General features: G+C 34.8%; 6 protein-coding genes across 9 annotated transcripts; 3 read left to right on the top strand and 3 right to left on the bottom strand.

The window, feature by feature from the left end:
- Positions 1–3,547: 3,547 nt before the first annotated feature.
- On the bottom strand, positions 3,548–9,468 carry LOC107799607 (E3 ubiquitin-protein ligase RGLG2-like). 2 transcript variants are annotated; one of them, XM_016622749.2, is made up of 12 exons: positions 9,300–9,468; positions 8,413–8,745; positions 6,376–6,460; positions 6,134–6,274; positions 5,910–6,023; positions 5,724–5,821; positions 5,464–5,543; positions 5,228–5,333; positions 5,012–5,139; positions 4,615–4,891; positions 4,440–4,496; positions 3,548–4,037 (listed from the first exon to the last, which is right to left on the bottom strand). In XM_016622749.2, exons 2-12 carry the CDS (start codon positions 8,704–8,706, stop codon positions 3,957–3,959), a joined length of 1,461 nt encoding a protein of 486 aa, XP_016478235.2. In that variant the 5' UTR covers positions 8,707–8,745; positions 9,300–9,468; the 3' UTR covers positions 3,548–3,956.
- A 16,026-nt stretch (positions 9,469–25,494) lies between these two features.
- LOC107826030 (uncharacterized) lies at positions 25,495–28,721 on the bottom strand. The gene is made up of 5 exons (XM_016652967.2): positions 28,394–28,721; positions 27,041–27,138; positions 26,610–26,930; positions 25,960–26,008; positions 25,495–25,747 (listed from the first exon to the last, which is right to left on the bottom strand). The coding sequence occupies exons 1-5, from the start codon at positions 28,663–28,665 to the stop codon at positions 25,663–25,665; spliced, it is 825 nt and encodes a 274-aa protein (XP_016508453.1). The 5' UTR covers positions 28,666–28,721; the 3' UTR covers positions 25,495–25,662.
- Positions 28,722–32,321: 3,600 nt separating this feature from the next.
- On the top strand, positions 32,322–35,738 carry LOC107797531 (GDSL esterase/lipase At5g14450-like). Its single transcript, XM_075242289.1, has 5 exons — positions 32,322–32,914; positions 34,162–34,371; positions 34,464–34,636; positions 34,727–35,000; positions 35,467–35,738. Exons 1-5 carry the CDS (start codon positions 32,539–32,541, stop codon positions 35,721–35,723), a joined length of 1,290 nt encoding a protein of 429 aa, XP_075098390.1. The 5' UTR covers positions 32,322–32,538; the 3' UTR covers positions 35,724–35,738.
- Positions 35,739–36,029: 291 nt separating this feature from the next.
- Positions 36,030–42,701, bottom strand: LOC107797557 (SAGA-associated factor 29 homolog A). Of its 2 annotated transcripts, none has more exons than XM_016620465.2 (9): positions 42,345–42,701; positions 40,151–40,244; positions 39,816–39,892; positions 38,873–38,979; positions 38,656–38,741; positions 38,257–38,310; positions 36,761–36,911; positions 36,608–36,621; positions 36,030–36,349 (listed from the first exon to the last, which is right to left on the bottom strand). In XM_016620465.2, the coding sequence occupies exons 1-9, from the start codon at positions 42,460–42,462 to the stop codon at positions 36,247–36,249; spliced, it is 804 nt and encodes a 267-aa protein (XP_016475951.2). In that variant the 5' UTR covers positions 42,463–42,701; the 3' UTR covers positions 36,030–36,246. The 2 variants fall into 2 exon arrangements, with proteins under 2 accessions (XP_016475951.2, XP_016475945.2); XM_016620459.2 differs by having other exon boundaries at positions 38,873–38,982; positions 42,345–42,700.
- A 1,838-nt stretch (positions 42,702–44,539) lies between these two features.
- LOC107797547 (F-box/kelch-repeat protein At3g06240-like) lies at positions 44,540–45,376 on the top strand. The gene has a single exon (XM_016620451.2). It carries the CDS (start codon positions 44,540–44,542, stop codon positions 45,374–45,376), a length of 837 nt encoding a protein of 278 aa, XP_016475937.1.
- A 7,269-nt stretch (positions 45,377–52,645) lies between these two features.
- On the top strand, positions 52,646–58,491 carry LOC107797573 (uncharacterized). 2 transcript variants are annotated; one of them, XM_016620480.2, is made up of 16 exons: positions 52,646–52,917; positions 53,061–53,122; positions 53,721–53,864; positions 54,076–54,187; positions 54,445–54,591; positions 54,788–54,892; positions 55,531–55,614; positions 56,372–56,487; positions 56,578–56,679; positions 56,759–56,872; positions 56,971–57,027; positions 57,118–57,184; positions 57,386–57,439; positions 57,528–57,602; positions 57,733–57,768; positions 58,147–58,491. In XM_016620480.2, the coding sequence occupies exons 3-16, from the start codon at positions 53,836–53,838 to the stop codon at positions 58,258–58,260; spliced, it is 1,212 nt and encodes a 403-aa protein (XP_016475966.1). In that variant the 5' UTR covers positions 52,646–52,917; positions 53,061–53,122; positions 53,721–53,835; the 3' UTR covers positions 58,261–58,491. The 2 variants fall into 2 exon arrangements, with proteins under 2 accessions (XP_016475966.1, XP_016475960.1); XM_016620474.2 differs by lacking the exon at positions 53,061–53,122.
- The last annotated feature ends 4,116 nt before the right edge of the window (positions 58,492–62,607 follow it).

The following is a 62,607-nucleotide window of genomic DNA, read 5'->3' as shown; positions in this document are numbered from 1 at the left end:
ATTAACTATATTCCTGTATTTCATTCACATTTCTCAGAACCAGAATATGCCACTACAATACGATGATCACGCACAACTGTCTGAATCACATTTGTAACAACAACACGAACTCGTAAAATTACATTAGTAGAGTCTGAGGAAAGTAGTATGTACGCAGACTTTATCCTAGTGGCGGAGTCAGAATTTTCATTAAGGGGTGTCAAAATATAAATAATTAGATACATCAAAAAGTCAAGCGGAGTCAACTTATAGTAAATATACATAAAAGAAGAAAAAAAATCTAGCACTATAGTGTAATTTTCAGGCGAAGGGATGTGACTTGACACCCCTTGGTTCAATATGGCTCCGCCACTGCCTTAACCTATCCCGAGCGGGTAAAGAAGTTATTTCCGAAAGACATTCAGCTCAAGAAGACGAAAAGAGACAATATCAATACCACTAATAGAGACCATATGAATAATAACAACATCATAAAGACAATAAAATAGATGAAACGCAAAAGCGAACAACATCATAAAGACAAGAAAATAGATGAAACACAAAAGCGAACATCATAAAGACCAGAAAATAGATGAAACGCAAAAGCCACCAACATCATAAAGACCAGAAAATAGATGAAACACAAAAGCGAACATCATAAAGACCAGAAAATAGATGAAACGCAAAAGCCACCAACATCATAAAGACCAGAAAATAGATGAAACACAAAAGCGATAGCCAGTAAAAAGACCCGACACTAAGAAAACGAAAGAGTAGTGAGACACAACATTAACTACTACTAGAGTCTAGGACAAAAAAAAAGTTACAAGCAAAGGATTAGAAAACAACTTGTTTCCTCCAATTAACAATTACACTTGATATCAGGAATAACAACTTCTACAATAAAATAACTTTCGTCGAGCTAATTAATGGATGCTAAAACAAATAATAACTAATTAAAATTTAAATACCTAGCTGAACCTAATGATGAAAATCCACTATGTAGGTAATCGGGGCGAGTAATAGCCTTCAGATTTGAAGATTTGTTGTTGTAATTGGCACAAATTTTCACTGGAGTCGGAGTAACCTGCATAAACATATAATTTCCAGCAAAAAGATCCCCAAAATGCGACTGACTTTCCTTCAATCTCTTCAACGTTTTAGCCAATGCAGCAACAATAAACCTAGCTTTTCTTCTTAAGAATTTCTTCAAGCTCGGAACTTTTATCTTCAATCGCTTCTTCAGGTGCACTTTTCTCAACTTTATATTCCAGAAAGAAGCTGGTTTTTTCCTAATTTTTCCAATTACTTTTTCTCTTAGGTGTATTAAATCGATATCTTCTTCATCTTCAAAATAGCTGCTTTGTTGTTTGAGTTTTTGGTAGGGAATTACAATGGCGGATGTCATGTTTTGTAAAATAATGCAGAGAGACGTACAAGACAAAGATGATATGAACAGAATACTACTGAGTTGGTTAGAAGAAAGTGTTTAATTTATATACAATAAAATATACATTTTTATATCATTTAAAATATAGAGGTTACTGCCATATATAATATTCTCCTCCAATTATTGAAGGTATTTGATTAAACACAGAATTAAAGAAAGTAAAATTATTGAAATTTATGATCTGAAATATGTTATCGATATTTTTGTGGCTAAATATAAAAAGATATTAATTCTTTTTGGAACAAGCTAAAAAGAAAAGAGTAGTAAATAAATTGAGACTGATGGGTTGTCCGGTGTGCTAAGCTTCTGCTATGTGTGAGGAAGGGCCGAACCACAAGAATCTATTGTATGCAATCTTACCCTGCATTTCTGCAAGAGGCTGTTTCCACGACTCGAACTCGTTACCTCCTGGTCACATGATAATAACTTTACCAATTACGCCAAAGTTCCCCTTCACATGACAGAAACTGATGGAATAAGTAAAAGTTTTAACTAGGAAAAAAAAAGGAGAGTACCTAAGATAACAAGTTTGAATATACAAGCTACCCTTTATTATGAGATTGATTTTCTTTCATCCTTAACTAAATATTTTAAATTCGAACTTTGAGAATAGAGAAATTGTTGATAGCAATCCTTCTCCATTTAATGGGCTATACGTAACGCGAGACTCCAAGAATGAAAAGACATATTTAATGGGACATATATAGTGCGAATTTGAATTAGTCGAGCACCGATAACCAAATTATTATACCTAAACAAAATTAAGATACACTAATAATAGATAGTGTATAGTAAGTTAAATTGCAAAAAATAGGTGATACAGCCGGCGGGGGTTGTCTTTGTCATTGCTAATTGAATCAATACATCATGTATGTTTGTTATTAATGCCCAACTACATTGTGGGGTTGTAGTTGTGCAGTTTGTTGAGTGAATTAAATGCAACGAAATCGTCACCAAACGGAGCTTGCGGACAAGTGAATGGAACTTGAAACAACTACCCACGCCCACCAAGGTGACACGAAAACATTAACGTGAAAGAAGAGAATGAGCATTCTCGTGTATCACTTTCAATGCCACTGCAAAACACTTGCCTTCTTTTATTACAAGGCCATTTAAGGTTAAAATAGTATGGTCTAGCCAGTTTTCGGATTGGTCATTCACCGGTGGATGGGGGATGCTAATAGAAAAGTATATCATCTAAATTAAAACGGAAGGAGTAATATATAATCGAGCACCGATGCTCTAATCTCCAGTATATTATGCTGGACCGGTATATTATACTGGAACTCCAGTATATTATACTGGAGCATTTTTCCAGATTTTGAACAGTGTTTTCGTTCAGATTTATTTTTAAATGAAAGGCGAAATTTCGATTACTTTTGAAATTGTGGCTATTTTTGAATTTCACCTGTTCCAGCATAATATACTGGAGTTCCAGCATATACACAAGTGCTCTAATCTCCAGTATATTATGCTGGAACTTTCGTGTTGCAGCAAATAGTGACTATTTTTTAATGATTTTACAAACGCAGGCTATTTTTCAATTGTCAATCTGAAAACTGAGTAGCCCCGCTATCAGCACGGTTATTTTATTAACACAAATTATTCGTCTTTACGTCACATTATGATCCGGTTTGATTGCATCAGCCCACAAGACGGCTGGTTATTGATCTTGTTTTTAAATATCATTCATAAATATGTAAGAGTAGGTCAAGTTACACAAATTATTGAAATGACAAGTGAAACTCTTTAAATCTTAATTAGGAGTATAGTAACCTCCTTTATTGTATTTGTCCTACAAGACGGCTGGTTATTACAGGTATTTAAAAACAAGCACCTTTTACAAGGAGTAATAGAAAAAATAAAAGAAAAAACAATCTCGTATAATAATTCCCTTTATTGTATTTGCCAAATCTTATCTTATAACCAAGAGACATGGAGTAACCAAAAAGAACAAAAAAAATTCTCCTGTTGTGTTTTCCATCTATTGTATTTGTGAAACTCCAATCACATTTTTGAACCAAAAGATGTTCCAACTTGAACAACATTTATCTAATTGTCCAAGACAATGTCAAAGCTATTATATTTGGCTTATTGCACATGCTTTGAGTGAATGTATAGTCACTAAAACATTTTAAAACTGCATTAGGTTTTAAAGCAGCAGGTTACATTTGGATCAGGGCCAAATTGCCCATAAGCCAACCATATATGCAACCAACAACAGAACAAGGTTTCCACACCATCCCAAAAGACTCTAAAAGGGGACAACATATGACAATGAACAAATGATTTACAAGTATTTTTATACTGGGGATCTTAAGCTTCTAATATTGGAAGTATAATTGGCAAAAATAAGTACAATCAAGAATCAAACAATGTACAGAAGAAGGAAATTGTGTTAGCGCAATGCCAAAGCCTTATCCAACAAATAAAAAAATCAGCATCACCACCGATATTTCACATCCAAACTTGATCAAAAAGAATTGCAGGCTGGAGCAGCAAAAGGAATCAGAGCAAAACAAGTAACTCAGTAGAGCTTTATTCGGGTTTGAATTGAACTTCGACATATAGGGCAATTTTCAAGCGCCCTCCCGCACTCACAACATGTCTGCATCAAATAACACCAAATTGTTAAGTCATAAAAGGCTTAGAGCCCGTTTGGACATAAAAAAAATTCCCTTTTTTCAAATTTTTTTTCTTTTTTTCGAAATCAGCGTTTGTTCGTAAAATTTCCAATTTTCACTTGAAGATGCATTTTAGAAATTTTCGAAAATTTGAAAAACTCCAAAAAAGTTGTTTTTCAAAATTTTCACTCAAATCACTCACAAAACTTCAAAACAATCCAAAAATATTCATGTCCAAACACAACTCTAAATTTCAAATACTATTTTCACTTGAAAAAAAATTTCACCATGTTTTGGAATTCTACAATTCTTATGTCCAAACGCCCACTTAATCTCCCCAAAACATCTCGTTGCTTTTACAGGAAGGAGAAAGGAAAGTTGCTCACCTGATGCCCACAGCCAAAGGCCATGTCTTTTGGGTTGGTAAGGCAAATGGGGCAAACCTGCACAATGAAGAAACACATTCCTTTCAGTCAAGTCATACTATTTCATTTGTTGTAATAATATTTGTAAAACCAGCAAAAAAAATAATAATAATGCAGCAGTATAAAGCAAATGGACCTGATTGTCGTATGTAGAGGAGGTGGTAGCAGATGGAGCAGTGTAGGGAGATCTGGGAGCAGATGGAGCAGTGTCAACTGCGCGAGTGTGATCATAATACGAACTTGGAGTCTGCTGAAGATGCGGAGGTGCATCAGCAGGGCTTCCATAACCATAATAAGCGCTTGTGGGCTGCTGAAAACTCGCTGCACGTGAGGGCTTTGAACCACCGACAGATGTTGCCCCATACATAGGAGGGGGAAGAGCTACCCTACCAGGAGACGTTCCACTTTGTCCACTGCAATTAAGCAATTAGAAGATGTCATCAACCTATAACTTGACAGGAGAAGTGAGGAGAAATGTATAGCAGAATGAAATCAAACAAACAGATGAATAAATAAGCAGAGTGAGATCTGACCCCAGTAGGTTAAGCATCATGGTTGCTTTATATTGTGTAGGGATTTCCATCAATGCTGAAAGAGCAAACTCCGTCTCCTTTCGAGTTTGAGATACATTTTTGGCCATGATCTCCGTGAAATTGACAAACTAATAGGAAAAAATCGCAATTAAGCAACATCAAAGGAAAATGTTCTAGAAAAGAATATATGCCACAATCTAGACCACCACCACCAACCTGGAAATTATCAAAATCCCGAGCAGGAATATTATCATCAAATTCCTTCATCATATCCCAGGGTCCATCGCCAACCCCAACCAGTATAATTGACAAGGGAAACTTGCTGCATGAAATAAGACAATGCACTCCGCAAATTGAGTATAAGAATGAAAAGGCAGCAGCAAGTAACATAACCAAAAAAAATTACTAACACACAAAAAAAAAAAAGGCGAAAGGAAATTAGTAACAAGTACCTTGCTCGTACGATTGCATCAACTGTTTTCTGCTCCTGTGGACTTAATTGTCCATGTCCAGTATCAACACTTCTAGTAACCTAGGGAGATAGAGAACATAATGCAAGGATTTAATATACACTTAAAATACAAAAATATGACAACCAACAAGGACATTTAACTCACTCACTCACTATACAACTAAAGCTAAGCTATTTGTCAGTGTGCTATTTTTTCTTGTTCTTGTCTTTGTATTTGCATAATATTGATAAAGACAATACCTGCCCATCTGCAATGATTACTAGAACATGGTACTGACCACCACTCTGCTCAACTATTGTCATGGCCATTTCAATGACCGGGGCAAACGACGTTGGTCCTGTAACAATATGAGATGGTGCCTAAATAAACCCAATAAATTACCGTGTATAAAGCTGGCGAACAATCATCTGTGATAGAATTTATACCTGCAAGCTTTAGCTCGGGGACAATTTCTCTGTAACGAGATAGAACTTCCTCAAAACCATAACAAAATCTTTCATCGGGAAAGAAACTGAATACATCTTGATCATGAGTTGATGCTGTAAGAAGTTATACACATGGAACAAAAAAATTAACCTTGTGAGAAATTCCCCAAATAGGAAAAAGTTTTATGGGTAAACAAAAGAAGAAGAACAGGATTTTAGAATACCATCTCCGAATCCAAAACACGGAATTAAGTTATCCTCATCAAATGCGGCCAAGGTCTTTCCAATTATAGAAATTGCTTGCTCATACGGATTCAAATTCTGCCCGATGTGATGTAGGCTCCGACTACCAAAAGACCTCTTACCTAAAAGAGAGCAAATGCCCCTCAGTATATTCAATTGTAAAATAAAATATCACATACAGCTAACCAGAGAGAGGAAGAAGAGGGAAGAGTCAGAGCTTAACCTGTCCATTCATTGCTCTTGGTGAAATCAATACCCACAATTAGATTTGAAGACTCCAAGCCCTCTCGTGCAAGGGCTTCAGTCACCTGATTACAGAACAATGTCGTATTTTATCATGCGTAGGAGGTGAAGAGCATAGGCGAAACTACTTAAAATGGGAGTCATTAAAATTAGGATTCAATATTTACATCTGTAAGGCTAAAAGTTACATCTTAAAAGGAAGTATGGAAGATAAAGAGAAAGTACTGTACGTCTGTACCCCAAATGAAACCTTATGTTACACCTAAAACTAAAAGAGTGCATAGGAGGGGGGATTCGATGCATTTTGTCACTATTTGACATATCTAGCCAATTGTTGTCCGAGTGCCATCAAAGAAGGCATGAATACATAATAATTTCCCACTTGGTAAATATTTGCAAGTTCAGCTAAGGCTCATGGCTCATCTATCAGCTTGTGACACTGAAACCTTTCAACTAATAAATTTAGTCAAAGTTATCCTAACTTACGAAGAAAAAACCTTTTTATCTCTTTCTACATGAGAAAGAGCGAGTACAGTGACAGAAATCTCTCAACTCAATTAATCCAATATTGATATTCAGCAAAAATGTAAAACCATTTCTAGCATAAATCTCTTTCAAGTTGTTTTTTCTTCACTTTACCATGTACCGATATCTCTCTTAACCTTATAGTACCAGCTGAATCCATCTCCTTTGGATTAAATTGACACTACCGAAAAAGAAAAGGCACTATCCTCTAAATTTGGTTCATTCTAATTATTAATCAGTCCCATTTTCCTACAACATTCATAACGTGTCAATTTTCCAACTATCTGGAATATGGATAAGTCATGTTCCACTAAATCCATTGATCATTCCAACTTTCCTACAACACTCATAACATGACAATTGTTTCCAGCTTTCTAGACTGTGGATAAGACATGTTCCACTAAAGAAAGAGACTATAGAAAGTACTGGTTATCTTTTTGGACTTCCTTTTTCATGCCTGTCTTTCTGGACTTTGGCGTGCCAGAGATCCTCATTTGGGAACATCCAGAGACATTGAGATCCCTCAGGTTGATCTAGAAAAGCGACAGAATTAAAGATCGGTGCTCCAAACTAGATAAGGGAAAAAGCCTTACGGAGGCAACTTCCCAAGATAGGCCCGAACAAAATTATAGTTCTTATCTACGCAAATCTCTAAAAGGGTAAATAAGAATCAACAAGCATAGTTCTAGATACTTGCAAGATATAAGAGAAGAGGCAACAAAGTTGTGGTAGACTGGAGGATGCAGTTACAAATAGCAACTTCAAACCAGTTATACTGTCATAATCTGTCTTGCTACCCCGTGAGTTTTGACAAATGACAACCAATACAGTGCATTTTACTGAAAATCTTTAAAAGTCCTGAGGCTTACTCCTATTTGATGTGATTCTTATCGCTACAGTCAGAACTAAACACCAATAGATTCACGCCAAAACATGAAAGGAAAGCTTATCAGAGGAGCATCTTCTTTTTTCACCACTGCAGTTATCTAGTCCATCATTCTCTCACTTTTTTTAAGTGCTAGCATACACGTACAAGGAATAGGATAAGAAAGACTCCATGTACCTAGAGGGGGACGCAAGAGTTGAACTTTATGGGATCGAGTTCAGGATTCTACCACAACTCATTTGATTTAATGGGTTCGGCATCAATTATTTGTACTAAATTAGTGAATAAACCCAAGGGTATGGCTTGGTGGTTGAGACCATGAGGTCTAAGGTTCAAATTCTAGCAAAGGCAAAAACACTAGATGATTTCTTCTCATTCTCATCCATCCAAGTCTTGGTGGGCAGAGTTTCCTAGTACCTATGCTGGTCCGGACACCTTGGTTATCAAAAAAATTAACACATATATAGGCAACAACAACAACAACAAACTCAGTGTTCCTAAAGTGCTAATTTCACAAACCACAAGGTTAATACTAGTAAAGCCCAAAGGGTAGGCAGCATACAAATACATGTAACAAAAGGTAGAGTAATTCTAATTCATACATACCTCATCCAGGGAAGAATAATTGTCGGCAATCCTAGAGTATCTCCGATCAAGTCTCGGTTTTGGAACATGAGAAGGATAATTCTGTTGTTGGGGTGGTGGTGGAGGATAATTCTGTTGGGGTGGTGGAGGTGCATAGGAAGGAACAGCCTGCTGGTGGTGGTGGGATGGTGGGTAGTTGTAACTATCTTGCTGTGGATAAGATGATTGAGTTTGAGGATAATTGTATTGATTCCAAGAAGATCGAGTTGATGAAGTTTGCCTCCAACTATCCTCTCTTGAACTCTTTCCACCCATCAATCAAAAAAGTCAACTATCTAAACAAAATCTCAAATACTGCAATCAAAAAGTCTTTATCAAAATCAATCACAACACAAAAGGATCTCTTATCTTCTATCTATCAAAATCACATAAACAAGAAAAAGAAAAAAAAGGGATTTTCTTCTTTATGTATAAACTGAAGTTTCTAGAAACAAGGGAGCTGAATCTTGAATATCAGAATTAATAATGGAAGATGACAGGGTTAAGAAGAGAAGGCGGCTAAAGATGGCTAAGACTGGGTAATCAAATTGAGACTTGTAATCATACAAAACCGACTCAATATGGACTTTGGCTTCTACATCATCTTTTCTAACAAAACTACATACGCCATTACGACAGCAGATGACAGTAGGAAACAAGAGAGAAGACACGTAACACTAAAATAATACCAACACAAGAAGTAAATCAACCAATAATTTCGTAGGAAAGTAAAACCTAGAAAATTATACTAGTCAAATACTTAAATCTATTTAAGCAAACGGGTTTCACATTTTTCAATCGAAAACCGCAAATATTGAACAGTCAGAATTCAGAATAGACAGAGACGTTGAGAGAGGCAAACTACATACCTGATTCAGTGGAAATAGAGTCAGTGAAACATTTAAAAACTTTGTGATTATTGGATTTTAATGGGGATCGAATCGAATCTGTTTGAAAAAAAATGGAGTATAATAGGAAAATATTTATTTTATCAGAAAGGAAATATACTTTTTTGCCAATTAAAATATAGTGTGCAGTAACTTTTTGAAGTTATTTGCACTTTTGGATAGGCACATGGAAATTTCTTCGTTAGGTCACGGGTGAAAAGTTGGGTATTTCGTTTATTAATAATGGAAAATGATTAAAGTTTGGTCACTTCATTTATTTTACGGCCTAAAAATGTCACTCAACTTTTAGAAATGGTCTATTCACGACGTTAGTCAATAATGGCATGGATGTGCCAAATGTGTAACGGCAGTAGCATAAAATAAATATTTTTTTAACGGATGACATGGATAGACCATTTTTAAAAATTAAATGGTATTTTTAGGCTTTTTCCGTTTATTTTATTTTATTAAGATTCCATCATTATCAGCTGGATAAAAAGATAGGCTCCTATGGCCCTAGGCCTCTTATTTTACTGGTCATGCTTTCTCTTGTTTGCTTCCGTGCCATCACGTTACACATTCGGCGTGAATAAATATTATCTGTGACTGGAAAGAAATATTTTTAAATAGAATTAAAAACAGTTTTTTAGAAGTAGAAAAAGATAACTTTTTCTAAAAGTATTTTTTTTTTGTGGAAATTTTTTAGCGAAATTGCAGCCGTTACTCGAATCCTTCGGGTATGCACTGGGTAACTTGTTTACTATGCAATAACGTGTAAATTACATAAGATGCAAACTATACAAGACAAGCCCGGTGTGATAAGCTCTGACTGAAGAGGTTGCTGGTGAGGGTCTCCTATGTGGGAAACCATTTGCTCAACCAACTCAGCCAACCCTTGCGGGCTTTCCAAAAGCATTTTTTTCAAAAGCACTTTTTTCAAAAATACTTTTGAAAAAATACAAGAAATGTTTTTTTAAAAATTTGATCAAACAGTAATAGTTGCTCAAAGGTACTTTTCAAATTAATAAATCAAACAAAAACTACTTCTTGTCAAAAGTACTTTTTTGAAAAATAAGTTAATTTTAGAAGCCTGGCTAAACAAGCTAGTAATTTGTGAAAAAAAATGGTAATAGGTGAAAATTTAGAAAGGGAAGAAAATATTTGAAAGCAAATAATTAGTTGGTCAAAATGAATTGAAATGTGAAAAATACACTTCGTTGGTCAAAATGATCTAAAACGTGAAATACTGTTCAAGTAGGATTCTGCACAAAAGGTAGTTCACCCTCCTCTGTCCATTTTTGTTGACATGCGGCGAATTGGTCCAACTACACTCATAAAAAATAATATGAACTTGTATAACTAATTTGTGTCGATATGATTCCAGAATGTCAAAGTCAAAGGTGAAAGATAAAGCGAAGTCGAGGTCGAACCGGATTGGCAGAAGACGAGGATGAGGATAAGCGTCAACTCTCAGCACGAAGTGACGATCAGCCTCTGTTGTACTATCTAGGGTTTTGTGATTCATGTGTCCTTATAAATAGGAAGAGATGTAGATCATAAAAAAGGATTGGACCTTTTGTAAAGAATTTCATCAACATTCTCTGTATTAGTTTCTCACTTTATTAAATATAAACAAAGCTTGATTTACACTTTTTTTTTATCCCTCTCATCCGATCCAAGAAGGATGGGAATATAAGATTGCTCATTATCATCCATCATTGTTAGAAAGTATCCGAAAACCTATCTTTGTCGGGTTGTCTTTATCTCATTTACTATTTAAAAGTCATTTATTATTATTTATTGCTCTTCGTTACAGTTTCTATTTGATTACAGTTTCATTATTGTCCTATGACTGCTTGAATAATATACGGTAAATGGGCCTCAAAGTGCTAGATCTATCATTAAATATTAATGTGTTGACTATGATTAATATTATTTTTCAACAAATCTAATTGTATAAAATCTAAGATCTATTTTTTGGTCATACACTGTGTAAGACCAAACCCTTAATTTGGTGGTTGTTGGTAGTTAACTATTTATATATTAAACTTAGAGAAATACAAAAGTTATTTCCTGTAGCGAATCATTCACACTTTTGTATTTTTCATGATAATTGGAAATGCTCCATTTTCTAAGTTTCTAGTAAGCTTATTTTCCCTATCCCTTTCCCTTTCCATCTTGTTTGGATGGTTACTACGCATCGTTTCATAATGTATTGTATTATATTGTATTGTATTGTACTGTATCGTTTGATAAATACAGTGTTTGGATAGATTGTGTCGTTTGCCATTGTTTCATGATATCACACACCAACAATATGAAGAATAAACTTGCAATATTATAAAGAAAAATTATGTTGCAATATATATTGTATTATATTGTATTGTATTGTACTGTATCGTTTGATAAATACAGTGTTTGGATAGATTGTGTCGTTTGCCATTGTTTCATGATATCACACACCAACAATATGAAGAATAAACTTGCAATATTATAAAGAAAAATTATGATACAAGGTAAAATTACTATATAAAAGACAGGGTAAATGATAAAATAAAATAATTTAATGATAATAAAGGGTGAGATTGAGAGAAAAAAATAAGGTAACGACGTGACCGCACCAAATCGGTCGTTACCTAAAGTGACACATTTCGTCGTTATGTAACGATGGATTTAACGATACGATACAATAAAATTTAAGTAACAATCAAAACAAATATTGTATTTAAAGTAACAATACGATACAATACAATGGGTAACAATCATCCAAACAAGCTGGATTGTCGTCCTATATTGTTCTATTTGCAAGTCAAATTAAAGAAGGATGCATAATTATACTATTGTATTTGACTTTTTGATCTCAAAAATGTGTGAAAGTGCAGAAAATTCGAGAAATAAAAAATATTTGAAAAAATTAATTGGTCAAACTGATCTTAAATGCAAAATTATTTGAAGTAAATGGTTAAAATGTACTATAATTTATCTTAAATGTGAAAGTATTTGAATTATGTCCTCATATGGTCCTGCCTATGTGACGTGATGCTCTAACAAGTCATTGCGCCTTATCCATAAATGGTCATCTCTTCGGTTTTTGGCTCATCTAAAACTAATATTTTGAGCGTGAAATACATTCGTGTAAAAATAAACTAAAATTATAATAAAATTTAGGTTCCTAAATATTATATTTGAACATTTGAGTTTTAAAGTATAATGAATTTACTTCTAGGAATCTTAAATATCAAATTCATTAAATTTAAATTTTGAATCCGTGTCTAAAGACACTGCTCCTAACAAGTTGTTTGGATGGTTGTTACGTATCGTTTCATAATGTATCGTATTGTATTGTATTGCATTGTACTGTATTGTATTGTATTGTTTGATGAATACAATATTTGGATAGATTATATCGTTTGACGTCGTTTCATGATATCATGCATGCACCAGCAATATGAAGAATAAACTTGTAATATTATAAATAAAAATTATGATACGGGGTAAAATTATTATATGAAAATATAGGATAAAATTATTTAATTATAATGAAGGGTGAGATTGAGAGAAAAAAACAAGGTAACGACGCGACCACACCAAACTGGTCGTTACATAAAGTGACACATTTCGTCGTTACGTAATGACAGATATAACGATATGATACAATAAAATTTAAATAGCAATCATAACAAACATCTTATTTAAAGTAATAATATGATACGATACAATATGTAACAATCATCCAAACAAGCTGTAAGTTTAATGAATTGTCTTTCTATCTATTCAAATTAATTTCTACTTGGTCCCATCCTTTTCCTCCTTTCGGGGACCATATCATGATTTCAGCATGAATTTCTAAGATAATAATAGTACTCATACTAATAATAACTTCAAATATTTCAAAAGATTTTTCCTTTTATCATGATTTGTAATTAATATTGTTTTTTTATTTTAAAAAAAGAATAAGAAATTAAGGGAGGAAGAAAATTGTGTTTTTTAAGTTTCCGTGTTGATTTGCTAAGTCTATAGGTAACAAACCAAAAGTCAAAAAAAGGCGCATATTACCTTGCCGTGCACATGATGCTAATATTGTGATCTTTCACAGAAATTGCAAAATGCAGTTTAAGAGAAGATACGTAACTCTATAATAATAATACCAAATTCAATAATAAAATGAGAGAAACGTCAATCAACCAATAACTTTGTATGCAAGTAAAAACCAGAAAATTCTAAGTCAAAATCCAACCTTGTTACACAACGGGTTTCACACTGTTATGCGCGGGGTTCGGGAAAGGATCGGATCAATTGAACAGCCAAAAGCCCAAAACTGAGATATACCTGTGCAGCCGAAACTAGATTCTGTGCAGCATTTTATCGAATGAGTTGTGGGGTTTAAAACTAGTGAATAAAATCTCGAATCTGTTTGAAAAAATGGAGTAAAGAGAAAAGGATTTATCAGAAAGGAACTAAACTTTCTCTAATTAACAAATGTAAAAAGTAGCTTTTTTGTGACTTAGGTAGGCACATGGAAGTTTCTTTTGTTGGGTCTTTTTTTTTAGTGGAAAATGATTGAAGTTTGGTGGTCATTACCTTTTTTAAGATTCCATCATTATCAATTATCATGAAATTGGATAGCACTATAAGAGAAATAGCATAGGCTTTTTGCATTTTTTTATTCTTAAATTTTTATTACTATTTAATATTTCTTCTACTTTGGTTTTCTTATTATTTTGCTATTGTTACTGTTTTCTTTTCCATGGTTCCTTTACTACGGTATTTCGTTTTCTAAATTGTTGTGATTATACTTTCCTTGTGCCAATGGTCTATTGAAAACAACTTCTTTACCTCCACAAGGTAATAGTAAGATCTGTGTACACATTATTCTCTCCGGATCATACTTGTGGGATCATACTTCGGATCATACCGGACTTTGGTTTTTTCCTTTCTTATTTATTTCCGTGAAATCTTATTACAAATCCCAAATATTATTTTCTAAAGAAAAAAAAACAAATATAGGCGAAATTTAGAATGAAAGAAAGGATGCTTGATTGTACTCTTGTGTCTTTTTATAGCAAAAGATGAGTGAAAGAGATGAATTTCAGAAATAAAAACAGTTGATTATGATGATTCTCGTGTCTCATGTCCCTTCTGCATAGGCTAAAAAGAACGTCTTCATGCAATGAATAAGAGAACGCACGTTATTATAGAGTTAATTTGACTAAACTTCCTAACTAAATTGGGATTAGATCAACTTAATATTTTGAAATTAAAATTTGAGTATTCAAAAACTATGCAAAAAATACTATAAATTACAATTCTTCTTGAGTCAATATAATGGAAAAAAATGCATTTTAAAATATTAGTCAAAGCTCACATAAAAAAAAAGTATAAGATCATTGCAAACTTAGACCAGATATGGGGTAAAGATACTGGGTGTTTCATGAGTTTCCATGTTCTTGCCGCTCTCGTCAATTGGATAATACCCCAAAGTCAAAATAATTATGCCCATCACCTTTTTGTTCACATGTAAGGAAGAATGTGATCCTTATGAGAAAGTGCAAGAAATTTTCAAATAATGAAAGAGTTTTACTTGCAAGTTAGAATTGCACCCTTGTCTCTATGCTGCTTTGTGAATACATGGCGCGAATACATGTGAATACATGTGCATACAGCTTAATTGTCCTGAATTTAGGTGCTTTTTACTGTTATACTCATGAATACAACAACGTAAATACATGTGAATACATGCGCGTACAGTTAGACTGCCCTGATTTTAGGCGCTTTTTGTTGTTGTATTCATGAATACATGACGCAAATACATGTGAATACATGCGCGTACAGCTGGACTACCCTGATTTTAAGCGTTTTTTACTGTTGTATTCACGCGAATACATGTGAATACATGCGCGTACAACTGGACTGCCCTAATTTTAGGCGCTTTTTGCTGTTGTATTCATGAATACATGGCGCGAATACATGTGAATATACATGCGCGTACAATTGGATTACCCTGATTTTTAAGCGTTTTTTAATACAACGAATACACTACCGTAACAACTGAATAGTAGCTATAGGAAGTAATTATGTATATGGTAGCTATAAGAAGTTAATAGCCACTAAACAATAGTGATTTCTAAAAATTCCTCTTTGCATTTATACCCAATTTTTGGATCCTTTGCAAAAAAAGATTGCAAGTCTACCTATTTTTTGGACAACTTCGGACATATAGGTCTGAAGTGGCAAAAATTATGTCTTTTGAACTTCAGAATTTTTTTTGCACAAAGTGTGGCCTTATCAAAACAAAACTTCATATATTTTCACCTGAAGTTTTGCTTTGACTTGTAAAGGCAATTGGACAAACTTTAATTCATAGTGCAAACTAATTTGTCTAATGTTCTTCAGTTTGTAATGCAAACTTCAGACAAAATCAATTTGAACTTCAGATAATTTTTTTTGAAGTTACGCCAGACAGTTGCAAACTTTAGACGACAACTGAATCCCGGGATGCTTCTGAAAAATTGCGTATAGGTGTTCGTAACACGCAGCGGAAGACAATAACAATCCTAGGTAGATCTTTTCATGTTTAAAATTTATTTACATATCAATAGGTCGGATCTAAGATGTACCTGGTGAAGAAAGTCTTGTTTCAAATTCTTCGATAGTGCAAAGACTCTATGTGCATCCACACCGAGACTGATCCTTGCTATCAACTCTTTGATCAACGAAACCCGCGAACAAATTGAACGGAAAACTTGTGCTGAAATTTTTCTCAAAAATCTCAACTCAAAGATAGAAGAACAAGAAACACTTTTCTTGTAATTGTATTTTCTCTCTTGGCTTTGTATTGCACTCTCACTTTCACAAAGTGTTTTTCTTCTCAAGAATAATAATATGCCGGCAAATTTTCTCCATCACCCTTTATATAGCATCACCTATAAACCCTTTTCCTATTTGGGTGAGGTAATGATTTACTTAAGGTAAATTTATTCCAAAAATAAACTTTGTATAATTTTCCACAAAAATTCGAATCCCATTCAAATGGGTTTTGCCGAACAGTCACGTGATTGTTCCAACTCAAAATTGGAATCAGTTGTTTTCATATTTACAAAATATTAATCCCATCCAAATGGGATTAATTGCACATGAAATAATCCAATTCCAAATTGGAATTATTTACCAAGCCATTTATTAATATTATATTTTATATACATCTTATACAAAATAAATATTAATTATATATATATATATATATATATATATATATATATTATTTCAACCAAGAGATATAATTCAATTTCTATTCCAAATGGAAAATTTCAGTTTGTTCACAATATTAATTATATCCTCTGTGCTAGCAAAGATTATAATAATATTTCATTTGGACTAATAATTTATTTGACTAATTAAATTCTATAATTTAATCATCAAATAACAAAATAATAAATCCTTTAGCAAAGATCAGAACACTCCTTAGTGTGCGACCTCATAGGTTCAATACTAAACCGGTAGTAAATTGATCACATCAATATACTAATCAAGGGTGGCGTCTAGCAACACTCCTTAACGACCGGATAGAATGAAGTATACAATTTACTCTCAAGAACCAGTAGAAGAATAATGTAGTAATTCCTTTTGTCCTTATAGCTCTGGATCACCCTAGGATATGGTTCAACTGTCAAATCCTAATAGGCGACCAACTATGTGTCCATGTCAAATATATTCGACCATTGAATGACCTAAGAAACTCTTTTCTTCTTTCATTCAATTGCCCTGGCCAAGGTCTTAGTTTGGTCGTTTATAATTCATGACAACATGGAGCTTAAACTCATTACCAAGAGTTGACACATTCCATCTTGAACAATCACTAATTCTACAAGCATTTAATAATACCAATATCCTTTCAACTATCGCCCTAGGACCATAGGTGTCTAGTATCAAAGCACAATAAATAACTTGTCAATTACTATGACAATCTCAGGTCAAAGGAAACGGTTACATCACATTCTTCAAGAGAATATCCTATTGACAGTTTATGGTAATTCTAACCATTAGGAATTATCCAATGAGTCAGTTCAATGATCATATCTCTATATGCATCATCTATCTATGTAATTTAGTTAATGAGATCAACTAATCTTTATCCCATAAAGACGATCACATAAATATTGATCTAATCGGATTACTAATGTCCAAATTAATAATCCTACGATCAAGAACAAATTTAGATTAAATTATAAGAAACTTTACTCTCATTATCATGATCTTCATCACAATGTCAAGTCTCAAAATTTAATCAATGACCTTATCAAATTAATCAAGCAATTAATAACAATGATAAAAGAATATCAAATGCCATATATATTTTATAAAAATATGTTCAAAACATCAAATATGATATTGGATCTAGGGCATATCTACTATATCCCTAATAGCTTCTTCGTGTTTCACGCTTCCGGAGAATGTTCATTCCCAATTTCCACTTGTGCTTGTCAAACTCCTTTGCGCCAAGAGCTTTAGTGAATGGGTCTGCAGCATTTTCTTTTCCATCAACCTTTTGAATCTCGACGTCTCCACGTTCAATGATCTCTCTTATCAAGTGATACCTTCGCAGAACGTGTTTGGACTTTTGGTGTGATCTTGGTTCTTTTGCTTGAGCAATGGCTCCAGTATTGTCACACAACAGTGGAACCGCACCTTCTATTGAAGGAACCACACCAAGTTCAGTTAAGAACTTTTTCATCCATACAGCTTCCTTAGCAGTTTCACTAGCTGCTATATATTCTGCTTCAGTCACTGAATCAGCTACTGTAGCTTGTTTGGAACTTTTCCAACTCACTGCACCACCATTTAAGGTGAATACATAACCAGAAATAGATTTGCTATCATCTCTATCTGAAGAGAAACTTGCATCAGTATAACCTTCAAGTTTCAACTCAGAATCTCCATAGATGAGGAATTGGTCTTTAGTCCTTCTTAAGTACTTAAGAATGGTCTTCACCACCTTCCAATGTTCCTCACCAGGATTTGCCTGATAGCGGCTAGTCACTCCAAGTGCATAAGCCACATCAGGACGTGTACATGTCATGGTATACATGATAGCTCCCACTGCACTAGCGTATGGGATCCTACTCATGCGTTCTCTCTCTTTAGGTGTTTTAGGACAATCCTCCCTACTGAGAGTAATTCCAGTGTCTATCGGTAGATAGCCTCTTTTGGAATTATCCATATTATACCTCTTTAAGATGGTATCAATGTACAAAGACTGGGAAAGTCCAAGCAGCTTCCTAGATCTATCTCTATAGATCTTTATTCCTAATATATAAGCTGTTTCTCCCAAGTCTTTCATGGAGAACTGTTCAGATAGCCAAATCTTGGTACTTTGCAATGCTGGTATATCATTCCCTATGAGCAATATATCATCAACATACAACACTAAGAATATAATTGTGCTCCCACTAACCTTTTTGTACACACAAGGTTCTTCTTCGCATCTAACAAAATTGAACTTTTCAATTGTCTTGTTAAATCGAATATTCCAACTTCGAGAAGCTTGCTTTAATCCATAAATGGATCTTTGTAGCTTACAAATTTTATTATGATCAGACGGAGATGTGAAACCTTCAGGTTGTGTCATGTACACATCCTCTTCTAGCTCACCATTAAGGAAAGCTGTTTTCACATCCATTTGCCATATTTCATAATCATAGTATGCTGCTATAACAAGCAAAATCCGAATTGATTTGAGCATTGCCACGGGAGAGAAAGTCTCGTCATAGTCGACTCCTTCTTTCTGACGATATCCCTTGGCAACAAGACGGGCTTTATAGGTCTTCACCTTTCCGTCTGCTCCAATCTTTTTCTTAAAAACCCATTTACAACCTATAGGTTTTATATCCTTTGAAGGTTCAACTAAAGTTAATACTTTATTTTCCTTCATAGATTCCATTTCGGATTCCATGGCCTTTTGCCACTTTTCATAATCAGAACTTTGTATAGCCTCTTCATAGGTCTTAGGGTCATCATCATTATGATCAACCTCATTTGATACATCATCTTGTACCAATAAATTTAATCTAGTTGGTACATGACGTTCTCGTGTAGACCTTCTAAGAGGTACTTGTACAACCTCTTCACCTTGTGCTGGATTTGGTTGTTGTTCAATTTGGTTTAGAACTGGTTCATTAACCTGTTCTTGAACTTCAGTTAGTTCTTGAACTTCAACCGTTGAAGATGGCAACTTCCTTGGCAACTTCAAAACATCCAATAAAGGTTCTTCAACTTGGGTCTCATGATCTTTATATTGTGTTGATTCATTAGTTTCTTGAACTTCATCAAGTTCTATTTCTCCATTATAATTTCCTTCTAAAAGAAATTCCCTTTCCAAAAAGGTTGCTCCTCTGGCCACAAACACTTTATGGTCAGAAGGGTGATAGAAATAATATCCCATTGTTTCCTTGGGATACCCAATGAACCTACACTTATCTGATCTTGAGTCAAGTTTATCAGACTGTAGTCTCTTAACATAAGCTGGACAACCCCAAACTTTAATACGTTTAAGGTTAGGCTTACATCTTTTCCATATCTCATATGGTGCTGTAGAGACTGACTTAGTGGGAACTTTATTAAGTAAGTATGTTGCTGCTTCCAAAGCATATCCCCATAAATTTATTGGAAGATCAGTGAACCCCATCATAGATCTCACCATATCTAATAAGGTTCGATTTCTCCTTTCATACACACCATTGTGTTGTGGTGTGCCTGGATGTGTCCACTGTGAGAGAATCTCATTCTCTCTGAGATATCTGGTAAAATCTTCACTAAGATATTCTCCACCTCTATCAGACCTTAGTACTTTGATACTTTTACCAGTCTGCTTCTCAACTTCACTACGGAACCTTTTGAACATTTCAAAAGATTCAGACTTGTGTTTCATAGATACACAAATCCATATCTTGACATATCATCAGTGAAGGTGATGAAGTAAGAATATCCACCTCTAGCTTGAATTTTCATGGGTCCACAAACATCTGTATGAATTAGTCCCAATAATTCAGAAGCTCTTTCTCCACTTCCAGTAAATGGAGATTTGGTCATTTTTCCTTTGAGACAAGATTCACAAGTTGGATATGATTCAAAATCATATTTGTCAAGGTACCCTTCCTTGTACAACTTGTTAATTCTTTTCTCCCCAATATGACCAAGCCTACAATGCCAAAGGTATGCATGATTTACTTGATCATCTCTTTTCCTCTTAAGACTTGAAACATGCATAATCGAATTAGCATTCACATTAGGTAAGACATAAACGTCATGTTGGAGATAGCCATTCACATATAAATTATCACTATAATAAATAGAGCAAATACCATTGCCTATATTAATGCGAAAACCACGTTTGTCTAACATAGAAGCTGAAATTATGTTCGAAACAAATTTAGGAACGTAATAACAATCATCCAACATAAGTACTTTGCTCGTAGGCATTATTAAAGAAATCGATCCTACAGCTACGGCCGCAACTTTTGCACCATTTCCAACTTGTAGATTAACTTCTCCTTTCTTTAGCCTCCTACTTATCTTAAACCCTTGTAACATATTACAGATGTTATAACCATTGCCAGTATCTAATATCCACAGTGAAGAATTAGTAGTAGCTAAAGAGACCTTGAAAACATTTTTCATTAATATCTCACCTTGTTTCTTGTCCTTTAGAGTTGCAAGATACTCCTTGCAATTTCTCTTCCAATGCTCTTTCTTCTTACAGTGAAAACATTCAGCATCATATACTGACTGCAAGATCAAATCTTCAGAAAGCTCTTTACCAAGCTTGTACCCCAACTTCTCATGTTCTTCTGTAAGAACAATCATATAATTGACAAGGGGTACAACTGGAGAGTTTTCAATGTCCAATTGTGTATCAACCATCTTCTTAAGATATTCAATGATTGCAATTGGATCCATATTCTGATGTTTCCTCTGGAGTTCAGAACTCATAGAAGTGAGAATGATGTGTTTAATAGCAAGGGATTCTTCCAAGTATTTCTGATAAACCTTGGTGCCTTGAACATCATTCTCTGGTGGGATTATCTTTGCAGGCTTATCGATCACATCAATGAGCTTTTCATGCATGAGAACAATTCTCAAATTTCTATACCAGTCATCAAAGTTTGGTCCTACCAACTTGTTGGTCTCAAGTATTTCGCACAGTGATATAACAGACATATTGAGAAATCTAAAATATAGAAAGGAAAAGGCAATAATATAAGAACATATTTGCATATATCATAAAGACATGGACTTTTATCTAAATGATATTTCCACTAATTATTTTAAACTATTTACCCTCATTATAGTTTACGAAATCTTTATTTCTATTAGTGGAGTAAAGGAATCCTTTAACAATATGTATGAGCCCCTTGGAAGTCAAGTCGTTTCTCACATATATTTTAAAGGTAGGTACTCTTACCAATTGTCTCCCCATACAATTTCCTTAAATAGCTCTATGTCAAATAGCCCCCTGATAGTCAGGTCGATCCTATTGGCATAGTTGAGTTCAACCATCATGATAGCAAAGAACTTATTAAATTTTATACTCCCCCGGATAGTCCAGGCGTCTAGTATAAAATTGAATAATTCTTTCAATCTATACATCTAATGCAATAAATAATTTTAACATATTCTCAAACTATAAGTCTCCTGGTAGTCAGGCCGCTCCTTATAAACAAGAAATAAGTAAAATTATTTACCTTGATGGATAGCTCCAGAATAAAATATCTTATATTTTATTATTTAAGAACTCAAATTTTAGTAAGAGGGAATTGTTACTAAAACAATTTTTAATAACATGAAGATCAAATCTTTTATAGCGTGTGAATTTAGTTCAAGTTGTCTACACGCTTAGTCCTTAATTAATTTACATCACATGTAATAAATAATTCAGAATTATGTAATGAACAAGCACATGACATAAAAACAAAATTCAACATCCTCTAACATGTTTATCTTATATATCACATAAAAAGAATTCATGCCAGAATATTATTATTAATTAACATCTCATGAATTAATAACAATTAAAATAACAATAGAATCATGTAACCGATTATAGATTCTCATCGTATCTAATACATAATTTCAAATTCAAGTTATGAACTATCTCAATAGTTATATGAATACATATTTTATCTACAATAAAATAATATCAACATTCAAACGATTTGACTATCGCACAAGACACATGTATTATGATTTGAACTTTTCAAATATGATATTAAAGTATTTCGTAAATAAATTTTAGACACAATAAACCACTGCTCTGATACCACTGAAGGATTGCGTATAGGTGTTCGTAACACGCAGCGAAAGACAATAACAATCCTAGGCAGATCTTTTCATATTTAAAATTTATTTACATATCAATAAATCGGATCTAAGACGTACCTGGTGAAGAAAGTCTTGTTTCAAATTCTTCGATAGTGCGAAGACTCTATGTGTATCCACACCGAGACTGATCCTTGCTATCAACTCTTTGATCAACGAAACCCGCGAACAAATTGAACGGAAAACTTGTGCTGAAATTTTTCTCAAAAATCTCAACTCAAAGATAGAAGAACAAGAAACACTTTTCTTGTAATTGTATTTTCTCTCTTGGCTTTGTATTGCACTCTCACTTTCACAAAGTGTTTTTCTTCTCAAGAATAATAATATGCCGGCAAATTTTCTCCATCACCCTTTATATAGCATCACCTATAAACCATTTTCCTATTTGGGTGAGGTAATGATTTACTTAGGGTAAATTTATTCCAAAAATAAACTTTGTATAATTTTCCACAAAAATTCGAATCCCATTCAAATGGGTTTTGCCGAACAGTCACGTGATTGTTCCAACTCAAAATTGGAATCAGTTGTTTTCATATTTACAAAATATTAATCCCATTCCAAATGGGATTAATTGCACGTGAAATAATCCAATTCCAAATTGGAATTACTTACCAAGCCATTTATTAATATTATATTTTATATACATCTTATACAAAATATATATATATATATATATATATATATATATATATATATATATATATATATATATATATATATATATTTCAACCAAGAGATATAATTCAATTTCTATTCCAAATAGAAAATTTCAATTTGTTCACAATATTAATTATATCCTCTGTGCTAGCAAAGATTATAATAATATTTCATTTGGACTAATAATTTATTTGACTAATTAAATTCTATAATTTAATCATCAAATAACAAAATAATAAATCCTTTAGCAAAGATCAGAACACTCGTTAGTGTGCGACCCCATAGGTTCAATACTAAACCGGTAGTAAATTGATCACATCAATATACTAATCAAGGGTGGCGTCTAGCAACACTCCTTAACGACCGGATAGAATGAAGTATACAATTTACTCTCAAGAACCAGTAGAAGAATAATGTAGTAATTCCTTCTGTCCTTATAACTCTGGATCACCCTAGGATATGGTTCAACTGTCAAATCCTAATAGGCGACCAACTATGTGTCCATGTCAAATATATTCGACCATTGAATGATCTAAGAAACTCTTTTCTTCTTTCATTCAATTGCCCCGGCCAAGGTCTTAGTTTGGTCGTTTATAATTCATGACAACATGGAGCTTAAACTCATTACCAAGAGTTGACAGATTCCATCTCGAACAATCACTAATTCTACAAGCATTTAATCATACCCAATATCCTTTCAACTATCGCCCTAGGACCATAGGTGTCTAGTATCAAAGCACAATAAATAACTTGTCAATTACTATGACGATCTCAGGTCAAAGGAAACGGTTACATCACATTCTTCAAGAGAATATCCTATTGACAGTTTATGGTAATTCTAACCATTAGGAATTATCCAATGAGTCAGTTCAATGATCATATCTCCATATGCATCATCTATCTATGCAATTTAGTTAATGAGATCAACTAATCTTTATCCCATAAAGACGATCACATAAATATTGATCTAATCGGATTACTAATGTCCAAATTAATAATCCTACGATCAAGAACAAATTTAGATTAAATTATAAGAAACTTTACTCTCATTATCATGATCTCCATCACAATGTCAAGTCTCAAAATTTAATCAAGGACCTTATCAAATTAATCAAGCAATTAATAACAATGATAAAAGAATATCAAATGCCATATATATTTTATAAAAATATGTTCAAAACATCAAATATGATATTGGATCTAGGGCATATCTACTATATCCCTAATAGCTTCTTCGTGTTTCACGCTTCCGGAGAATGTTCAATCACGTTTCCGACAAGGAATGCAGGTCCAAGGATTTCAATCAAATGATTTTGAATCAAAAAATCTAAATTTGCAATTCGTGCTTCCTTTGGTTTTCTAGTGGATGAATTTACTATTTGTGCTCAAACAGATACTAAACTAAATTCTGATAATCTAGTGATTCTCATAAAAAAGGCAACAGACAACCATAAACCCTTTCTGCACTAATTCAAAGACAAAAAAAAATAGCTTTACATTGATATGTGCAAAAGGGGGGAAAAAGAGAAAGAAGGAAGACAGAATCGAGAGAAGCAGATCTTCCCTAAAAAGAAATTAAAAAAAAATGGAAGAAAAAATCAACGCATAACATGAAACTGGAAGACAATTGCTGAAAGTTGGTATATAGGGAAGAAGAAGAGAAGAAGTAGAAGAATAAGCTTAAAAATTTTGTCTGAAGTTCTCCAATATTGGGTACAGATTAAATATTTTGACAAAATAGGGTATGGGTTAAATAGCGGGGTGCAAACTATAAATTTTTACACACATCTCCTTCACATTCAAGTTACTTATCTCTATTCGGACAGCACTTGTACAAGCACCAAGTTGCCTCTTTGAGATAGCCATTAACTTTTCTTTCTTTTTTCTGTTCTCAATCTTCACTTATTCAGTTAAGAGATGCAACAAAATATATAATTATTCAGCGAGTCTCCTGACCCTAATCCAATTTGAAAATTGAAAGAAACAGAATACCTGGATCCACGGAAAGCTGCTCTGGCATTTGTCATGGTTTTTAAGACTTGAAACTTCTAAGCTATCGGCCATTCACATGGAAATTAACATTGTGCTGGCATAGCATAATATCAGAAATCATAGGGTCAGATGGATCCAACCCAAGATGAGCAGTAAATATAAAAAGACAGCAATAACTTGCACTAATAGCAGAAATGTTTTCCTTCAATAACATGCAATAAGCAAAATAAAGATGCAAAAATGAAGCAAGCAAGTTTGCAAGCGGTATTGCAACTACACCCTAGCAAATAAACAAAATTTGTATTGCTTTTTCGGAGGACAAATATCATGTAGCAGTAGCACTGGTCTTCTTCTTCTTCTTCCTCGAGGCAAAGCTACTGGGTCCGATCTCAAGGGACATGCGTTTTGCCCTGCCAGGAAACAAAAATTGATGCTCACATGTTAAATTTAAATGCTTATCTACAAAACAAAAAGAAACAAGTACAGTCATCATTCATGATTCTAACTCCCTCAAACATGCCAGTTCAAGAGAGGAAGGGTGCAAAAATAGAGGGGAAGGGAATGGTTGCGAATTTAAAATGTGTAGCAGGAGGCATGAAAAGTTCGACAAAAATAACTATACCGCTTTGAAAGCTCTCCAGCAGCATGGCTATCCTCTTCAATTCCTCCATCTGGTGACAGAAAATGTAGTAAGATCTTTAATGCATTCATCAAATACAAATTCAATAGACTGGTACTGAAAAACTAAAAACATATAGGCCGACTTAAGCTGTTAAGCTAAACCTCAATACACAGTATATGCTTATTGATCCGCAGAGCTTTATACCATATGCAGTATGGTCTTAAATATTTTGTTGTATAACAATTGGCTTTAGAAAAGAAATATATTTATGAGAAGGAAAAAACAGAATAACTTCGACCGAATAGCTATTTTCTCATATTGGGATGGAAAATATTAGGCGAACATATCCGTAAGAAGGTAAAAACAGTTAATGTTGAGCTCCATCAAGTTTAAGTCTATCATATTGGAGCATGAGCTGCAATTCACAGGCCACAAGCAGTATGTATAGAATATAATTTTGCTCAGATAAAGAAGAGAAAATAGCACATTCAAGATTGTGCAAGAGCAATGTTAGCCCTTTGCCTCACCGTCGCCAAATTAGTATGCAGTGTGTAGGTATTTACGTATCTGCTTACAGAATTATATGTGGGCTTTTGGTAATTTCAACCTTATTCCCTTTTCAGAATTAATAAGGAATTTAGAATACATACCTTCCACATTAGCATCATCATCTTCTGGTCCTGATTCTGAACCAGATCCCCATCGATCACCTCCATCATCATTGTCCCAACGTTCACCAGCTGGAGGCATCCAAAATTCGGCGTCTTCTTCCGAGTCACTGTTTTTTCCAGAAGAATCCCTTATTTCTGATATAATCTTGCTAGCATCTTCTGTTTCTTTCTTTTTGTTTTTCTTCTTGTCCCGACGATTAGCTTTGCTATCTGTCTTCTTAGCTTCTCCGTCTTCTCCTTGCTTTTCTGTTTGCTTTTCTAGCCCTCCGTTTGCAATTTCATTTTCAGTTTCCCTTTTCTCTGTTCAAATTAGTGCATGTATCATTAGTGGTACTCGATAGAATGCACAAGAACATCATATACATACACAGACCTTCCTATAAACAAGTCACTGGATGCTCATTACAAACCTAACATTTTGAGGAACCGTTTCCCACTCATATGCTTCCATACGTGCTCCTCAGACTTATTAACTGTATCTCCTGTTAATTTACATATCAATTTTGACCTGCAAGAATTGAACATTAAATTACAGTACGGATGAAAACTTGCAGAAACCCTATAGGAAAGTACACACACACACACACACACATATATATATATATATTCCTCCATAATTTCCAACATATTTTGGTCCTAGCATGCAACAAATGACTAATTTCTATTGTATATCCAAGGTTTTTATTTTTATAAGGAGCCAAAGTATTCCAACAGATTGCTACAACTTTTCACAATTTAAATTATCACATAATACTAAGTTTTTTTTTTTTTTACGGTAGTATCCGGCCCAACTTGTGCGCCCTTCAACTCTTCCACCGCACCATCTCCCACCAGAGAACTTCAATCTAATACTCATTATGGATCAACTCATGTTTCCACTCTATTTTCATTTCGAAAATATCTCACGTCAGGATCTGTTGCTCAAACCGAATCACGCCAACGTTATAGAAGTTCCTGGATCGTGTAATATAATAGTAGTACCAAAGACAACACCTTCTATCAAAAATGGAAAATTGGCTATGGAGATTCCATGAGCTCAGAAATTAATACAGACACAAAGGGCTTCAACATGAAAGTCGTTTCGATCCAATCCATTCTTAGTACAGGCACCGGATAACTCCGAACATCAAGGCTTAGGAAGATGAGAAGAAATCACCTAATATTTTTTTTGCCTCCGCTGATATTTGAACTAGAGACCTCATGGTTCTCCTTTTCACACGTCATACTAAGGTCTTAAGCTGTATATATGCTTTATAATGCATTTCAATATACAATATTCCGTTATGTTAATATGAATAGTGAACCAACCTGATATATACCTACTAGGAGAATTGTGGATTTCTTTTTAATAACTGTGGTTTACAGACCAACTTGCACCTCACGTCAACTAATTCCATGCGATACCTGCTACCTCCCATCAGCAATAGATACCGGATAACTCTGTGGATTTTTTAGGCAAGGTTCCTTTATATTTATAAACCCTTCTCACTCGCTTGAGTGTGCAAGATATCGTTAAAATGCTATAGATTGAAAGCTCCAATTAATTCATTTTTTTTCAAACTACTAATCTACTCCTCTTTCCTATAGAGCTTCACTAGTTTTATAAGTTCCTAATTAAGGTTTAACTATTACCAGTGTGTCGTACGCCAAATTCAGCAGATATAATCCCCATTACTTAAAAAATAATAATTCATTTTACAGCTTTATATTATAAAACCCTAGTAAAAGAATAATTAAGGAAAGAGGAAACAGTTTCAATTTACCGATTGAAAGGGTCTTGGTCGAACATGTTGAGGGGAGGTTTATTCTTAGAAAGAGCAGCATCAATTAGACCCAATCGGCAGTGCTTGCTTTGAGCATAAGATTCCCTGGCGTGCGCCGGCAGCTCGTGGCCTGTTTCCACGCATTTGTAGCGGCCATTCTCCAACTTTTTGAATCTCGGCTTCCCCAACAAATTGAAACCTTCTTTTCCACTAGAGCTATCGCCTTCTTCTCCTCTTTCTCCTTCTCCTCCCCCGCTTGCTTTTTTCCCCATTGGTTTTGTGCAGTGTAACAAGCTGAGTTGAGTTCTCGTTAGGGCAAAGCAGATGAAGTGGGAGCTCAGTTTAACGATGCATAAATTCTATTTTGACCCCCACTAGAAAAGGAAATAGGTAAACAAGTCCCTCTTATTTTCCAAATTTTACTTCTTATTTTTTCCCTATATTTGAGGTGCGGGGTTTTGATGGATATAAATTATTCTTATATTTTAATAAAAAATATAATATTTTAGATATAAAAAAGGACCAATTTATACCTTATTCTCGCACTTTTCTAACAATTCTTGCAAGAAGAATAATACATAGAAAAAGAGAAAAAGAAAGAACCTACAGTTCAAGGAAGAATGATACATTCGTGGCAACTTCATCTAAGTCTACACAAAGTCAAGAGATACAAAAGTTATGGCAAATTCTCACCAAAATTTCATGAGAAATTGCCAATGCCAATTTCTCATCAAGGCCATATGATATATTGATATTACAACAACAACAACAACAACAACCCAGTATAATCCCACTTAGTGGGGTCTGGGGAGGGTAGTGTGTACGCAGACTTTACCCCTACCCTAGGGTAGAGAGACTGTTTCCAAATAGACCCCCGACATCCTTCCCTCCAAGAACTTCCCACCTTGCTCTTGGGGAGACTCGAACTCACAACCTCTCGGTTGGAAGTGGGTCTTGTAGATATATTGATATTATCTTGCAAATTCTCACCAAGGTCTTGTAGAAATTTTTCCATAAATATGCATATATTTGTAGAAGAAAGATCATCCCACTTTGTATCCAATTTCCTATCTAGTTTTTTCGAAGTTTCTAAAGAGAAAGAGAAGAGTAATCTTAGTCTCTTCCTCTAGTCTTTCTCTTTGTAGTAAAAATATTCTTAGTCTTTTGAAAGTATTTTTTAGCTTTTCTTACTTCATAATGGAGTAATTTCTTTTTGTTGGGATAGTTGATGAAGCTTGATATAATTATAATACTATCTCAGTTTCAATACTTTCTTGGCCTGAAACTCTATTTACATTTTATACTTGGAGGGAAGGATGCCAGGGGTCTATTTGGAAACAGCCTCTCTACCCTAAGGTAGGGGTAAGGTCTGCGTACACACTACCCTCCCCTGACCCCACTAAGTGGGATTATACTAAGTTGTTGTTGTTGTTGTACTGTGCTGGAATGATGATTTTTTAGTCATTATCATCACATTTACATATTTTATATCTAAGTTATTCTTATATTAATTTTGCAATTCTCACGGAGCAAAATTAATATATAATAACCGATGAATAGAATATTAGAGTGAAAGTAATTTTTGATAAGATTATTATTTCAAGTTTGTAATCTTGCTTTCCTCGGTTTTAATTCTCACATAGGAATTGTTGAAGGCAAGATTATTGATTTTCTAGTAAAAATATTCTCACGAAGTTTTTACTACACTTGAACACAGGATATTAGAGTGAAAGTAATTTTCAGTAAGATTATTATTTCAAGTCTGTAATCTTGCTTTCTTCAGTTTTAATTTTCACGGAGGAATTGTTGAAGGCAAGATTATTGATTTCTAGTAAAAATATTCTCACGAAGTTTTTACTACGCTTGAGCACAATTCAGGCAAGATATTTCAATTTAACCGTCACTAGTTTTAAATCAATTAATTGACATAACCTCACGGAGTGTTAATTATTTATTTATTTCTTAGTGTAAAAATATAATTATATTAGCAATAAACAATTATTTTTTTAGAGAAATACGTATGAAACTGAAATTTTATTGTAATGATATATCAAGTGAATTCAATGATTCCCAACTCTTTTTAAATATAAACTTTTTCGGAAGAAATTTGTCTTAATTTATAATTCCAAACACACTTTTTATCAATTTGGTTCTCACAAAGAGTAGTCAAAATATTATAAGTCTGTAGCTTAAATTGTCCAATCTCTATGGAAGAATATCATAAACTATACTAAAATTTGATAAAGTACGAGCAGCAAATTCTATACACACAAGCTTCGTCAGGTTTAGTGTTAGCTCACTTGGTACACTTCTTGCTTCCACAATTGAGATACAGGGTATCGTAGCATCCCTTACCCTTAAAAACTGTCCCTCTCGATGTAATTAAAAGAATTATAAAAAAAGGGTGAATAAATTGATAATGAATAATAATTTTTATGGAATTAGAAACTCTGCATTTAAATTATGTAAACTGAATTTGTAGTCGTTAAGATGCAACTCTAATCCTATTCTAATACAATGTTTGGATAGATTGTGTCGTTTTGTCGTCGTTTCATGGTATCACGCACTAGTAATATAATGAATAAACTTGCAATATTATAAAAAAAATTATGATACGGTATATAAAAAAGGTAGGGTAAATGATAAAATAAAATTATTTAATAATAATGAAGGGTGAGATTGAGAGAAAAAGACAAGGTAACGATTCGACCACACCAAATCGGTCGTTACATAAAGTGGCACATTTCATTGTTATGTAACGACAGATTTAACGATACGATACAATAAAATTTAAGTAACAATCAAAACAAATATTGTATTTAAAGTAACAATACGATACAATACAATAAGTAACAACCATCCAAACAAGTTGTAAATTTATTTCTAAGTTGTTTTATGGACTCATATGGTTTTGGATCTTTAACTGCAGGAAATTAATGGAATTAAATAGGATTTCATATGTAGTGTGCTATTTGAATATGTTAAACTACTATACACAAAATGCGATATCTTGAATCTTGGAATTTTTTATACTTCTTTTGATTATTTTTTTTCATGTTTTGCAAAAAGCTATAGTATTTCTAAATTTTACCTTTATAACCACATTCTTAGGAATAATTTAACATATTTAAGATCATAAGATTCTAATGATACATTTGGTACGTCATATAACAAAGAGAGAATTTGTGTGTAAAAAGTTTTATTTTCTTTAATTCTCAAAATTCATATTCCATCAAATACAAGCATGTAAAATGAAATGAAGGAAGTAATTATTAATGTTATCGGATGAAACTCAATTCTTTTAGTAGTACTAGTTTCTTGCATTAGCTTTATTGTAAATCTTTGCATATCTTTATAGATATTTTCTTAGGAATAATTAGCATATTTAATACCATAAGATTCTAATGAGTAATGACACGTTTGGTACCTCATATAATATAGAGAGAACTTGTGTGTAAGAAGTCTCGTTTTCCTTAATTTTCAAATTTCATGTTCAATCAAATACAATCACGTAAAATGAAGAGAAGGGAGTAATTATTAATGTTATCAGATGAAACTCAATTCTTTTAGTAGTACTAGTTTCTTGCATTAGCTTTGTTGTAAAGCTTTGCAAGTAACATTCCTGTTGTATTTCCTTTTCTTCTCACGAAAGTTATATACAAATTATTTGCAAATCGTTCTACTAATTTAAGAGTAATATGAAAAGTAATGGTTGTCTTGACCAGAGACGGACTCAGGATTTGAAAATGGCGGGAGCATATGAGTGAAATGGTCAACCAATGCCCTCATTAGACTTTTGATCTTAAGGGTTCCAAGCAAAATATATGATCGTTTTCAATATATATACACTTATATATTTTGAATTTTTATCGAAGTTAACAAGGTTCGACGACCCCGCCCCAAAAATAGGTCCGCCTCTGATCTTGACATATAGTTCGAAAAGTATTTCATTACGGCTTTCTAGTTTATATCTGTTACTAAAATTTACTAGAATCTTAAGAAGACGACAGCCAGAATATTCAATAACTGTTTAGAGCAAAAGCTGACACAGAAAAGAACAAAGCAGAAGTAACGAGAATAATGCTACTGCTTACTTAGCTTTTTCATTCCCCTAAAATGCTTCAAAAATTTAAAGCACAGAGCACATGATTTGCATGAACATTTTCAGTTGTTTCTGCTTTCTACAAACATTCAGTACTGTCCATTCTGTTTCTTTTTTCTTTCAGTTGGAATTAATGAGCAGGAGGGAAATGGAATGTGCAAGAGTAATGTTAACTGGAGTCATATTTTCACTAGTATTTGCTCCCTTAAAGAGTGTAGCAACTGACTCTGATAAGAACATCAGTAGGACTGATTTGCCACCATGTAATTTTCCGGCAATATACAATTTCGGCGACTCGAATTCGGACACCGGCGGCATCTCAGCAGCATTTCAACCAATACAAGCACCTTATGGTGAGAGCTTCTTTCACAGACCTGCTGGAAGGCTTTCAGATGGCCGTCTTCTCATTGACTTTATTGGTAATCGACTTCTCTTAGCATGTAAAATAACCCCCCCCCCCCCTCCTCCAGGCGGATTTGCCGAAGAATTACATTATGTATATAAGTCAACCTCTGATTTTTACCTCTATGTATTATGTTTTGAATCCCCTTCAAACAGCCCAAAAGCACGGCTTAGTGATTAAAGGGGTTCAAAACCATTAAGAGGTCATTGGTTCAATTCTCACTAGCTACAATCTCATAAATATCTTAACTTATTCCTTTTTTGAACTCCCTTAGTAAAAGTCTTGCCTCCCAGAGGTGGAGCCAGGATTTCAAGTTTATGGGTTCGTAATTCTAATCTTTTTAATCTACTGGGTTCTAAATTAATAATTTATACATATTCAATGGATTTTTTAAGACAAATATAGGGTTCGAACCAAAGCTACTGGGTTCGGCCGAACCCAGTAACTACACTCTAGCTCCGCCCCTGTTGCCTCCGCCACTACCCCTCACCACACACACACACCCCCTGCTAGCTGCTAGTGACGCTCTTTGACACAATCAAGGGCGGAGGTAGGGTATCTTTTACAGGTTCGGCCGAATCCACTAATTTTTGCATAGACCCTGTATTTGTATTAGAAAATCTATTAAATTTGTATTAATATATAATTGCGAACACAGTAACTAAAATATGCTATACGTTCGGTGTCAAGTTCAGAAGCCACAAACTTCAATCCCCGTTCCGCCTTTGGATGCAATGACATAAAATGCTGTATATTCAACTAGCTAGTCAGTTAGAAGGTGTTAGGAATTTAGTAAGCGTGGATGTTCTTTAAAAGACGCAGCACGGATACAGAGAATTTAAATAACGGGCCCAAGATTTAGGGGATAAGCTTCATCGTCAAGAGAGAAATAGCTTGGATCACCAGCTCAAATTCCTAAACGACCGCTCAGTGATAAAGGAGGTAGGGATGCAGAGACAATTAGGAAGTTTGCCAAGAAGCTACCTATGAAAGAGTGCATAATAGCTCATTGATCCAACGCTCTTGCGTCGGAGATGAACGGCCTAAGTATGTCTGCAGAAACTGTGGGATGTAAAATACATCAGTAAAGGAGCATGCAACCTTAGAGAAGTCTCCACACGAACAAGGAATGTCGACTTGAGTAACACAAACATCTTTGAGCAAAGAATCTCTAATTGAATGATTTCTCGATTAATATCATTACTCATATTGAAACTTACAAAATCAGGGTAGTTAATTGATTGTTAATGTTTTTTTATGCAGCTGAGCACCTCAGACTACCCTACTTGATTGCCTATCTAGATTCCATTGGCTCAAATTTCAGGCATGGAGCCAATTTTGCAACAGGAGGATCCACCATTCGTAGGCAAAACCAGACTATATTCCAAAGTGGTATTAGCCCCTTTTCACTGGACGTTCAAATTATGCAGTTCCATCGCTTCAAAGCCAGAACTGAAGAGCTCTATAGACAAGGTAAAAAGAAACTAATGCAACTCAATCATTGACCTGTTACTAGCAAGTTACATCATTTAAGCTAATTTGATACAACTATAACTATGTCTCAGCGATAGACTTGTCAGAGAAGAAAAAACTCCCTCGTCCTCGCGAATTTTCAAAGGCTCTCTACACACTTGACATAGGCCAAACTGACCTAGCTGTTGGTTTCCGCCAGATGAGTAATATACAACTTCGGGCAGCCATATCAGACATAATAAACCAGTTCTCAGCAGCAGTTATGGTATATGCAACTTTATCAAAATGCTATCTTTGTTTCGTTGGCACTAATTATGAAAAAAAAATGCTATCTTTGTTTCATAATTTATGACAGCGTCTATATCAACAAGGGGCGAGGGCATTTTGGATACATAACACAGGTCCAATTGGATGCTTACCAACAGCCACATTATACCTCAGAAATCCAAAACCAGGTGTTCTTGATAACTATGGATGCTTAAAGAGCCAGAATAAGATGGCCTTAGAGTTCAATAGACAACTGAAAGCCAGGATAAGAACACTGAGGGCAGAGCTTGGGCATGCTGATATAACATATGTAGATGTCTATGCTGCCAAGTATGAATTGATCAGCAATGCCAACAGCCAAGGTATACGTTAGAGTGTATATATTTTTAACGATACTACTCTACCGATTACTTGCTATTTCTCATCAGCACTGATACCGGATAACTCTGTCTACCAAGACTTAGGCGGGTGGGAAGAAATCAACTAGCATCTTTTTATCCATGTTGGGATTTGAACCCTAAATCTGACAGCCCGGCTGACACCCTTGGGTGCCATTAGTGCATATTAAAAGAAAAAAAGGGCAGTCCGGTGCACTAAGCTTCCGCTATGTGCGGGTCCGGAGAAGGGCCAGACCACAAAAACAGCCTTACCCTGCATTTCTGGTTTCTGCAAGAGGCTATTTTCACGGCTCGAACCCGTAACCTCCTAGTCACATAGCAACAACTTTACCAGTTACGCCAAAGCTCCCCTTCCATTAGTGCATATTACATTCCCAATTCATTTCTTTATCTTTTGATCAAGGGCTTTAGGCTTTAAAATTTTGAACAGGTTTCATGGAACCCCACAAAATATGCTGTGGATTGCATGAGGGGAACACGCATGTATGGTGTGGACAGAAAGCAATAGTGAGAGGTGCAGAAGTGTTTGGAGGAGCTTGTGTCAACCCTTCAATTTACATAAGCTGGGATGGAGTACATTACTCGCAGGCTGCTAATCATTGGATTGCCAATCAGATACTTAACGGCAGTTTCTCTGATCCTCCCATTCCCATTACTCATGCTTGTCATAAACGTCTTCACTATTAGGACTGTTGTATTATAATCTGCACCTTAATTAGTGATCTTTATATCTATGTTTTAACTTTCTTTCTCTTTATTTTTCACATCATTCTTCTTAATATAGAAAGAAACTATCAAGTTTCTAATATAAAGTCGACGACGAGCTCCCTCGTTAAGGAATTGGGTAACAAGTGGGAGAGAGGTTCCTTCACTACAGCAAGGGAGAGATTCCTCCTGTAGAGTCATTTCAGATCAACTCAGGGGCTTAATAAACATAGTACAAATTTACAGCTCAAAATACTACTAGGATTTTATTTTCATGTCCAACTACTGTACAGCAAGAACACTAGAATATCATACAACAAAGATATTTTTGATAAATACATTGCACGTCAAAGATAATGTGTTTTTTTTTTTTTTTTGGATAAGTAGCAGTGCCACTAAATGCTAATAGGTTCACAGCTCACCCTTATAAGACTAGATACATACAGCAGACGGTCCAAATCTAGCAACTCTGGACGTGTTAAGAGTCATAAATAACTACTATATTTCACTGGCGATGTCCATCTGGAAGAGCAACAACCTGGTTAAAGGGCACCAAGCGCTGAGGTAGAGACCCATCTTCCTCGTCATCATCAAACTCCAATGTATAACTGCAATATGGAAACAATGCATTAAACCCATGAAAAGGTATCATGACTCATTGGTCAAAAATTTGGAATGCAACAGTCAATTTCAAGAAAGAAGAACAAAGAAATATTGAGCTCGATGACTGCGAAACAGATAGGGATAATTCATTTCACTTTTCCGTTTAATCAGAAGTCACTGCTCAATTATTGAGTACTATAGAATCTTAAGTTCATCGCTAAGTTCTAAGAAGCCAGGTAAGGAAATGAAAATGAATCACTTACTCGTCAGTCTTCCTCTGGAAATTGATGTACCATTGGGACGATCACATGCAAATAAGTCAAAAACCAATCAGTTCCTCGGTACATATGATATTCTAAATAGCTCAATAAAGAATATCCAGACAAACTACCACAAAAGAAAACTAGATACGGTACCTTGCGAGCCTGGACTACTGTGGCTTTATACAGGGCTGTGGTTCCTGGGTAAACTGCCAAAACTTGTTTTCCAGGAGGGAATTCTTGAGTGGTTGCAAGATCACTTATCTTGGGAAAAGGTATAATATGTAACCAGGGTAGCTTGTATTTTCTGTAATTGGCAAAAGAATAGAACCAATAATTCCGGTAAGAAGGTGAATAATCATTTTGTAAGTAAAAGCGGTTGCTGAAGAAAAAACCATAGTTATGATGTAATCAGTTATCAGTCATCATATTCTTCAGTAGCAATACTAGGCCTAGAGTAAATAAGATGTCGCAGAATCTTAATCACAAATACCTACAAGAAGGTGCTGTGGACAGATTATTAGGAAGCAGTTTCAGTAACTTGCCGGACAGCTAGGAGTAACTTATGGACTACTTACACGTGGGTGCCAGTCAACAACCAATCACCAACAAATAACACAAAAGGACAAAATCTCATTGATCTCTATCATCCATCAAAGTACTAGAAGAGGGAAAAATATAAGTGACTCAAATTCTTCAATGAGCTTTTCCAAGTTGGCAGCTCAAAAACTGAGGCAAGTTTTTTCTGTGTGAGGTCACACCATGGGACAAAATATACCTCCTTGCCTTTTCTAGTTTTCTTTTTCCTCCAATTGATGAATGTGATTTGTTAGTCTCATGGGCAACTACAACTGACTTGTATAGAGGTCCCAGAAGGAGCCAGAAAATCTCTTAATCTCCCTCATTCTTCTACCTGCTATTCCCAAGTCTCTGTGCTTCTTGTGCCTTCTTAGTAATGGAAAGCATTCAATAATCCAATGCACAAAACGGTTGTTGTTGATGCTTAAGCATCGCATGAATGCAATTGCCCTCTACAATGATCAAGGAGGGAATAGATTTAATCATTCCAGAGCTGGCTAGAAGTAGAAAATGTAATAAATAAAGTGAGTCGTTGTGAAGTTGAGATCCGGTAACGGAACAATGCCTTACGTTATGTACAATTTGAGAAGTTCAATCTATAACATAAAATTGGAGTTGTCACTTTGATCCTAGGAAGTACCTGATAAGTACTCACTCACTCAGACACACGCACACACCCACCCACACACAGCCCTTCCCCAATATTTTGCTGCTAAATGCTCCACAAACAACCAAGATAAAATTACACGGAGGTCACCCCGCATCAATTTAATAAGTAGTCATCCTGCAACACCTTTTTAGTTCAAGTCTTAAATCACATAGTCAATATAAGACAATATCATGTTTAGAGAGTTATATCAGCATCATAGACCCTAAAATCCAAATCCAAGTGCCAAATCGGAAGACATGTTTGAGGTTTGCATCCATGGATATTGATGGTTGAAGGATCAATGAGCAAAGTAGTAGGGAATACAACCAAGATACAATGCATAAACAATCAAAAGGAAGCACACAAGCAAAGGTAAATGGGCAAAAACAATCAACACATGTCCAAAGATCGATAGTAAGGCTACCTCTGGGCACCACCTTCCTCATCCTCACCTGGCTCCTCGTCTACAACTTCAAATCTGCACGAAAGATACAATGTTAACAAAAAATATAGATGTTAATGAATCTTGTTGAAGACATAATTAAGTAAATACATGTGTGTTCTCTCTAACAATTCAAGCCTTTAGATGAGATCGTTACACACTTCAATATGGTAACAGAGCCGACAGAAGTCTTTGGTTCGATAGATAAAAGATTCACGTGCTTGACCCATTAAATAAAAAATCAGGGCCGCACACATGAGGCAACATGGTGAAGACATAATTCAATAGTTAAAAGTATGCTCCCTCTAGATGGTCACACACTTCAACAAATCCAGTCCTCGAGATTAACCTTTTAATATGAAGCTTTGTCACAAAACTTACTCTTTTGTTTCTTTGTCGTAATGAGTAACTTTAACAATGACCCACTCATCCTTTTCACCATCCTCTTGCGCGACCCTAGCAGCCACCTAGCGATAAAAGGTTTAACTATGTTATTGCCACCACGAAAGTTAAAGCTCACTCACCATAAGAAAAGTGCTTGAATGATATAATAAAACATAGGAAGGAATTATTCACTTCAACGAAAATCAATCTATACCTGTTCACCCTTCAGGCTAGCAAAGAACTCCTGCTGATTTCGCATTGAAGGAGAGAGCCGGGGAATGTCAGAATCACCTTTCATCCTCTTCTTTTTCTGCTCGTTGCCTTCTGTCATCCATGTAGATCCAAATGCATTAATCAAGGTGAAAACAATTGAAGTTGATGATCAGAAATAGAGTTGAGTCTATTAATTTAGATTTAAACAAGAACATACAATTTTTTTAATTTAGGCTCAAGAATAACTTGCTTTAAGGTATTACTTTTCCCTTCCTCATGTTCAAGGTTATGCATAAAGGCTACAGCTAAAGCATTATACAAGGGGGTGTGCTGATGATTTGTCGACGGTGTCGGGCTATCCACCAAGTTGATATTCGTCTCGCTTTACACTCCTTTTGGTACATCTCTTTTTTTTTTTTACCAATTAATCAACTTAATAAGGCAGATATGGGAAGTTAGAGAATTTTGGAACCATTAAGTTTTCCAGAAACATCACTGGAAGTTATGCTGTCCTGATACCCGAATCTTGTCCTAAACACATTAATAACACCACAAGACAAAAAAAACACTGTCATCTAATTAGCAGTGAACATTTTATTTTATTTTGTTGATAAGGAAAAAGTATCTTGACTACTAATTTATGACAAATTTCGTATTTTCTTTAATATCCCAAAGTATTCTGCCACTATTGTCCTTCTAAAGATTGATTTATCATGGACCTCAAGTTCAGGCTATAATTGCCATTCAAGTTCTTTAGAGGAGACAGGCACAGATAAAATTACTTCAAGAGAACATTGGTGAGGTACAGTGTGTGTCCCACAAGTAAGGAGAATCAACAATCAACATCCAGAAATTGAAGGTATTGTAAACCAGGTTTTAAATTTAACAAGCGTGAAGCTAGAGATTCAATGATTGCTATGTTCTATCAATCATAGTACACACACCTATCCTTCTTCTCTGTTGCCCAGCACCTCCAGCGGGGATTATCGCATCCAGCTGGCCTAACAACTGGTTGGATATACTGCACTCGAAAGGCCAGTAAGGAGAAAGCAAATGAATTTCAAGTGAAAATGAAAACATAAAGTATCAGAATAAAACATAACATGTAAGAACAAACAAAGTGTTGTATATATTCCAAGTCAAGGTGTCAAACAAAGAGTTCCTCAGAAATAACAAATAAGGCAGCTCCATTTGGACAGCATAGAAAGCTGTTAGTCAAAAGTAGCCCCACAGCTCTTAAACACCCTTCCAAGTGAAGAAACGGTGCAAACATAAATACCTCATCTCACTCTCGGAGAGCTCTTTGGCTTGAGTGTATAACATCTTAAGTTTAGACAGTGAATTGTCACCCGGTTTCTCAACCACTTCTGGAGCTGCACAAGGAATGGGGAAGTACGCAAACGGTAAGTGTCATAATATTTTAGAGTATAGATTGAAAGATACGAGTCACATGCAAGTTTCTAACTCAACAGGTCAATGATCTCCGCTAGTAAAAGTTCATGGTTTCTGGTAGTCATTGTCAATGCCTCATTTTATTACCTAACTTTTAAATTTTGGGGAAATCACACAAACTTGAATTTATAAGAATTTCAATTCTTTGTCGGACATAATAATCTCTTTATATCCTCAATTTGGATTTAGTCATAGGAGAAAACATTAGAATTTATTATAATCCAAGCATTGAGTGAATAAAGCTACCAAGACAACTTTAAACCAAGAAAGAACATTATAAAAAATTTCAGTTGCAGTTCAATTTGTTCTATCTGACAAGTAAGTAAAAAAGGAAGAGTAAATTGGCAAAGTGTCATCCAAGCAGTCAAAATTTTAAAACAGAAGTTGCTTTCTTTAAGCTAGAATCAAAGATGATAATGGAAAAGTAAGGCCAAAGCAAGTAACTTAAGAAACGATCATAAATTAAAGTTAGTACTGATGTGAATCAATTTATGCCATCCATTCTCGTGAGGGTAGAGAAATTAATTTACAATTATCTGGTATTTGGGGATTCTGTAAGCATAGAAATGGTAAACAGTGGGTAATTAAGCTGATAAGTTTGCATTTAATGTTGCCTAGATGCAGATAAGAAATCTAAAACATACTTGAAGGAGATAACAAAGAAAAGTTGTCCCACATAGAACAATCACTTTATCAGATGAAAGTAGGACAAAATATTTTATAACCAACACTGAACCAGATAAATTATCTGGTTGTAGTACAATCAGCAAAGAGAATTCACTTTATGGTTTTCAACAGGGGATTTGGCTTGACGCAAAAAATAAGTAATACATGGACTTAGATGATCAAGGAGCTATAAAGCAGTTGCAAGCCTCCACGTACCCCAAGGTAGTTTATAGAACCAAGGGAGGAAACTGATGGCTAAGTTATGAAAGAAAAGATGCAAAGATTCAAACCAATTCTGTATATTCCGACAACCCAAAATCTGTTAAAAGGGAACTCGAAGATGCCTACTTTACTTAGAAACCAATCATGTCGAAGCATAAAGACAACCAAAAATTAGTTGGACAAAACCCCCCATAAACCAGTAGCACCAAAACCTAGAACCTTTCAGTCTTAGGCTGTCGACCTTATTTTTGGTTAAAAGGAGTATTTAGTTAGCTAAAATAACATCTTGATTTTCAATAGATTAGTTGGCTCGCAATGAAATTTAGTTACAAGCTAATTTTTACTACAAAATCTTCAGAGGACGAGGAGGTCAGGGCTCATGGAAAATATTTCACTACCTCTATAATGAACAATTGTGGAACCTTCACATAGAGATCTTCCAAGGGCCTCTTCATCTATGCTCTCTAACAGTTACTTATTTTCTCATGCTTCCAACAAGCCACTCCATTTCTCATAGAACTCTAACCGGAAAATTTCTCACTAATTTTTACTTATACTAGAATTCCACTGCTGTAATTTGCATCAGAATACTTGATCATTCTATAAATCCAAAAGTACAGTATTATCACTTGTCACAAACTTATGTCAGCTTGATAACCAGACTGCCAAACTCTAATTTTACCACTTTAATATCGAAATCCACTTGCCTTACAACTCTTCAGCTTATGTGATGGTTACTGTATCACTGTTTTGGGGAACAAAATTTGAAGGGCAGGTGGACCCACTACTAGCCATTCCATAAACACTGTCGAATACAAGACCAATACACATCAAATTATCACTTAATGTTCTTCCTTTCTTCACAAAGTGTAGTAAATACAAAGCATTTGAGTTATCTGCAGTACATTGTAAAGATTGTTTTTACATCATAGGTTAGTTACCATTTTTACCAAGTTAGTAATTACTGTTTCTCATAGAATATACCTATAATTACTTTGTAAGTGCCCTGATCAAATAAATACTATAACTTTAACTCAAATATGAATTATAATAAAGGAATTATGGTAAAGCTTTTCACTTTCTCCATTACTCTAACAGTAATAATTTAAATGAGGAAAAGTTGAAATACTAACTGGATTGAAGCTTATTGTGCATCGTATTGATTTCAAGGAGTACTTTCTCTTGCTCTTTCCTTAAACGATCAAGCTCTTTCGATTTCTCCAACATTTCGGCAATGTCCGTTGACGACATCTACTTATTTGTTTTCCGAGGAGATCGCGATAGTTCCAGAAGCTTCTGGAAGCTTCGGTACTGAACCCAGAAGAAAACAATCAGAGCTCTAGCTAGATCATCATCGTCTTAGGTTGTCGGAGAAGACGCACGGAGTACTATTTGGAGATTAACTTCGCCTGTGAATTGCCACTGGTGCTTCCCGTGCGAAAAGTCCTGTTTGCCCCTCTGCTATTTTCTCTTTTGTCTGAATTTTCCTGCTACAACGGATAATTATCCCCGGTATAATATAATTTGAGGTCTCCTCTAATAAGAGAAATAAGGAATAATTAATGTTCGCATTGAATTTGAATTTGAGATGAATTTTATTTCACTTATTCTCGGATTGTAATATTTTTTTTTTCAGAATAATTAATTATGATATAATTTGTTTTCCAATCAAACAACCTCTCATAGTACTTTGTGTCGCCTGCCTTTTAATGTAAGTCTCTTAGTTCATAAAAAAAAATGATTGATGCAACGTTTTTTACAAAATCATATTACGAATTCTTATTTAATTTCTATAAGTGTACACTAGTTTTAGCTTAGCTTGGCATTATTAACGTAAAAGTTTATCTAGTATCCACAGAACCAAGAGTGCAATTACTACTGACAATCAAAAAGATGATGACGAGACTAGTGGGGTCGTTTGGTTTGAATAAGGCTTGTGTCGGGATAAGTTATACTGAGATTGTTTTTTATCTATTGTTTGGTATGTTGTATTAAATATGACAATTACATAATTTGTAAGAAGCATGTATAAGTTATACTAGTGCTAATTACCCCAGAAGTATAAGTTATCACGGTATTAATTTTAATCCTGGGATAACTTATATCTGGTTTGCTAACCAAACGAAGTATTAAGGTGATATTAAATTTTATACCAGCATTATATCTTCTTATACCTCATACCAAACGACCCAAGTTTATATGCCGTAATACACAGGTTCATCTATCTGTTTAAATAACATTAATTTTTTAAATGATGTTGATATATTATTTAATAGTACTCATATAACGTTAATTTAGTAACAAAATGAGTTTAACTCGAGACACCTTACTAAGACACATAAAAATAACAACAAGAACAACCTAGTGGGATCCCTCAAGTGGAGTTGGGAGAGGGTAATGTGCATGAAAACCTTACCCCTATCCTGGACGATAGAGATGTTGTTTTCGAAAGACTCTCGGCTCGAGAGGAGGAATATGAACAAGTAAATAATAACGTCAAGACTAGGAAAATAATATCAACAATGTAAGGACTTGGGAAAAATAAATGGAAGAAAGCATTAGCAATAACAATAACAATATTTTAAAACATATTAATTAAATACAATTACTAACTAAAACACTTACCAAATGATTTAGCCAAACACAGATTTTCCACCCTGCAATTTAACATTGGTGCATTGTTTTGTCGGATGTTTTGTCAAGAAATGGACTGAAATTACACATATTTCTTAAAATGAAGGTAAAATGTGCTCATCCAAATATTACGGGGACTAAGCTGATATAATGCAATAACAAAGAGACTAAAGAAGCTATTTTCCGTATCAAGTAGTATTTGGGGTTTTAGATCATAAACCCTGGCTCGAATTTCTTTCTTTGGAACAGCTCGTTGGTCTTCTCTAACCCAAATCAGTCGCTTTTTTTTCTTCGTATCAATGGGAATTTACATCCAAGAGGAGTTAATTACGGATATTCTTAGTTAATTCTCTTCTTCGATTCAAGTGTGTTTCGAAAAATTGGAAGACAATAATTTCTGAACCACAAAAAATTCCAGAAAATGCTTATTCAGGCCATCTCCAACCTTGCCCCCATCCCTCGTAATGGGGGAAATATTTGGGGGAATTTAGCTCCAACTCCCCCATTTTTGTCCCCAAAATGCGAATGGTTGGAGTAAGTTGTCCCCAAAATGGGGAAATTCCCATTTTGGGGACAAAAAATGGGGTAAAGGTTGGAGATGCTCTCAACAAAGCTGCAAAAATGATGGTACATATTTGATATTCCTTCTTTGTCGCGGCGTCGAATCTTTAAGGATTTAAAGATATCAACTTGTATGTCTGGGTTTTACAATATCCATTCTTGTTGTGATGGGTTGGTTTTACTTGGGATTAATTACCCTAGGGATTATATATTGTGGCTGTGGAATCCGTCGACAAGAGAGTCAATCGTACTTCCACAGGAGAACTTTATTCAAGATCATTTGTATGGATTGGGATATGACTCAACTACTGATGACTATAAGGTTTTAAAGGTTCCCTTGGGAGATGATGATGCGCCCAATGAAATTTTCGCTCTAAAAAGTGGTTATTGGAGAGAACTTGAATCTGGCTGTTGTTCTTTCTCCGAGGGTATGAATTGTTTGGCATTTGTACAAGGAGCATTTCATTGGATTAGTTCTTATTCAACGTGGACTTGGGTGGACGGGAATATGCATATTTTGTTGGTGGTGAAATCTTTTGATATTTCAAATGAGGTGTACCTAGACTTACCGATACCAAAGGTCTCAAGGTTTGGCATGACCGGCCTAGGTGTAACGGAGTTGGGAGGAATGCTTAATATACGTTGTGTTTATAATCGCTATGGGACTACTTCTTTTGATTTGTGGGTAATGAAGGAGTATGGTGTTGAAGCATCTTGGACTGAATTATTTTGTATTGGAGATACCACGGTTCCTTCAATCATACCAATCCTTCCGAAATATATGTTTGCAGATGGCGAACTGCTACTCAGCTGCAAAGAAGGAACCGTATTTAGGACATCCAAAGGACCGCATGGAATAAGCGCTCTAGTATGGCCTTTAGTTGGTGATGACAGTGATGAAAATACCTTTCTGCTGATGGATGGATTGGCTTACACAGAAAGTTTGATCTCTCCAGTAGTGAATCACTAGATTATGTTCTTGCTTAGGACTAGTATTTGCTTATGTATGATTAACACACTTTTAGTAGACGAGCTTGTTGCATATTTGGAGTGTGTTTTCTTCTTAGTAGTAGACTAGCTTTTGTAATTGGGCAAACACACCCTCTCTCTCTTTCATCTAAGTTTTGCTTGCATCTTCTTTTGATGCGTTTTAATGGAAGTCTTCTTACTTCATTAAAAAAAATGATTGAGGCGCTTTTAAATTTCTTACAAAATCATATTACAAATTCGTCTTTCATTTCTTATAAGTGTACACTAGTTTTAAGTTGAGCATTATTTAACTAAGAGTTTTATCTAGTATCCACTGACAGTACCGATGGTGCAACAAGTACTGGAAGTCCTGATAAAAAGAAGATGACGAGACCACCAAGTTCATATGCCAGGTGGTACCATTGAATGAGGAGGAATTACTGTGTGAGAGAACACTATCAGAGAAGGGCATCGCAATAGTGTACACTACACCACCCCTACCATAGGACCGTACTCCAAGTTCATGGCTGGAAATAGGTCTAATGGGACAAAGCTTGAACATAAGACTACAAAACAGGAAATACATGCTCTAATCAAAGTAAGTTATTCCAATTCTCCATGGTTACTATCTATGAATTTATGCTAGTATAATGTTATCAAGTTGGCCTGAAAAAATGTCATAAGCAGGCAGTGTTTGAATAGGAACCATAAAAGAGATCAAACCTCTTAAAAAATACATGCGGAGAATAGAGATTAAGTGTAAATTATTCCTCTGGAGAAGTTGGCCGAGTTACCCGTTGGTTGTGATATGCTCAAGTGCTGTACTAGAGCGTTAAAGATTACTTTATATGTTTTTTCTTCAATATAGTTGAAGATGCAACAATACTTCTCTGGTTCATAAAGATTTCACTATTCTTTTGGGGGTACTCGCCTTACTTCATCCATTTATCCAATTCCTTCTTCTTAAAGTTTATAAACATGGTCTTTAGTTAACCTGCATGTGGCAGTATACTGCCAAATTATATGTCATAAAAGAAGATATAGGGGTAAGAACTGTAGCTGATATGATTGCTATATAGTTAATTTTGTTCAGTAATGTCTAACAATTGGAGCATTTTGTGATATTTTCGATGGAAATGTTTTTGCTTTTGATGGGTGATATCTTCGATGGGGTTGTTGATTTGTGTGGAGAACTGACAATGAAAATTTAGTAGGATGATTTTGTGCTGTTTGTGTTGACACGTAGGGATGCCATAGGAACATTTACTAGGCCTATGGTTTTTAATTGATACAGAATCTGGTATTAGAAGCCATGGATTGTTTACCTTCCTTCAAGATTTTAGTATTTTACTATGTTTCATAGTAAAATTTGACATAGTAATGGACTAGTGGAGATGCCATACCTTGACTTCCTCTTCAGTTTCTACAGCTGGATTCCTTTGTATCATTATTTGGAGCTCCGAAACTATAAGTGGAAGAATTCTCGGTGGGCTTTAGATCATGGAAGAGTAATATTCCAACTCCTTTTTCACATTTCTGATTATGTCTCTGTTTGTGTTCATTTCATTTCTTGATATTGTAACTTTTTTTATTTTTCTTGAATATTTGCACATCTGAATAGTCTTGGAAGAGTAATATTCTAGCTCCCTTCTCAAAAGAATACTTCTTTCCGCAACGAAGAAAAGCCACCTCAGCACCGTCATGCTTAGTATGATTTTCATCCACAAAAAGATTCATTTTCTGTTTTGGTTCCTGCTGCTGTAGTTAGTTTCTTCTTATATTATTTTTTTTTTTTTTGGTATTTTCCTTTTCTGTTGTCTTGGGTCATGGATTGGTTATCCAATCTATTTTCTGGAAAAACTGTAAGAGTTCTATGACATGGATTTCTGTCGATGTGTTGAGTCGTTCAGCATATGCAGGCTCTCCGCTAATCATATAAATTTATAACGCAGAATTTCTACAGGGCATCCAAATTGTATGCTTTTGAATGTCATTTATGATTTTTATTTGTTCTGAGTATTTCATTGAATATGTAATGCATGGTCCAAGTACCATGCTTATTTGTTTAGAAGTGAGGTATTCAATTGAATGTGTTATGCATGTTCTGAGCAACTTGGCAATTCCAGGTTTTTAGTCCCTTTTGTTCTTCCTCTAAGTTTTTACTTTCAGCTAAAAATGCCGGTTGTGTCAGAGGAAGTAGAATCTATTTTCCAGTCTATTTCAGTCTGAATTCAGGTAAATAAGTCTACATTAAATTATTCACTGAATTGTCAATATATTAGAGTCTGAAGAATCAAGATCGTTGTTGTGAATAGTTGTGCAACCTTTGAACTCCAGAAACTTTGCTCATCCCCGCAATCACTTGGGGTTTGGTTATGCAACCTTTGAATGGTTGAATTTGCTTTGAGCAGTGATTTTTAGTTGGGTTCGGATTCATCTGTTTCAGTAGCTTTAAATCTAATGATGTTTGTCAATGTTATAAATAGCGCTCGCCTCAGCGCTAATAGTGTGAGGCGACGCGATGCGAGCAGCCTGCGCTATTTTGCCTCTGTCGCGTTGCGATTGTAAAAGGCGAGCGCCTCTGCTTGTGTAGCGAGAGGCGCTGTGTAGCGAGAGGCGAGCTGTGGCTTCGCTTTTTGAAAAAAAGAATGAAAAAGGCGCAGATTAAGGCTTAAAACATTAGGGCTTGCAGTGATTTCACGTTTCTTTCTTCTTCAACCTTCAAACAACAGAGCACCCAAGTCCACCCAGCCCAGGTAAGCTTCTCTTCTTCTTTCTCCTCTCTTTCTTTCTTCTTTTTCCTTCTTCTTCTCTTTTTCTTTCTATTTTTTTGCTCTGTTTTTTGCCGAGCAACAGTGCAGAACGGAGAGTCTGTCTGTTGCTCTGTTTTTTTTTTCTTTTTCGTTTTTCTTTTCTTCTGATCTTCTCTTCATCTTTCTAATTTTTTGCTCTGTTTGTTGTCGAGCAATAGTGCAGCAAAAAAAGGACAGAGAGTCTTTTTATTCTCTGTTTTTTTTTTCGTTCTTCTTCTTTCTTCTTCTTTTTTTGTTGCTCTGTTTTTTATTGAGCAGCAGTACTGCACCCTGTTTTTGTAGAGGCAGAGGCAGAGAACTTCTTCAAACCTGAAATTTCCTCCTTTTTCAGTTATAGAGTAGAATTAATTGCATATTGTGAATTGATATATTTATTAATATATCATTGTTATTGAGTTTTTAGTTATATATATAATATTTTATTTTTTTGTATAAATTGTCGCTTCACATCAAAAAGGCGAGCGCTTCGCTGCGTGCCTCTCGCCTCAGTGAAGCGGGCCCTCGTCGCTATTTGTCGCCGCACGCTGTCCAAAACACTGGGACTTTGTCAAAAATATTATGTTTGGTGCTATGATAAAACTGCAGTTACATATTAGAACCCAGTACCTTGTATTATGCATTCTAGAAGAAAAATTTACTAATTTTCCAGACTTCTTTAGCTATACGATTCATAAATATTAGGAGTAGCAATCAACTTTTAGAGGCTGAAATCCAATATATTCCAAGGATATTAACATACATTACTGGATTTGAAGTCAAATTAATTAGCACAGGAGAAGATTAGGAGCAAAATACTTCTGTGGAAGGTGAATTCAAAAGTTGTTCTAAGGTTTCAAGTTGGTAAAAATAAGTATACTTCTGGTCATACTAATTAGGGTTGTGCCCGGATCGGATCGGATTTAGCACATTTTGGATTTTGGATTCTACAAAATGCAATCGGAATCCGATCCGAATTAATATCGAATCGGATTTTAAAGTTTGGATCGGATCAATATTTCGGATTTCGGATCAGATTATACATATTATTAAGGCTATTGCTAATCTAATCGGCTAATGCATCTGCCTTATTTGCTTCTTCTGTGTTCTGTGCTAATACAAATATCTCTTTGCTTTTCATCTCTTTTATCAGCATTGCATCTCTAAGAAAATATTTCTCTGAAGGTTCGAGTTGTTATGCCTCAGTTGTAAACTTATACGTATATTTTCTTTGTAAAAAAGGCAATACAACAAGAAAAATTTATGTTTCTGCAATTAGAGGGTACTATGGTGCCAATATAACTAAATCCAGCAATTGTAAAGGTAATAACTTGGAGGAAGATGTAAATGAAGTACTAACTATCCGAAATTAAAGTTTAGTATTTATACATGCCTTAATAATTTCGGATTTCAAATCGGATCGGGTTAAAATTATACCAATCCGAATTCGATCCGAATATCCGAAATTTTAATAAACATAATTCGAAATCCGATCCAAATATCCAAAATTCGAAATCCGAAATTGAGCGGATCGGTTTGGATTTCGGATATTCGATCCAAATGAACAACCCTAATACTAATTGCAGTTTTTTAAGTTTAAAGAATTTTGTTTCTGATAGAAAATAATTCTTGCAATTTCCAAAGATTAAAAAGAAGATAGTTTCTGATGCTCATGTTTGTTTAAAAAAAGCATATGTACATGGATTTTATTGTGACTGAATAATATTCATATATTTAGGGCAGCATCTGTGCTTGCCATAACTATATGGCACAGGGGATTGACATCAACAATATAAAATATACCGATGTAGCTCATAATTCTCAAGTAGAATCATCAATTAAGAAGAAAGATGTGGGAAATACTCCTGATGAAGATCTCAAGAATATAGACGGATGTAGTAGAGAGTTAATAAAAATGTAATACTGAAGATGCTGTATCTCATTAGTTTGAGATGACTTAGAGCCCGTTTGGACATAAGAATTTTTTCACTTTTTTTCGAATTTTTTTTACTTTTTTCAAAATTAATGTTTGGCCATAAAATTTCCAAAGATGAATTTTAGAATTTTTCGAAAATTTGAAAAACTCCAAAAAGATGTTTTTCAAAATTCACTCAGAAAACTTCAAAAATAACCTAAAAATATATTCATGTCCAAACACAACTCTAATTTTCAAATGTCATTTTCCCTTGAAATTTGTTTTCACTTTTTTTTTGGAATTTTACAGTTCTTATGTCCAAACGCCCACTTAGTTGTTCTGTAATGTCAACATTCAAAGGTGTAGCCTAGTGTTCAATGGAGTGCGTGGAGAACTATGAGGTCTCAGGTTCAAACTCCAGTAGAGACAAAAAACACTAGGTTATTTTTCCCATATGTCCAAGTTTTGGTGAATAGAGTTATCCGGTACCAGTTACTGGTGGGAGGTGATAGGTATCCCGTGGAATTAGTCAAGGTGCGCGCAAGCTGGTTCGGACACCATAACTATCAACAACAAAAAAAGATTTCTAAATATCTTTTCTTTTACTTTAGCTCTTCCCAGATCCATGTCCTTTAACGGTTCTAATTAGAGATGGATGTTTTATTGCTTCACAACTCTGTCGTGAAAGACAAGTTTTGTTGCATATAAGAGGCTTAAGTACAGTTAGAGCTTTTTATAACAATATTTCACCATAACGATTAAAAAAGTTTGGAATCAAAATTTCATGTTATATGTTATGTTATATTATATGTTTTCTATCACGACATTTTGTTATAGCAACCAAAAAGTATCCGGACAAATGATTCCCATTAGAAAAAGGTTTGATTGTATTTGCTTTTGAGAGTTCGTTTTTTTTTATTTTTTTTTTACTGTGAGACAAAGTTGCAAATTCAGAATCTGTGTTCTTACAACCATTGCTTCTAAAAGCTATGGAGTTAATTCTTTGTTCTCACAACCATTGTTTTCACTCTCTCTTCTTCTCACATCTTCTACATATGCTTCAAGGGGCCGTGTATTTTCTGTTTCTCCTCTTGTATCACCTGCTTGCAATGTAGGAAAATTGAAGAGTAGAAGTCTACCATTGAAGTCCATTCAAAGCTTTGCTTTTGAAAATGATTTTTTTTTTTTTGAATTTGTTAGTTGTTTGGATTGAGTGTTGTACCAATTGATTGAAAATATCAAAAGGAGTTCAAAATTTAAATTTGGAGTAGATTTGAATTAAATTTCAGAAAAGACGCAAGGAAGAAGACGAAGTCAATTTTTTGTATAATTACGTATAATCTTGTATAATAGTGTATATGAGTGTAGAAACACACTTTATACACTATTATAGCGTTTGTAGATGAACTTCTTCCACGATTTTCAGTTGCAATTTTTGTTCAAAACCTGTCCAAATCTCCATTAAATGACTTCAAATGTTATATACAATCTCCTTATACTATTTCTAACAAGTCTAAATAACACTCACTCCAAATTTCTCACAAAATCAAATTCGGAATTTAAACCCACATATTTAAGTTTGTTAAAAATTTAATTTTCACCACCCTAATGAATTTGTTTCGTTGAATTAATATTTGAGTTACAGTTACTGATTCGAAAATTAATTTAAAAGCTTGAGGAATCTTTTTTAAAAGTTAAATAGTAATTTTGAGAACCTATTGAAGTTGGATATTGAATCTTAGCCTATTATTTTTGGGTTAGTTGGTTGTAAATTGAAATATGAGTGATAAAATTGAAAAGTATGGAGCCTAGTTGTTCTAATGTGAAATTTTCCCAATAAAAAAGGTTCGTTAATGTGTCAAAATGAACAAGTTTAGGGGTCGTTTATGTATTTAGCAAAAATACAGGGGAAAAAACAAGAAATGGCTAATTAACTGAAATAATACTTGTCCAAAAATATGCAAGTTAGAGTGTGTTTGGTAGGAAGAAAATGTTTTTCAAGAAAATGTTTTCCAACAAAATACTTTCTTGAAAAACGTGTAGTAATCTTACTCACTTCCGGTGTTTGGTATGCAAATTAAGGAAAATAACTTCTCAATAGTATTCATAAATAATTTAGATTCAATAAACATGAAGCCATAAACTTTTGAACCAACAACCTTTCGAACCCACAAATTTCATAAGCTTCTGAACGGCTAAACTTTCGAACTCGTAAACTCTATAATTTCTAAACCCGCAAACTTCCAAATACATAAACTCCGAACTCATAAAATTTCGAACCTGTAAACTGAAAATATAAAAAATTATTATTTTTGCCTTGCGGTAGGGGGCAGAAAAACGAAAAAACAGAAAATTGAAGTTGGAGGGGGTTGGGGTTAGATACGAGGGTAAGTGGAGTTTTTGGAAAATATTTTACTAAATTTTTCTAAAGAAGTCATTTTACTCTGATTTCAGAAAAATGTGATATCTAGGAAAATATTTTCCAAACTATTTTGTACAGCATACCAAACACACCCTTAATCATATTAATGACCTGCTTTATTTAGGCGTTTTTACTAATCTGAGCTCCGTCTGTTATGAATCCCAATTAATTACGGGATTCATTTCAAATTTCCCGCTAATAACGACGTGCTGGAACATGGCACTTACAAACGTTGACTTAACCCTAATTTTTTCCCCTAACTACTAAGAACAATCAAGGTAAAAGTCCTTTAGCGTTCTATTTGACAAGTCCAACGTTGAATTTTTAGCGATAAACATCTCAATTTACGTAACTTAATTGTCACTGAGCCGCAGTTGATTGATTAGTCATTAATCCTCACGAATTAGCAACTTCAGGTATATTTACAGAGCTTTTAGTAATTTCTCCATATTTTAAGGCAATTATCCCCTTTTTCGGAACAGATTTATGTAGTAATTTTAAGTTTGAACTGATTTTTATTGTTCAAGTGATCTAATTTGATCTGTTGCATTTGGAATAGAATGAAGGGGCAAAAGGGGGCTGTGGTTGGGTGGTGGGCAGCGGCGGATCATGATTTAAAGTGTATGAGTTCCTACAATGATCTCTAGTTAATATACAATTACAACTGGGTTCACAACCTAATATTTAGAAATTTAATGAATTTCTTAATATATATATATACATGGTATGAGCAAAAGTTATTGAGTTCCGTTGAACCTGTACATAATGCTTTGGATCCGCCCCTGGTGGTGGTGGACTAAGATTGATTCTGTTAATACTTATTTGCTCAAGTGTTAGTAACCGCAAAGGAATGATTTTGGATTTTAAGTTAAATACATTGACAGTGTAATTCTTTTACACTATCAACGAATTTTAACATGTGATACCAGATCAATTGCCATATTTATCAAATAGTTGATTAATACTTATCAAGAGATTTACCAGTAGGGGAATCTTGGTAACTCAGTTGGTTGCTACCTTTACCTTGTTGGTGAAGGTTTGATTCTCCACCTTGTAATTCCTCCCCTATTCCCCCTTTCCCTACCCCCTATATATATACATATAAAAAAAAAATCGAGAAGAGATTTACCTGTAGTTACCTAATAAGTGATCTAATCGTGTAAATTATACCATCAGGGCATAGAACTTAAACTTATGATGTTTACGTTCTGGCTTTTAGGTTGACCATACTGCGATAGAGTTTTGGTGTTTTTGTTGTGGGTCACTGGAAGTCTCCTTGGCTCAATTCTGTGTAGCTTCTCCTTTTGTGATTTTGAAATTGCTACTCGAGGATCATGAACAGAATGGGGACACCTACACGCAGGTTTTTTTTATAAATATTTTTAAGTGATTTATTTATGGGTCCTTTATTGCCTTTTTTATAACCTTGTTATTCGAGCCAGCTTGCTTGCACCTCGACTAATTCCAGGGGGTACTTGCTACCTCTAGCCAGCTTGCCTTTATTGCCTTTTTCTTGAGAGAATATTTAGCTTTAAGGGTGGTATAACTCTTTTAACTTACACTTTCTGTGACAGTTCAAACACCAAACGGCGAAATGAAATGATGAGGCTTCTTGTAACAACCTTTGCTGGAGTTGTGCTTGGCATTTTCTTAGGTGTATCGTTTCCTACACTTTCATTTACCAAGGCATGGGAGCTAATTTGACTTTTTCGGATTTGATATGATATATATACATGTTTATGATGGAGGCGTATTCAGGATTTAGAATCAATGGATTGTTTCGATATGTATGTATGTATGCGTGCGCATGTGGATATCAGCATATGCATATATTAAAATAAGATAGTACCAATGCTTGTTTACTAAGTTCGCCCCATTTTTCTCTTAAGTGTCCCTCAAATAAGAGCTGATAAGTAATCTGCTTGTTTATTTCAATTTTGCAGCTGAACCTACCTTCTAGTCTTTTCGGATTAATTGATCTCTCTTTCATTGAGGACAAGTATTCAGGCCTCTCAACTCAAGATCTATTAAATGTCTTGTCTTCCCTGAGGAGCCACAGAGGCAATTCACACAAGCATAATGACACAAAGGTGTAACATTTGTTGCTTACATAGGCTACAAGCAGCCACTCTTGACACTTTGGTGCAACAAAGTTTCTTATTCTCGTTTCATTATTACATTCAGATATTGATAGTCAATTTTTGTTATATAGAGATAAGATTGCACTTTGTCTCTTGGAAATTTATACCGCCTTTCAGACTTATGCTATTTGTGGAAATCTTGCAGATTTGGGTTCCATCAAACCCTCGAGGTGCTGAGAGACTATCACCGGGTATCATTGCATCTGAGTCTGATCTTTATCCTCGAAGGTTGTGGGGCCTACCCCGCGAGGTCTGTATTTTTCAGCCTTGATGCCTATCTAAAGTAGTCAATTGACTCTTCATTTTCTTCGGCAGATGGAAACTGCTACCCATTCAATTATGCAAATCAAAGACATAGTGTGAGGTTTAGAATGCAAAGAAAATGACCGAAGTGTAACACATTACTAAAAAGGCTTCTTTCAGTTATTAATCACACAGAACTAGCATATCTTGAAGTTGATTTCAGGGATACTGGTTGAGTCTCTAATAGTTTATATTAGTCAAAGAAATTAGACGGAAGGGGTTCTTGTTAAACTAACAATTGCTTGTGATACACCCTTTTAACTTTATTGCCCTAGTAACAACCTTTTATAACCAGATGAAATCTATCATAAGAAAAAGCAGTTTGCTTCAAGATTTTTAGGTGGACGGGAAATCTAGAAACCCCGATTGGAAATAATGAACTTGCTGAAGTGTGCTAATGAAATTCTTGCATCCCCTATGATGACAGACCATACCCCACTTGTGGGAATACACTGGGTCGTTGTTGTTGTAGCCCTATGATGACAGATGAGAATCATTGAATACCCAGCTGAAACATGATTTTTAGAATGCCATTATAAGTTAAAGCCCTCAGTATTGTAATCTGTCTCATCAATTGATCTGCAGGACTTGATTATCAAACCTAGGTATCTTGTCTCCTTTGCAGTTGGCTACAAGCAGAAAAATAACATTGATGCGGCAGTCAAAAAGGTTAGGCTCCACCCTTCTTTAGCTCTCTTCCCTTCTACTCACTCCTTTGAGCCCTCGACTTGTCCTTTGGGGGGATCATTTATTTTTGAATAAGGGACTACATAAGGCCTAACCTGAGGTTTGTTTGCAACTTATTTTAACGTAAAGCCTTTGCCTGCAAATGCAATCATGTTTAGGTTGCCAAATTCTTTAGAAAGTCACGTTTGAGATCCAAAAGTGATTCGAATACTCATATTTCTCATTTGGAACCAAAAAATAACAAGTCGCGACAAGCAAAAAATTGCCAGAAATATTGATCTTTTGAAAAACTGAAATGTGAAGATTATCCCTTTTTTTAATATTTGTTTTTTGGTTAATTGTTTGGTTATTTTCTACTCAATATTTTATTCAGTAAAATGAGTAAAAGCAATAAACATTTGTTTTTAATGCTAAACTAAGCATTAACTATTTGGATTGATACAAGGATTTGTTTGCGTGATTGTAAGTGCAAGCCACTAACAAAACCTTGTTTGGTGTTTCTTTATCTTCACCAAAAAGATGTCATACTATTGTTGTTTTTATCCCTTATAGTCGTAACTACAAATGATGTTGTTGCTTCTCTAGATTACATCCCGTATGTGCCACTAACTAAGACAGACTTCCGGCAATATTCCCAGCATATTACTGAGTGGGATTATAATTTCCCATCATCTTGTCCACAGACCAAAGGACCTTCATTTTTTGTGGCTGTGCATGCTTACAGTTCCATTTTTAACAGTTTTCAGAGAATTTTACCTTTATGTTGTTTCACTATGATGGTCGAACAAGTGAATGGGATGATCTTGAGTGGTCCAAGCGGGCTATCCATGTTAGTACGCGAAAACAAACTAAATGGTAACTCTTTTGTGAATTCCTCTGATCCTCAATGTTTCAATACATTCTGATGGACTTTGTAAGAGAGAAGTTTCTTTGTTGGATTGAAAGGTGGTACGCAAAACGCTTTCTGCATCCAGACATTGTAGCACCCTATGACTATATATTCATCTGGGACGAAGACTTGGGGCTTGAGAATTTTGATGCGGAGGAGTAAGAATGATTTTTCTCACATTCTTGTGAATAAAAAATGTTGAATTTCATGGACTCTAATGTTTTAATGCAAGTGCAGATATATAAAGTTGGTGCAGAAACATGGTTTGGATATTTCGCAGCCTGGTGTAGCATCAAACATTGAGTTGGCATGGCGGATGGCAAAAAGACGTAATGACACTGAAGTCCACAAGTAGGGATGCTTGCATTAATATGTATAACTGCACAGATTCAAGCATTCCTTGCACACATGGCTTGATCTCATATACAGTCTATTGTTTGTGCTTGCAGGGAGACGGAGGAAAGACCTGGCTGGTGCACTGATCCACATTTGCCACCATGTGCAGCGTATGTTAAAGCATGATATTTTCTACGAAATACCTTTCTCACTTGATGGCTGGTGTCCGTAGTTTTACTTTTTATTTTATCTGCAATCAGATTCGTTGAGATCATGGCACCTGTTTTCTCTCGAGAGGCATGGCGGTGTGTGTGGTATATGATACAGGTAATATAATGTTTTTCGTGCTTTTTGCCATTTATTAGAGCAGCTTTCCCTCCATCCCTGGCCCCTCGCACAATCTGAAAAACAATCCCGCAAAAGTAAAAAATCTAGGGTAAATGAAAAAGACAATTGGGCACAAGGAGGCTGGGAAGGAGTATATGGATCATTTCGTAAATGCAAATATGAATTTAATTGTTATTGCAGAATGACTTGGTCCATGGATGGGGTCTTGATTTAGCTCTCAGGAAATGTGTGGAAGTAAGTAGTCCACCTTATTTAGTGCGGTAAAATTCTCCTATATGCTTATTCAGCTGGCTTTATCTTAATAATGCTTTTGGATGAGCAGCCAGCACATGAAAAGATAGGAGTTGTAGACTCTCAGTGGATTGTGCATCAAACTGTTCCTTCACTCGGGAACCAGGTATATATATTCCCATATCAGCCTTGGTTTATGTAGGATTAGGGAACCAGGTATATATATTCCCATATCAGCCTTGGTTTATGTAGGATTAAGTTAAAAGTTGGCTGTAACGATTATCTTTTTTCGACAGGGACAAGAAGAGAACGGCAAAGCACCATGGGAAGGGGTATGTTGCAATATCTGATTCTCCACTAAATTGAAATTTGACCAAGAGAGATGGTTAAAGAAAATACGAATAAGCAATAAACAACAATAATATAATCACATTTTGGATTTACATATGAACTTTTAGACTGAGTTCAAATCTTTTGGGTTCATGGATGAAATTATGCTTGTTATTTTCATTGTATCACACAATACTAATTGTTCTTACTTCTTACTGAACTTAAACCTGTACTTCCTGATGATGCATGATCTCGAGATAGCTTCTCCATGAAGTTTCTATATGTTGCCTTAGCTGACAAAGTGTTTGCGCGATCTTGTTACAAAGAAATATGCTGATATTTGATTATGGTGTCTAAGTCCAGCATTCATTTTGTCTTAGGTAAGAGAAAGGTGTAAAAGGGAATGGACAATATTCAAGGAGCGTATGGCTGCTGCAGAGAAAGACTATTACAAGGCAAAGGGAATTGATCCCCTTAATTCTACATCTCATTAGGTGGAAAGTCACATGATTAGGATGCCAGACACTTCTTTATGGATTTTAGTTATAGGCACTAAGCCACTAACAGTTTTAAAGATGTTTTACACTGTTAGTAGTTACTTACCATTTTTACTAGCTTACCAATAAATGCTTTACTTGTAATTTACCTTATAACGGCCTGATTGTGTAAATATTTTTCACATTGTTAGAGCATAGAGCCTAAAGTTATCTAGTTTACAGTTCCAAGAGGGGAGAAAGAGTTTATGCATTCTGCTAGTTTTTTCTTAGTAATATATTTCTGTTTTGTGCCAGTCCACGGGATAACCTTGTGCTTTATGTAGGAAAACAAACTATAGGACATTAATCACATTATTTTCTTTGTTTCATCTGTTGCTCTCCATTTGTTTCTTCCTAATGTATTTTCTGACATTGTTGCCGTCTGATTTTGAACAATTTGTCTCGACGCTCTTTAATTTCTTTAGTTTATGTCAACGTCATAAAGAAATTAGTATAAAAGATATGGCACTAAATTATACTCCCACTAGTGAATATATCCGCGCTTTGCCGCGGTAAAAAAAAGAGAATAATGAAATCATAATTTTTTTTTTCTAATTGAGATAGAAGAGGTTAATTTCTTTTTGTATATAATTATAAAATTAGTTTTATGTGACAATTTTAAATCTTTTCATCAGATTTTATTTCTCATGGTTGTTCTTTTTATGAACGTGTCAGACATAGAACCTTCAACGTCATGTCGTATAATTATAATTATAAAACTAATTTTGCAAGTTCGGTTGAGATAGGAGAGATTAAAAAATTTAATGTGCATGTGTATAAAACTAAAGTTATATCACTAACATAAATCTTTTTCTTAGAGCTGTCTTCTCATAGTTGTTCTTATTATGTACATGTCAAATGCAGAATCTTCAATTTTATGATGTATACTTATAACTATTATTATCATCATTCTTTCATTTTAAGAAAAATGTCCATTGCATGTAATTCTTTTTCAATATTTAATACTTGTTGTCAATACCCAAGAACGTCATTGGTGGAAATGAAGGGTTTGGATTGCAAGCGTATTTAAATTTTTTCTTAGCAAAGAAAATTAAATAATTAATTAAGAAAATGAATAATAATTTGCATTATCATTTACTTAAATAGGAAGATATATTGTGTTATATTGAAAAAACTAATATCTATGCCATAACGTAAGAAACCCCTTTGACATCTCTTCATCTGCAAATAATTCTCGATGTGAAAACACAGAGCCAGAGGGCTGATCTTTGAATAGGAAAAAGAGTGGATCTGCAGGGTCCCAAATGAATTGGCTTATTCGAAAAAGGCATTATTCTTTGGAAGATCTATCTCGTGTCTAGTACTGCATGGTTCCACTCTGCAAGAACTCCGAATCATTCTCTTGAAGCTCATCCTCGTCATCATAAATGATCCGCTTGCCCCGAAATAACTTGGACCAATAGGGAAATCCCAATTCATTGGGCCTTTCGATACAATCTAATAGAAAGCCCCAAGGGCGCTATATTCTAGGAGCCCAAACTATGTGGTTGAATAAATCCTCCTGCGGGTCAAGGGCTCCTTCTCCCTCCCCTTCTTCAAACTCCGATTCATATTTTTCATAGAGAAATCTCTGATCAAGGATAGAACAAGAGTCGTTTTGCATCATATCTAAGGGATTCCTTGGTTCGGGCCGAAGAAGCAATGTCACTCGATCATTATCAAACTGACTGCAATCTTTTTCTGTCCGTGAAGATCCCACCAGAGTGCATTCTACTTCTAATAGGCCATGAACTAGATCAGAATCATTCTCAACGAGTCCATAAGAAGTGATCCCATTTTTTTCATCGGGTCCGGATAAAGACCAAAGATCTTGAGCGACCGATCCGGCAGAACAACTCAAAAGATAAAGAAGTACCGTTAATCTCTTCATGCTCGTTCCAAGCTCGAAGTACCATTTGTATAAATAAAAATCTCCTTCATTACATGATTTCTTCTTCATATAGATAGACATAGGATCTATGGGGCAATTACTTAGAAGTACATTTTGTGCTACAGCCCTTCCTATCTGATAGAAAAGGATCACATGATCCTGAACCGATCTTACCTGGGATCACAAATCCCAAGTTTGTCTATGAAGAGCAGATCTAATTGTATTAGTATCTATAATTGATTTCTTCTGTGTAATACTAATCGATAGGACCTCATTGGTAAGTGCTACAAGATCTCGTGCATTGGAACTCATGGTTATGGACCCGAATCCGTTAGTATGGAACATTTTCTTTTCCAAGTGAAATCCCCAAGTATATGAAAGAGTGAAAAAGTGCTTTCGTTGTTGTGAAAGAAGAAGCCTTCGTATCTTAATGCACGTATTTAATTTATTTGGAGCTATTAGACCGGGATCCACTTTTTGGGGAATATGAGTTGAAGTAATAACAAGAATATTTCTAGTAGAACATCTTTTACAATCCCTGGAGAGATGGTTCACTAATAGACCGAGGCTAAGTCATTCGACTCATTCACATCCAGATCATGAATGTTTGGAATCCATATTATGCAAGGAGACATTGCTTTTGCTAATTCGAATTGAAGGGTGATATAAAATCGGTCTATTTCCGGCATCATATCCATAGTTAGCCCATTCATCCTAGTTAGCAGTTTCAGCTCCGTATCAAGGTCACGATCGATATCGTCACTAGCATCAAGATTGTCACTATCATCAATATCGTCACTATCATCAATATCGATCTCATCAAGAAGAAAACCTTTAGGCTTGTTATCCAGGAACTTGTTCAGAAATACCGTAATGAAAGGAACATAGGAGTTTGTCGCTAGGTATTTGACCAAATAGGATCATCCAGTTCCTATAGAACCTATCACTAAAATACCCCTAGAGGGGGATAAGGCTAAGCGGAGCGAAAAGGGTTTTCCATGAGATGGGAAATGAAAACTATTTTCCCCACACGAAGTTTGTGAATAAGTGATTGTCTGATAATGAGCAAGGAATATCCGTCTTTCTGCTAAACAGGATGGATTGAACTCATAATTCATTAGATGCTTTTTATGAATGTCAACTAAGTATCATAAGTAAATTGCTCCCAGTTGTTCAATCATTTGATAACCAGAGTCATTATTTGATGAACGATCATTATGAGTCAAACTCAATAGAATTTGATCAATCCTATTTTCTGTCGTTAAGGTGGAGAACTGAACCAAGAATTCTCTTTCTTCATCATCAATCGAATCATTGTTCGCGACCCAGGATTCTATTTTATCATCAATCCAATCCCCGTTCACGTTTTTTCTTTTTCTTATCAATGAATAGATCTCTTTACTTGTATGACTTAGATGTCTCGTATTTCTCGAAAAAGTAATTCGATTGATGGGATTTGGTATGAGATCGATGATCTCGATAAGATTGATATTCCAATCTTTCTTCTTAGAACGTATTGATTTGACCCCATAAGCGGGACCAAGCATGTTGCCGCCAGAAGCAGAAGCCCGTATTTCTTCTAGAGAATCTCCTAATTGTTCCAGAGCAACTAGAAAGAGATTCTTTAACCAGAAAGAATTCGGTTCAGATGTAGGATACCTATCCAGAAGTTTTCATAACTCAATCATAGATGATGGAATCATCAAAGATTTGACCTTTTCGAACTCAGTCTGTAACTCACTAGAGGCCCGGGAAACAAAGAGAAGATGTGTATGAACGAGATATCCAGCAACAAGAAGAAGGAAAAGGATTGAATAGAGGAACTCCCGAGCATTTGGCGATCTCAGATGTGTCGATATCAATGGTGACTCATTATTTCGATGAATCATTTCTTCGGACAGAAGAAGATTATGTAAACACTTACTCGCTGTAAGCACGTGATTTTTGCCCTATGAAAGAATTACTCCCAAAAATTCAAAATAAAACGATTTTCCTTGGTGCGCAATTTTGAGAATTTTTGTGATATTTTGGATAATTATTTGTATTTGTCTGTGCATGTTTATTTGTTAAATTAATAAAAAATATAAAAAATACGTCGCATTTGCGTTTAGGATTTAAGTTTACAATTGTTAGTAATTAAGTTTGTTTTACAAAAATGAAAATTACAAAAATAGGCATCTTTTGCATTTTTAGCATTTAATGTCCAATTGTACAATTTTATGCTTAATTATTACTTAATTGTGTGTTAATTGTTATTGGGAGATAATTTGCGCTTTTATAAATTAATTTAGTTCTATATGATAATTTAAGAATTTTTAGAATTTAGGTTTAGAAAAATAAAAGGAGAAAAGAGAGCAAAAAATAGAAGAAATCGGATTGGGCCTTTTCTTCAAATTTTAAACCAAATGCCCAGC

Source organism: Nicotiana tabacum, chromosome 3 (assembly GCF_000715075.1).
Source record: "Nicotiana tabacum cultivar K326 chromosome 3, ASM71507v2, whole genome shotgun sequence".
NCBI classification, from domain to species: Eukaryota; Viridiplantae; Streptophyta; class Magnoliopsida; order Solanales; family Solanaceae; genus Nicotiana; species Nicotiana tabacum.
The sequence above is the reverse complement of the archived record's forward strand: the minus strand, read 5'-3'. Positions and strand labels throughout refer to the sequence as shown.

Bases quoted from the DNA above. Each gene is read 5' to 3' on its own strand.
- LOC107799607 (XM_016622749.2), bottom strand. From the start codon at position 8,706: ATGGGTGGAAAGAGTTCAAGAGAGGATAGTTGGAGGCAAACTTCATCA. The intron at 4,497-4,614 runs GTCCATTTGCTT...TTCATTGTGCAG, and splicing joins CCTCTACATACGACAATCAG to GTTTGCCCCATTTGCCTTAC. The intron at 4,038-4,439 runs GTGAGCAACTTT...TATTTGATGCAG, and splicing joins CCTTTGGCTGTGGGCATCAG to ACATGTTGTGAGTGCGGGAG.
- LOC107826030 (XM_016652967.2), bottom strand. From the start codon at position 28,665: ATGGGGAAAAAAGCAAGCGGGGGAGGAGAAGGAGAAAGAGGAGAAGAA. The intron at 27,139-28,393 runs GTAAATTGAAAC...CAATTCTTGCAG, and splicing joins GACCAAGACCCTTTCAATCG to GTCAAAATTGATATGTAAAT. The intron at 26,009-26,609 runs GTATGTATTCTA...TTCTGTCACCAG, and splicing joins TGATGATGCTAATGTGGAAG to ATGGAGGAATTGAAGAGGAT.
- LOC107797531 (XM_075242289.1), top strand. From the start codon at position 32,539: ATGATTTGCATGAACATTTTCAGTTGTTTCTGCTTTCTACAAACATTC. The intron at 32,915-34,161 runs GTAATCGACTTC...TTTTTTATGCAG, and splicing joins TCTTCTCATTGACTTTATTG to CTGAGCACCTCAGACTACCC. The intron at 34,637-34,726 runs GTATATGCAACT...AATTTATGACAG, and splicing joins AGTTCTCAGCAGCAGTTATG to CGTCTATATCAACAAGGGGC.
- LOC107797557 (XM_016620459.2), bottom strand. From the start codon at position 42,462: ATGTCGTCAACGGACATTGCCGAAATGTTGGAGAAATCGAAAGAGCTT. The intron at 38,983-39,815 runs GTGTGTGTACTA...CATGGATGACAG, and splicing joins GCAACAGAGAAGAAGGATAG to AAGGCAACGAGCAGAAAAAG. The intron at 38,742-38,872 runs GTATAGATTGAT...TTTTATCGCTAG, and splicing joins CTAGCCTGAAGGGTGAACAG to GTGGCTGCTAGGGTCGCGCA.
- LOC107797547 (XM_016620451.2), top strand. From the start codon at position 44,540: ATGTCTGGGTTTTACAATATCCATTCTTGTTGTGATGGGTTGGTTTTA.
- LOC107797573 (XM_016620474.2), top strand. From the start codon at position 53,836: ATGAACAGAATGGGGACACCTACACGCAG. The intron at 53,865-54,075 runs GTTTTTTTTATA...TTTCTGTGACAG, and splicing joins ATGGGGACACCTACACGCAG to TTCAAACACCAAACGGCGAA. The intron at 57,769-58,146 runs GTATGTTGCAAT...ATTTTGTCTTAG, and splicing joins GCAAAGCACCATGGGAAGGG to GTAAGAGAAAGGTGTAAAAG.